The sequence below is a fragment of the Gossypium hirsutum genome, chromosome A08, assembly GCF_007990345.1.
Source record: "Gossypium hirsutum isolate 1008001.06 chromosome A08, Gossypium_hirsutum_v2.1, whole genome shotgun sequence".
NCBI lineage: Eukaryota > Viridiplantae > Streptophyta > Magnoliopsida > Malvales > Malvaceae > Gossypium > Gossypium hirsutum.
Window position 1 is genome coordinate 11785983 of NC_053431.1, and position 60948 is coordinate 11846930.

General features: G+C 31.6%; 4 protein-coding genes and 1 pseudogene across 10 annotated transcripts; 4 read left to right on the plus strand and 1 right to left on the minus strand.

Moving 5' to 3' along the window:
* The first annotated feature begins 17484 nt into the window (after window positions 1-17484).
* LOC107951329 (F-box/kelch-repeat protein SKIP30) lies at window positions 17485-20736 on the plus strand. 2 transcript variants are annotated; one of them, XM_041075861.1, is made up of 3 exons: window positions 17485-17657; window positions 18551-18720; window positions 19426-20736. In XM_041075861.1, the coding sequence occupies exon 3, from the start codon at window positions 19507-19509 to the stop codon at window positions 20542-20544; it is 1038 nt and encodes a 345-aa protein (XP_040931795.1). In that variant the 5' UTR covers window positions 17485-17657; window positions 18551-18720; window positions 19426-19506; the 3' UTR covers window positions 20545-20736. The 2 variants fall into 2 exon arrangements, with proteins under 2 accessions (XP_040931795.1, XP_016741826.1); XM_016886337.2 differs by lacking the exon at window positions 18551-18720 and having other exon boundaries at window positions 17486-17657.
* A 1813-nt stretch (window positions 20737-22549) lies between these two features.
* LOC107951312 (protein MARD1) lies at window positions 22550-24470 on the plus strand. 4 transcript variants are annotated; one of them, XM_041075864.1, is made up of 4 exons: window positions 22558-22727; window positions 23091-23289; window positions 23387-24106; window positions 24196-24470. In XM_041075864.1, exons 3-4 carry the CDS (start codon window positions 23427-23429, stop codon window positions 24263-24265), a joined length of 750 nt encoding a protein of 249 aa, XP_040931798.1. In that variant the 5' UTR covers window positions 22558-22727; window positions 23091-23289; window positions 23387-23426; the 3' UTR covers window positions 24266-24470. The 4 variants fall into 4 exon arrangements, with proteins under 4 accessions (XP_040931797.1, XP_016741813.1, XP_040931796.1 ...); XM_041075863.1 differs by lacking the exon at window positions 23091-23289 and having other exon boundaries at window positions 22550-22727; XM_016886324.2 differs by having other exon boundaries at window positions 22555-22727; window positions 23091-24106.
* Window positions 24471-25612: 1142 nt separating this feature from the next.
* On the minus strand, window positions 25613-28407 carry LOC107951303 (uncharacterized). The gene is made up of 3 exons (XM_016886306.2): window positions 28131-28407; window positions 26038-28012; window positions 25613-25932 (listed from the first exon to the last, which is right to left on the minus strand). The coding sequence occupies exon 2, from the start codon at window positions 27663-27665 to the stop codon at window positions 27036-27038; it is 630 nt and encodes a 209-aa protein (XP_016741795.1). The 5' UTR covers window positions 27666-28012; window positions 28131-28407; the 3' UTR covers window positions 25613-25932; window positions 26038-27035.
* A 26806-nt stretch (window positions 28408-55213) lies between these two features.
* On the plus strand, window positions 55214-56942 carry LOC107953764 (late embryogenesis abundant protein D-34-like). 3 transcript variants are annotated; one of them, XR_001699315.2, is made up of 3 exons: window positions 55216-55979; window positions 56060-56435; window positions 56531-56942. XR_001699315.2 is itself a non-coding variant. In XM_016889167.2 (2 exons), exons 1-2 carry the CDS (start codon window positions 55452-55454, stop codon window positions 56342-56344), a joined length of 813 nt encoding a protein of 270 aa, XP_016744656.1. In that variant the 5' UTR covers window positions 55214-55451; the 3' UTR covers window positions 56345-56942. The 3 variants fall into 3 exon arrangements, 1 of the variants encoding a protein (XP_016744656.1); XR_001699316.2 differs by having other exon boundaries at window positions 56542-56942; XM_016889167.2 differs by having other exon boundaries at window positions 55214-55979; window positions 56060-56942.
* Window positions 56943-58058: 1116 nt separating this feature from the next.
* On the plus strand, window positions 58059-59901 carry LOC107889281 (late embryogenesis abundant protein 47-like; annotated as a pseudogene).
* Window positions 59902-60948: the final 1047 nt, after the last annotated feature.

Below are 60948 nucleotides of genomic sequence, written 5' to 3' on the forward strand. Positions count from 1 at the left end.
ATAAACTACAAGTTTATATTCATCGGGTTCAGTAGATGAGCTTTTAGTCTCTGCAAGTAATAATCAGTATTGTTGAGCCAAATTAACACAAGTAAACAAAATTGCTCATCAAAGTATCTGTTGATTGTAGGTTCTTTTGCACCGCCATCACACAGTACACCTAATATTTTACTATTTAATGCGTGATAGATAGGAGTCCCTCCTATTACGTTTTAATTATGTTTTATGATTAAATATGGATGATAATAACTACTCCAAGTATTACCATTTCTCAATTTTCTTAATTTATATCTCATTTCCAAATTTTGATATTTGTTTTTAAAGTTAAATTGTGTATTTAGATAAAATTTAAAATTTAATCATTGTACTTAAAAAGCTAAAAGTTAATATGATTTAAAAATTTCAATCTAAATCATTAACATTATTAATATTTTTTTTAAAAAATTCCATCTTGGTATGTTGATTAAATTGTCCTCATATAATGCATAATATAATTGACAAAAAATAAACAGGTTAAGTTGACAAATTTTGACAGAAATTACAAACAACAATAATAATTAAACTAAAAGTTTAAAGTGAAAAAAATGGGAGGATTGAATTTTTAACTTTTATGGGACTAAAAGCATACTTCAACCTTTGTTTTATTATTCAATGTTGGTTTTGAGTTTAAAAAAAAAAATCGTGAATTGCAAGAGAAGAGAAAAACTTTAACATCAATACAACTAATATTAATGAGACTAGTGCGACTTGAATTCAGACCACACTTGAGGCTTTTAACAAAGCTGGTAGCAAAGTTGTGGGAGATGATTTTTTGCTGGCTCTAATTTGGATATGATGTTTGTAACTTTTTTTCACTTTAATTTTGTCCTGAAATTGATTTTACTTAAATTTTAACAAATTGACCCTCTAAAAGAGCAATTTAGTTTTATTAATTTCGAAGATGGGTTTATGATTTCGATCAAATTATTCACGCGCCCAATCCATACATTATAAGCATAGAATCTCAAGATTGGTTGAAAGTGATGTGATATATTATTATTTGTAATTCAAAACAATCTTACTCTCTCACTCAAAAGTTGAAATTTACCCTAAAAAAACATTAAAGAAAAATTTAAAATACATCAGAAGTCCTTGTACCTTTCATAAATTTAAATTTTAGTTATTCTACTTTTATTTTCAAGAATTTAATCCATTTACTCTTCAGATTTCAAAATTTAGGTTAAGTTATTAATACAATTAGAATATTTTTTCTTAAATTTATTGATATGATATTTGAAAAAAAAATATTCACTTAGTAGTCATGTAACTTAAAAAAATAAAGTTGTTTGAACATGAGTTTAACAAAATAATTGATAATAGCGTTAACAATTGGACTTTAATTTTGAAATCTGAAAATTAAAAAATTAAATTTATGAAAATAAAAGTAAAGAGAATGAATTTTAAATTTGTAAAAAGTATAAGGACTTGTGACATATTTTAAGCTAATTTTAAAATTGTTAGGACCTAAGGTTTGTTTTTTTATTTAATGGATAAATCCCAAAATTATACATGAACTATGATTTAATATGCAATTGTATACATGAACGTTGATTTTGTGCAATTTTATATATGAAATTTTGATTTGATCCAATTCTTGTAAATTATTGACACAATTATTGATATAACATCATTTTATGTTTATATATTGTATACATAAATAATTATATTTATCCAATATAAAGATAAATTGATACATTTATTTCTTTAAATGTGTATGATTAAATCAAAATTAAAGTTTCAAGTATACATTTGAACCACAATTAAAGTGTCCCGTATATAATTAAACCAAATTAAAGTTCATGTATACAATTGCACATTAAATCAAAGTTCATGTATAATTTTGAGATTTATTCCTCTATTTAATTTTCTTTCTCTTTGATAGAATAAAGTTTTGGGAGTTATTGTTTAGAAAGTTTTAAGAACTTTTTAAGCCTCTTTCTTGATGTTAGAAAAATAAATAATAAAATTGAAAAAAAAATTGAAGTAACTAAAATATTATGGTTATTAGGAGTGTAGAACTATTTCCTTAAGGCTTTAAAATGCCTTTAAGACATAACAAAACCCTCAACACTCCAAGCATAATAGTAAAAATGATTAATAGAAAAGTATTTTATATAGACATCCAATAAGTGTATATTTTCACAAGTTACCCTTTTAAAGACGTGTCTTTTAAAGACATACTATTTCATAAGATTGTGTTATTTTACAATTAACTTTACATAAAGTTATGTCCTTATAAGACAATTTTACGTACAAAAAAGTTACGTCTTTACAACACAACTATTCATTAACAATTATCATTTATTAGATTTCTTTAGATAATAAAATGTTATTACTTACCAACATTATAAACTACTAGTAATCCCCCCTCTTAGTTTAAAATATTGGTAACTTACTTTATAGTCTTTCACCAAACAAATATTATGCATCAAGATGGTATCTCTCTGTAATACCCTATATCTGACCTGATAGCTAGTTGGAGCTATAAGGTGCCACATTTGTTGTCGGAGCAACTATAGTCAAATCTAATACGATATACATCATCGAGCATTTAAAAATAAGAATTATAAGCGAACAATACAATAAATAATCATTCTCGGGTCTTATACGGGCTTACGAAAGCTTTAAAGTTAACCTGAGATCAATTTAGGACTAAATTGTAAAAATTCTAGATTACAGGATCGACGCCGTGACGTGAGAGAGTTCCTCGTCACGGCGTGACAATTTTTTTTGGTCTTGTCAAGACGATGAGATTTCTCGTCACACCGTGACATTATACGCCATTACTTGTCGTGACGTGGTATGTTTGATATCGCAATGTCACATATTGTTTCTCCAATTCTAATGAGTTACCAACTTGCAATCTAACCAATTCAATTCTAGACATATTCCATTCATCAACAACAATATAGGCAACATGCTAACATCAATTTATGCACTCAAATATCTTATTAATCATAAACCAAGTTATCAATGAAATTCATCCAAAACTTATACTTTCAAACCTATAATCAACTAAGACTACCACTTCTACCTAATGCCTTTCACCTCAAACATCTTTATATATATATGTATATACATACTCATTCTTTCGTAATATTTACACCACCACATTTGAGCATATATCAAGCCATTTGATTAGTTCAATTATACATTGCATTCAAGGCATATCTCATATTTCATACCTTAAATTAAACTATGAAAATTCTAAATTGCATATATATATACATATCAAACATTCTAAATATGTAACACCCCTCGTCCGAGTCGATCGCCAGGTCTAAGTTACAAGATGCTACAGTTTATATCGGAATAGTTACAATATTTAATAATCAATTTTCACCATAATATATGTTGGAATATCGAGTTTGGAAAATGCAATAGAAAATAAATCTAGGAAAAACTAGAGTTTTAAAAAAAATTCCAAAACAAAAACTTGGTTGTAATATCTAAAGTAATAAACACTTAATTAAAATTGTACCTTTTCGATTCATCTAGGATGAACACCTCGACCGAGTAGTATTCTTTGCTATCCTCAAGCTCAAGTCTGCCGAGTGTGGGTTCGCTTTGAATCAGAAAATTTTTCACAAAAATTCCTAGTGAGGTAATTTCATAATTTCTCTAAAATTTTGGGCCAAGTTGTAAATAAGAAAAATAACTCTAGAAATTTTCTGAAATAGTTTCTTTAGAGAATTTTCTCTCTACAACTTTTTCTTAAATTCAAATGTGTGTACATAATGATCCAAGACCCTCTTTATATAAGGAGAGTTTAGAGAGTTCAACTATGATTAAATTTAATCAAGTTAATATTAAATTAATAGAATATTTACCTACAAGATAAACATTAAATTAAATTTAATATTAAGATAGTCATTTTAATATTAAATTAATAAAATACTATTAAGATAAGTATTAAATTTAATTTAGTATTAAATTTATTAAAATAATATTATTTTTGGAATAATTAATCTGAAATCAAATTCTCTGGTAGAGTCCCAGTAGGAGTGTAATTTTTCTACTGCTCAACCATCGAAGACCCACCGCCGCTGACCATTTGCCGGCCACCAGAATGCCACCATTGCAGCAGCCGACACCCCGAGCTGGTTCGATTTGAGCTAATGATGGCTCAATCAATCCAACTATCGGTTGGATCGTCGTGTTTCACATATCAGGCCCGATTCAACCAATTTTTGGATTTTGGTATTGGTTTTGGGCTCCCGGGCCCAATTCTCATGTCTAATTTTCAAGTTCAATTACCCATTGGATCAATTTTTTGACTTGAAAATTAATTTCCAAAATTATCATATTAATTTTAATTAATTTGATTAATTTAATTTCACTTTATCAAAATTAATTTTCCCAAAAATCACTTAGATTTTCCAAATTAATTTTTCAAGAAAATTCTTTAATCAAATTATCTAGTTGAATAATTTTTACGATCGCTCAATTTAATTCCACATTGATTAAATTGACTCAATTAAATTATTTTAAAAGTTGTAGAATTTTCTTCTAATTCAATGCAGTTCGATCGAGCTTTTGTTGAGCTAGCGGACAGACTAATTAGACATATACAATTAAGCTGTAGTAATTGCAATTATGTCCAGAAGTATTGTTCCGATAATTCGCAATTACTTAATCATGGAGTCAGTCTACAAGAAGTACCATGATTGAAAACTCTTTATTGTATACTCTTTACAAAAGCAATTAATCCAACCGCATTGTCCAATGACTTCGTTATTTGTGTGTTACCCTCATATGATACCCTTGATTCCTTTAAGTTAAATCCGTTCACTCAATACAATCCTATTTCATATCATTGTCACCATTATGTCTTCTTAATGATTAATATGATCACTGTCAACAAATGACTGTGATAAATTACTCACTCGAGAACAAGCAATCTGTAGCCACGTTCCATATTTATCAATCCACACAATATCAATGAGAGGATATCGTTAACTCTTTAATTGAGTTATGAATTCCATTGTTGCTAGTAAAGCCATGCCATACACAAGTCATGTACCTAACATACTGACTATCAGCTCGATCATCTTTAGAGCATAAGCCTCCACTTATATCAAAGCACATGAGTTATGTGCACATGGTCAGTGTGTAACAATCCGGTTTTGACCCTAGTCGGAATAGTGGTTTCAGGACCACAAATCTGAGTCCAAAAAATATTTTAATATTATTTTTTGTGTCTGTGATATGTGAATTTACATCTGTGAAATTTGTGTGATTTAATTTATCTGTTTCTGTGCTTAATTATGAAAAAGGATGAAATCGCGTAAAGTGTAGAAGTTGAGTGCTAGATGCTAAAGCACCTATTTGGCTTGGCTTTTAAAATAAAAGTCCTTGCATGTCAAATTTACCATTTGTTTTAATGGTGGACAAAAATGGCCATGTATTTGGTGAATTTAATGTTATATCATTAAGGGAAAAATGGTAAAAGGTGATTATAATGCTTATTATAATAAAATGAAAACAAAAAGGTGGCTTATTATCATGGATATTAGCTGAAAATCAGCCAAAGAAAGAAGGGTTTGAAGCTTTTGTACATTCGGCACTTTGGTAGCTAAATTGAGGTATGAAATTTGTTCAATTTTTGATAATTTCTACGTTTCTGTGATCGTTGCTTCGTGTTCTTCAAAACCCATGTCTGAATTTCTGTTTCTGTTAAAGATATCATGAAATGCCATTGTTGATATCATGAGTTTTGTGATGTTTTTGAATGAATTATGAAGGCTCGGTAGATGGTTAATAAGTTTTGTCTTTGAGTTTTTGATGAAATTGAGCTATTTGGGTTAAATTTTGAAAATGAGGTTTTGAAGGACTAAATTGTGAATTAAACATGTTTTATGGGCTTATATAGAAGCCATGAAAATTCGGCTAACCCTTGTTGCAAATAAATTTTGCATGTTTGTGATTTTATGAAAAATGGACTAAATTGTCAAAATGTGAAAATATAAGGGCTAAAATGCAAAGTGCCCTAAATATGTGTATATGGATTATATTGAATGAAATGAATGATTGAATTTGTATTGTATTAGATTAAGAACAAAGAAAATCGGACTTAGATCGGGGGAAGTCCAAAATAGTTGAATAGTCGACTCGTTTTATCCGAAATGTGGCCGAGGTAAGTCAAATTACAATTACGTGTTAATTGAAATAAATTCTGCTCATATAAACTATAATCTGTATTGGATGGCCTTGAGTGTTGGATGAATATATTTGGAGCAAGGTAAGATAATATGTTAGTATTTGAAAAGCTCTGTATGTTTCTAAGAAAAGTTGACATCTGTCTGAGACATCGTGTAAGACCGTGTCTGGGACACAGGCCTTGATTGAGATTTATGTATAAGTCCATGTCTGGGACATAAGCATCGTATCTGATTTCGTGTAAGACCCTGTCTGGGACAAATGCATCGATATTGAATTACATGTAAGACCACGTCCGGGATGTCGGTATTATACTTGTTTATGAACATCTGTATCGTTTCTAACCTGTCTGATGATAGCGTACGAAATCTGAGATTGAGTATATGAAATGCATAACCCATGCAGGTATGTTTGTATTGTACTAAATTTCTGAATATGAAAAACTCTGTCTCTGTGAAATATGTATGGAAATGAAGCATGACATATATGCAAACAAAGGAGCATGGTTAAGTTACTATGAAATGGTTATGAATTTTTTATAGTTGATTTGTACTTATATGCTTTAGTAGTTAGACCAATTGTATTTGGCTTACTAAGCTCTTTGTAGCTTACTCTGTGTGATTACTGTTTATTTTTCAGTTATCATAGCTACTGAAGGCTCGGGGATAGTCGAGGATCGTCACCACACTATCGATCTCATTTTGGTACTTTTGAAAGTGTAAATATTTTAAAGTATGGCATGTATAGGCTAGAAGGTCTATGTATATAAGTTTTGATGTGTATATATTATGACATGGGAGTTGGCTAGCAAATGAAATGTTGTATATAGTTTTGGTTTTTGGTTGAAGGTGCCAAATGGTGTATGGTTGTAGTGTTTTATGAACTAATATGTTTTTATTATAATGAAGCATGAATTGGTTGAAAATTTAAGTACAAATGTTGTCCATTATGGCTTGTAGGGATGACCTCTAAAAGGGGTGGCAAATTTGCTTAAATCAAGCCTGCTTTGTGCCACACGGTCAGGGGACACGGGCGTGTCATATGACCGTGGGCTAAAGTCAGTAGCTAGCTAAGTATCACACGACCATAGCACACGGGCGTGCCTATTGGCTGTGGGTGAAAGTCAATATGGTTACCCTGGTTTGGCACGGCAGGTTCACATGGGTGTGTCTGATGCCCGTGTAAGGCACACGGCCTGGGCGCACGGGCATGTGACCTCAATAGAATTGTAAAATTTTCTATGTTCTGAATTTTATAAATGTATTCGGTTTAGCTCTAACCGTTCTTAAAAGTATGTTTTAGGTCTCGTAGACCATCTTAAGAGATGATTGCTTATGAAATGATGTTAAATAATATATGTGATTCTGAATTGGTCTGAAATGTTCTGTCTGTCTGGTAATGCCTCGTAACCCTAATCCGATGTCAATTACGGGTTAGGGGTGTTACACAGTGACTAACTCAGGATTTAAGTAAATCACACCATGAATGTCACAAGTAAATTAATTCACAAACGGATTCAAAATTAATTCATCTTGGGTCCAGTTCAATGTATCATTGTGCCAATGAATACATCAATGTCTCTACCCATGGAGTCAATTGCTCCGGTAGCCAAGACTAGTCATCTCTTCAATTGGAATTGTATACGACATAATAATCCTTCTCAATATTTGAATCAAATGCTCACTTTGATTCTTTATTAGGATTAAAGACTCGTTTAGATTATCTACTTAAGTAAGTTGTCTTTCTCGCAATGTAAACGTTCTTCCAATACCACTTATCATCAATTTGAACTTAGACAATCAATGAACTAATATTTTCTTATCACAATTTCGCTATGCATGCAAAATATAAAAGACAGAAATACAAAAAACATAATATGAAATGTGAAATTTATTTATTCATCATTCAAATACATAGAAAACAATTACATGTTTAGTGTAATATGGACACATTTCCCAATAATACTAGCATTCATAATCATAACATTTCATGAACACGGCGTACAATCATTTTCGAGACTCGATCGAACTTTTGAAAGTTCAATTACTAAATTCGAACATAAAATAGGATCAAATTGCAAAGCTTCTAAAGTTTTAGAATAGGTATTGATACCCCTAAAATGGTACTGATACCATTTATAGTTTCAATGTTTAGAAATTTCCTCATCAAAACACAATTATTGACACTTGTCATATGGTACCGATACTCCTTTTATAAAGTATTGATATGTAATCCAGTATTGATACCATTTTTCGATTTTGTTTCTTTTGTAAAAAAAAACAAAGTCAAATGTATTGATACCCTTGTAAATTATTGGTACCCTAATGTAGAGTATTGATACTTTAGTCAAATATTGATACCATTTTAGAACTCAAAGTTTGAAAAATTGATTTGAAAATTATTAAGTATCAATACATTCACTTATGGTATCGATACCTCAATGCCAAATATGACAAAACCTTCCATTTTGGTCTTTTTTCATGCCCAAGCTTTCACAACTCAAATGGTGATTATGAGAACACTTAAACCTGCATAAAACCAATGCAAATCATACCAAAACATCTCAATTCAACAATCTTATAATCAACCAAACATTTATACATATTTATAGTCCCTAAAAACACCATTTCAACTTGCAATTTTCTCAAACCATACACATTGCACAATTTTTCAATTTCACCATCAAACCAAACAATTTAACTTCCGTAAGAGTTACTCATATGATACCAAGTAATTTAACATATGCACATTCATATACTTAACATAGTTTAAATTATACTATCAACCTAAAATAAACAATATTACGTCAACACTTATGTTCATGCCACATAACCAAGCTAAAACGATCAAAAGTCTATCAAATCAATGACTAGATAATGTGAGCTTTGAAATGATCAGACTGATACGTTTTGTAATTTGACAACTACAGGGAAAAGAAAACAATGGTAAGCATATTGAATGCTTAGTAAGTTTATATTAAAAGAACTCACCTTAACATTACACAAACTAAGTAATCAAAACACTTTAATATAGACATGATAATCCATGGCATTCTTATGTGTTCATACTCAATCTATCGACATAGCAAATGAATTAGTACTTTAGCCTAATGTGATAATAAAATTCAACCCCTTTTTCATATGTATACATGCCAACTTATACTAATTACCATTCAATCTTCACTCATTTTGCAATTACGTAAATCAAATTCATGATCAAACTTTATATCAAGTTTATTTCCGTTAAACTACCATTTTCGTATTCGGGCTGCTCATACAAACTTTAGATCAAGGTCATTATTCAAGATTTACTCGATGCTATTCATTCAAGCTTCAGAGAATTTACAACATGTGTTGAAAACTCAAGCCATCAGTAAAGAATAATTCGATGTCACTCGCACAAGCTTCAGAGAATCTACATCACGTGCTAGATCTTAAGCCATCGTTAAGGTTTGATTCGATGTTGCTCACACAAGCTTCAGAGAATCCCCAACACATGTTGGATCTCAAGTGATCGATAATAAAATCCCTGATCAAACATCCAATTCCTTTTTTATCCTTATTGACATGTTGTTTATATTCTAATCTTTTAGTAAATTTATATAAGCACTATTACATTATACCATTCATTTAATTTACTGTAAGGTAGTCAATTATCATAAGGTAGTCAACATATCATTCAAGTATATCAACACACCACATCCATTCAATACCTTATATTTATTCGTAATAACAATAATTTTTGTCCTTTACAATTTAGCCTTTAGTTGTCAAATCATCAAATTACATTTAACCTAAACTAAAAAAATATTTTAATCTAATTGAAACATAACATAAATAACATAGTAAGTTTCATACGAACTTACTTGGCAAAAACAGCAACAAGCAAGGTGTCAGGGACTAATCTACAATTTTACCTTTTCCAATCTCGAATTATACGAAAATTAATTCCAAATTATCAATTTCAAATACTCTATAACATCTTATTAAATGCATATAACAGTTCAATTTCACATTTTGAATCTTTACATTTTATTCAATTTAGTCACTAAAATCGAAATTGTCATAACTTTCAATTTTGAGTCTCAATTTCGAAACTGATCTCAATTACATCCTTCTAAGGTTTCAACTGTCCATAATTACATAATTTTCATGCTAATTTTGAACTATTTACACTTTAGCCCCTATATTCAGAAACTAACAATTAAACTTTACAAACTAGTCATTTTTCATTTCTAAGCTTAAATTCTAACAATTTAGTACCAAAAAGCTTCAAGAATTCAACAATGACAACTTTTGAAAACTTTAACATTTTTGCAAAATAGTACATAAGTCAGCTAAATCAAGCTTTTGGGATATCAAAAACATAAAAAATTATAAAAAAACGAGCTTAAAATCGCTTACCAATTGAGGGATTAAAATTGAAAAGCTTTGAAACCCTATTTTTTTTTAACATTCTGCCAAGAGAGAAAGATGAAAATGTCCATTTTTCTTTTTCTTTTTATCTTATATACTTAGATTAATAGCTAATTAATTTTACTTAGTCTAATTAACATTAATTAATCAAACATTAAGCATCATTAAATAAATTTAAGTGGAAGATGGCATCATCTTCCACTATTCACTATTAGCAATTGGTCTAATTACTTAATTAGTCTTATAACTAACTCAAAATCCATAGTGATTAACTTTTATATATTTTACAATTAGTCATTGTACCTTAATTAATTATCCAATTGACAAAATTAAAGGACCAAACTTTAATTAAACTTTATGCTAACCTCATAAGTACTAAGTAATAATATTTATGAACTCGATCATTGAAAATGAAGTTTCAAAACCACCGCTTCTAATGCCACTAAAAAGCAGGATGTTATAATATATATATATATATAACATCTTTAAGACATCAAATTCAACATGACTCAACCTATTAAGTACATGCCAAGTTAAGAACAAAACTGAAAACGAAAAAATATTGTTGAGTCTGAGATCGTTGATTGGATGCTAAAGTTGATGCTCGAAATCTCGAATTGAACCTAACCTGCGCATGAAAAACAAACCATATGCTAAGCAAAACGCCCAATAGTAAATTTATGATTCAAGATAACATAACAATATTATGCAATACACAAATCTAAATCATGCTCAATTCATATTCATTCTCATGCCATTTATATTAAACAATTCAATTCCAAATAATCATGCTTACACAATCTTATTTACCTACTCAAGCATGTATTCATATTAGCTTATTTTTATCATATAGTCTATTCATATTCATTTCACAAACATGTATTAAATCATTTAACATACATTACACATTCATACATGCTCAATTTCATTTATCCTTTTCCACATTTTTCGAGTCCATAAGCATCAGTATTATTCAAATAGCCTTCGAAGCTCATTTTCAACTCAAACATCGTACTTTACATTTCCATTACATTTCATTCGTTACCATTTAACCAATTCATGCATTTTTAACCCTATTAACTAGACACGGACTCGATATGAATACACAGATTTGTCACCCCAGGTCACCCAGCAACGATGACTCAAAGTATAATATCTACCCCCTAGATTGCCCGGCAACAATGGTTTTACTTAGTACTCTAACCCTGTGACATGCCAACAATATCCGGCTCAGCCCGAATAAATAATAGGGTATTCCATTTCTAATTCATTATATACAGTTCAATTTACAATTCAATAATCTCAAATCAATCAACTTATCACAATTCCATAACTTATATAACATATTTCAACACAATTTCATGCCAATTATCAAATATTAAGTAAATTTTAAGTTTTGTACTTTATTCAATTTAGTACCTATCCCAAAAATCAATATCAAACATATCAAATCAGTTCAAGTAATCCTCAATAACTCACCTCAACAATATATGATGTAAAAAGACATGAAAATGCAGTAATTAAATTGGTCCAGAATCATAGAAATACAAATTGAAAATTCCAAACTATTCATTGATGGCTTTGGATTTCCCCTTCCCTCTCAACAAATCTGGGTCAACATTCGCTACAGATTAACATAAACCATACAACACTATCAATAATAAACCAATTCCCAATCAATTATCAATTTATACAAACTTTGCAATTTATTTAATTTAAAGCTCCAAATAAAAATCTAATTTCACTAATATCCATTAGAGACTTCCTACTTCTTATTTCTACAGTTAATTTTAAATTTTATTCAGTTTGGTCCCTAATGCACGGAACTATCAATTAAGTTTTATAATTTAGTCTTTTTCACATTTAAGCTTAAAATCTATTAATTTAACACCTAAAACTTCAAGAAACCAACAATGACAACTTTTTAAAACTTTAACAGTTTTACAAATTGGTACATGAGCTAGCTAAATTAAGCTCTCATAACCTCAAATCTATAAAAATTATAAGAAAATGACTAAATTAATCTTTGGCTGAAATCTTCAAACTCCCTTAGGTTTTTCTTTCTTTTGGTTTCAGTGATAACATGAAGAAAATGATGAAATATTTATTCTTCTTCCATTATCTCTATATAATATATAATTAATTAAGTTAATAAAACATAATTTAATTATTTAAAATTTAAATTAATTAAGCTAATAGCCCTTAATCAATCGTCCACTATTATAATATTAACATGGTCTAATTACTATTTTAGGCCTTCTGTTAATTACAATTTAAGTCCTCAAACCATTTTCTAATTAAAAATCTATATTTTATTGATCTTTATAATTTAGTCCTTAAACTTTAATTAATCACTAATTCGACTAAATTACTTACCCAAAATTCAATTCATTTATATAATAATTCCATAAATATGTTTTATTTATTATTTACGGATTCGGCTTACGACAATAGGATCCTGAAACATCATTTTTCGACACCATTAAAAATTGGGTCGTTACCATCAATTAACAGAAGTATTTTGGAGTTCTAATGAAGTTGTTGGTGTTCGAAGATTGAACCACAACTCCTAGTATTAGAAGTTGAAATACACCATATATAATATTCATTTATATTTCTATTAGAGGTTTTTCACTTTTAGCACTATATGGTCGTGTGCTTATTTTGTTTATAATAAACATTTACAAGAGACCCCACCTCTACTTGTTGAAGCGGCACCACTTCTCATGTTTATATAGGTAGTGTTTCTTTAATGTCTCCATTACTTTAGACATTTAAACAATAAACGGTGAACTCCATTAAGAGTATTCAAACTTATCCTCTATATGCAATGGGTTGCACTAGTTTCCATTAAACTTGTTTTTAGAATAAATTTTACTAGTGCATCACAGACACATAACGATAAGTTATTTCTACCCATCCAACTTTAAAACTAGATTTTGCTAATTAAAAGTTGGGTTCCTATTATCTATGTCTAATAACAGGTTCAAAACTCATTCTAATTGTAATACTACTAATAAAAGAAATTTATTTGTTCCCTTGTTCATTAGCTTAAATTAGAGATTGAATCTCTAATATAATGAATTCATATTGCTAAGATATCAAAAATTGTATTTTACAAAATGTTTTTGGACATCATTTCCTTTTCCTAGGAAACAGTTGGCACCGATTGTAGTCACAACACTTATTCTCATTAATAAAATTTTTCAACCATTCTATTTTCATAACTGTAATCCAAGTTGAAGTTGGATAAATGAATAAAGAAGCCAACAACTTTAATTCTTCAAACTTATTAGCTTGTATAATTTCACAATGTGAAATTGTACCAAATATTACGATACTATGGTGATATGTATTATTTCTTTAATTTGTTCTTAATATATAAGAAATCAACACATCCACCATGTGCAAAATGTACATTCGTTTACTAAATATATCAATATGCTCTTTCGTTCATCTTTTTACTATTTAGTGGATTCTTAAATATTATTTTCATATAACTAGGAGGTCTCCAACTATCCACCCTAAGTAAAACATCACTGACACAACAAGTAATATCTTTAATTTTTTTTATAAAGTTTCAAAACTTTTGATCAACTCAATATGAGAGTGCATAAAAGTATATAACAAATATAACCACTCTCAAAACAAAATGTCTAATTCCATGACATTATTGTGCTTTACAAAATATAATGCAAATATATACTTTTGAACTTATTAGTCTTTCACATTGACTAATTTTTTTCTTTGTTGGTATTATAACTAATTTTTTCTTTGTTGGTATTTAAGTTTACATTATTGACGAATCCTTCTATATATATATTGTATCATAACACAATTTTCATGAATATCTAAGAGCATCCCAATGCAATTTATCTTGGATGATTTCTTATCTACTAACCTTTTGTATTAAAAAAGCACTAAAAAAAATCATTTATTGACGATCAATAACTTGTCTCTATAAGCATAAAAATCATCGATATAGCTCTAAAAATCTATTTTGCCAGGATATATTCATTGACAGTGGATTACCGTTGGTATATACCTTTTAGTTTATAGTGACACTTATCCGTCACTAAAAGTGTTGTCAACTATTTTATCTCAAAATTTTTAACTACTTTTTTATTGACAATTTTGTTACTGTTGGTATATTACCATATGATTTTGTAACAAACATTTCTCTAACATATTTTTTTGTTTGTTTGTTAGTAAATGCTATTAAAGATTATCAATGGTTATCAAATATAATGTTCTTTGTTCTCATTTGAAAATTAGTCCCTAGTTTTCAAACTTTTCATGATAATGAAAGTATATTAAAGTAAAGTTATTAAATAATTTTTTATAAAAAAAATTCATTTATCAACAACATTTAGATAGTACCATATATAATATACATGTAACAACCATAAACAAGTATACAAACATATATATATATTAGAAGTTAGAAAAACTTATTTGACTTCCTTGATGATAAGCATTCATTTCATTTTTCTAGTTGTCAATTTTCATAGTTTCAAATGCAACATTTGGAAAGTTGTTTGATGTGAAATCCATCTTACTACATTTCGCTTAGTAACCACATTATAATTCTTGCTTTATGTGAAATACATTTTAAAGCTTTAAAATTGTTAGAAAAATAAATAATAAAGATTGAATCGATAAAATTATTGAAACAAGAAAAAATTAAAATAAAGTTAATAAAATGTGATGATTTTGAGGCATGTAGAACACATTCTTTAAGGTTTAAAATGCCTCAAAGATACGATAAAACTCTCAGCACTTCAAGTAGAACAAAAAAAATGACTGATAGAAAAGTCCTTTATATACACATCCAATAAATGTATCTTTCCACAAGATGCCCTTTTATAAGGGTGTATCTCTTGAAGAGATACCCTTTTATAAGACTATTTTGTTTTACAAAAAAAACTCTACATAAAGTTATGTTTTTTTATAAGCTAATTTTGCATATAAAATTTATGTCTTTAAACGTAATTATTCATTAATAATTATAATTTATTAGACTTTTCTAAATAATAACATTCTAAACTACTAACAATTGATTGTTTTTTGGCCTTCTTTTTTGTGTTTCATGATGTAAGGTTTATCTTTTTGCTCGATTTGTTGCGAGACTCAATGCCAAAGTTAGGTTCTTTCGATTTGATGGTTGATGCTACTCTTTGTAGGCTTTGATATTTAAAATATTTTGCTATCAACTAGTTATCTTTGTCCCTGATTTTATCAACAGGTTAGGCATACAAGCTTTTGGCTATTATTATATTTCTTATTGCTTGTTTGCTATTATCATCTTTGTTTTTTTTTTTGGATGCCTTGTGTTGATAATTTTGTTTACTAATATTTTATCTCTTTTTAGAAAAAAGAAGAAGCTTATTTTACTTGAAATTGTATTTTTGATGATAAAAGCAAAGTTAACTTGACATAAGTATTCAATTTACTTTACTTAATATCTCTTCTTGAAGATTAACTTTTTTTAAAATAGTTATCACTTTGAACAACTACTGATCTAGGATAATTGAACTAGAATCAAGAACAATTCATGTTTAGAATAACTGCATTTCATAACAACTCATGTTTGAAACAACTTTTGTTAAAAACAACCAAAAACAATTATACTCAAAATAACTATTTTTCATAACCTTTACCAAGAGAGCACAAGTTTAGTATAGATCATAACAACCTTTATTTATAACAACTCAGGTTTGAAGTAGGTCCTATTCAAGAATATCTTTTGTTTGGAATAGAACCTTTTCGGAATAATACTGTTTAGATCGAGTCTTCTTTAAGGTCAAATCTTATTTGAAACAACCATTGGTAAAAAAAAACATTGCCACATAATAATGCCTTCATAGAACAAAATTATTTGGAAAGACACATTTTCCAAAAGATGTCCTCCGTATTATGTTTCATATGGTGTTACTTCACCAACAAAAAAAAAAGAAAAAAAGAAAGAGATAAGCTCGAAATATGATAGAATTTTGGGATATTTTGAAAAGCTTGACTTAGTAGATTAGATATGAAGCTAAAGAGTGTTATAGTGTGTCTTAATTATTGAAACTAGATTGACTCTAAAAAATAAAAGTAAAATCTATCCTAGATTTATTTAGATATTTATTCATTTGTGACGGATTTATCGAATAATATATATAGAGTTATATGATTTAACGATAGATGGGTAAAGAAAATGATATGGTTTTGGTGGTTTTTCCTCTATACTTTGCTTGCTTCCGCATGTTGGAAATTAATATAATATTGACAAAGAAACCGAAATGGAAGGGAAAAGAAAGGTTGAATTTTCAAATAAGCACAATTTATAGGTGCCACGGAAAATGTGTACACTCCATTCTCCACACGCCATCTTATTAAAACTTATATTTTATGAATAAAGATTAATTGAATGTAAAATATACATACTAATTATTATAATGAGATAATATTTGGATATAGTAAAATATTTTAAAAAAAATATAACCTACTAGTATACCAAATATTAATCCTTTTTATAAATAGTTATAAAAGTGTGTAAAACTACAATAATATAAGTGAATTAGATTATTATCTATACTATTATTTGAGTTGATGTCACGAGTCAACTCAATACCAACTCAGTCAAGAGAATTATTAATATAACTTTAAATAAATTATATTATCATGAGAGTACTTTTGCGTTTTTAAAAATTAAAAATAAAAAAATTAACGATTCATATATTATTATTTAAGTAATACAATTCATTTTTGTGTAGAAAAATAAAACCAAAATTTGAGCATTTTTTATTAAGAAAGCTACAAAGTCAATTACATTATCAAAACAGAAAATATAATAATAAAGAAATTAGTTTAAAAAGAACTCAAAATGTTTTATGTTTTTGTAAAACTCAGCGTTTTTCCTTAGCTGTGTCCGTCGCCTATCTTCTCTTCTCAGGCAAATTACACGCTGCAGTTTCGTTTCCTCTCTTAAATCTCTCTTTCTCTCTCCCTTTCAAAAATTGCGCTCAAATCTTATTCCTCTTCGCAGGTTCTTGGCTGAAGGTATGCCATCTTCTTTATGTTCATTTAAAGCTCTTTCTTTTCTTCTTGTTCTTTACTTGTCTCACATTTTAACCGATAATTTTGGCAATTCCCTAGAATTTTGATTTAATTTTTGTACTGTTTAATACCCTTTTGTTCTTTGTGCTGAATTAGTGGTGGGTTTTATCTGAAAGTGAAGCAGGGTTGGTTATACAAGTTTCTTTCGGTTCATATGCCTGAATTTTTTTGCCTTTCCTTGTTTCTTTATTTTTAATTTTTTTTCTGGGTTTGGGATTAAGTTGAAGTGAATTACAAGTATCTTTTTCTGTGATGATGTAATTCTATCGATTCAGGGCAATGAAAATGTAATCTGGTGCCACGTTTTGTTTGTAAATGTGCTTGATTCTTGTGCTTGTTGATTTTGGAAATATGTGCCCATTTATACTATCAAGTCAGGGTTTTGGTGTGGATGATATTTCAATGTTAGGAAATGGTTGTCTCTATGTTCTTTGAAGTTGCCTGTGCTTCATATCAATTTTGATACTTGAACACTGTAAAGATAATATGCAAGTATGTCGATTATAGCTTCTGTAAGAGGTTAATTGCAATATCATTGCAGATTTTTATGTTGGGTTTATGTTTGAGCATAATTTCATGAAATACATGATAAGTTATTGACTTATCTTTTGTGGAGTTCAATACATTGTCATTTTTAGGTAAGTCTCTGCTAGCAGTAGAGAAAGGTTTTTTTTTCAGTCATTACAGTATCAGGCTCTCCATCGTTGTAACTTATATGCATTTTTGTGTGGATGCATATTAACAGATGCATTGTAGTGTTAGGAATTCAGTTTTGTTCTTGCTTTTATTTCTTGGAGGTTCTTTTAGAGTTTTCTCATCAGGCTATCGGGTTGAAGGATAAAAACTTTAGGGTAACCAGCAATGATTGGGGTGGAAAAAGTTTTAACAGTAAAATTTTGGATCAAGCTGGAACTCTGAAATTCATTCTTGAGATTGTAGCTGGGCAGCGAATATTACATTTATACAATGTGAGAATTGTAAGGTTCCCAATAATGAATGTTTGAAGGTACTATTCATGTGCATCCTACTTTCTTAGAAGTTTGGAAGCAAGGCATGTGTTTAATCAAAATTTATCTCTTAGAGTATTCATTGTCAATGCTTAAATATTCCAAAACTTTGTTTCCTTCATTCTACCCCACTTATTTTGTCTGCATCCTTTATAAGCAATCTGGCTTCTTCTACCGTTCCATCTTCTGTCCCTTTCGTTAAGAAAATATATTCTGTTTCTAGGAGAAATTCAATGTAACAGAAACCAAGAAATTTTATTGTGAAAGTATGACGTTTGAAGTCCTGAACAAACAAAAAGCTGTTTGGAAACAAAAAAGAAAAACTATTTTGACTCCAAAATCTGTGATGAGTTACCGATGCTTTGGTGGTGAATTTCTTTCACAGTGATTTCAGTATCCTTTCAGTGTCTTATGGAGCAATTTTTCTTCTTTATAGGAAAATTTTTAAATTTGATGTATGGTTTTGTTTCACCTTCATCTTACGTATGATTGCTACTTCTTTTTTCTTTGGTATTGGTGACATTGACTAGCAGCATGATTTTCAATGAGTCATTGATGCTAATTGTGCTGCAAATGCTACTGAACACAAATATAGTGATTCTATTTAAATTATGATCTAACTGGACATTGATTAATGCATTACTTCTGAAGTCCAAAACTATTGATTTGGTTCTTACACACAAGTTATAAATTTGCTCTTTCAGATTGCATATTCCACTGCTGAGGTTGACATAGTAAAAATTTGTCAGTGAAGAATTGTTGGATTCGATGAAACCTTGGTTAGTATGTCTGGATTAATTGAAGGTCTTCCAGATGCTGTTGCCCTTAGATGCCTAGCACGAGTTCCCTTCTACCTATATCCTAAGTTGGAGCTTGTTTCCCGTTCATGGAGAGCTGCCATTCGTGGCTCTGAGCTGTTCAAAGCTCGACAGGAGGTTGGCTCAGCAGAGGAACTTCTTTGTGTGTGTGCAAACGATCCAGAGAATTTATGGCAGATGTATGATCCTCTCCGCGACCTTTGGATTACTCTTCCTGTCCTTCCCTCAAAGGTCAGGCACCTTGCCTACTTTGGTGTGGTCTCAACTGGTGGAAAACTGTATGTGCTTGGTGGTGGGAGTGATGATGTCGACCCTTTAACTGGTGACCAAGATGGGAGTTTTGCAACTGATGAAGTTTGGTCATATGACCCTATAATGCGTCGGTGGGCTCAACGTGCATCCATGGTCCTACCTCGTGCCATGTTTGCATGCTGTGTTTTGAAGGGAAAGATAATTGTTGCTGGTGGTTTCACCAGCTGCAGAAAATCTATCTCTCAAGCAGAAATGTATGATCCTGAGAAGGATGTCTGGATTCCAATACCTGATCTCCACCGCACACACAATTCAGCATGCTCAGGATTAGTTATCGGAGGGAAGGTGCATGTCCTGCACAAGGGGTTGTCAACAGTGCAAGTCCTGGACCACATAGGTTCTGGGTGGACCGTTGAAGACTATGGTTGGCTCCAGGGTCCAATGGCAGTTGTACAGGGAGCTCTGTACGTGATGAGCCATGGACTTATCGTCAAGCAGGAAAAAGAAGTTAGCAAGGTGGTGATTTCTGCTTCCGAGTTTCGTAGGAGAATTGGGTTCGCAATGACAGGACTAAGAGATGAAATATTCGTGATCGGAGGGGTGATTGGCCCTGATCGCTTTAATTGGGATGTCAAACCAATGTCTGACGTTGATATCTTGACAGTTGGGTGCAATAGACCTACATGGCGTCAGGCAGCTTCGATGACAAAGTGCCGAGGAACAATTTTTGGTTGCACGCAGCTAAGAATTTAGGTCCCCCACTTTTTTTTTCTTCTTTTAAAGTAGTCTGCTGGTTTTATTGTGAAAAGTGAACTCCTTATTTTGTTGAGGCATTGCAAATCTTCCTTATTGGAGATGAGAAATGAATGTTTCTTTCTAATGGTACCTTAGTTTTGTAAGCCATAATCTTGTCTTTGTTAAAAGTTAATGATCTGTTTCATGGCTTTTTCTGTCTTGACATGGAAAGAAAGAGAGGCGCAGGCTCTTGTCTTGCAAACAGAAATTAGAACAATATCTTACTCATTAGTAGGACAAATATATCTGACAAGGCAATAGTTTAGGCAATCAATTAATGATTTGGTGTTTTTTCTTCTTGTTTGTTTGGGGAGGTTAGGTACAGAGGGAGTAAATAATTAGTTTTAGACTTTAGATACAGCCATAGGGGGCTGAAGGTCTACTTTTGCTTTGTGCTTATGTGTTCAACATTGGTTAGACATCTTGTGTGAATTGCCTGGACCCTACGGCCGTAACGGAAGAGAGAGACAGAGTTAACCCAAGTTCTGGGGTCGGGGTCGGGGTCGGGGTCTGGGTCTGGGCCTTAAGGCTAAAAATCTCAATTCTTGGCATCTCATTTCATGAAAGGCTACTAATCACTAATGAGACTGAGTAAAAAAATTTACATCTTGGGATGTGAGCTTGGCTCAAGATTCAGGTTGGTACCCTAATTTTTTTTTTCAATTAGTTATTTGAACTTGGCTTTAAGGTTTAACTTGGTTTAAGTATCTAAACTTGACTTTTTGGTCCAAATAAATACTTATATGAATCAATTTGAATTATGAAGTTAAGTTCAGGTACCAATTTGAATAAAAAAGCTAAGTTCAAGTGTCATGGACATACAAACCATCCCATAGAGATTAATTAATTAAATGAAACTTATTTAACTCACTTGAATTGGTCCGATTTATGGAAGTTCAACTGTTATCTTGTAGAGTTTAAATATCATTTGTAAGCAGTCCATTCATAGTTATTGAATATAGTTAACATCATTTGCTCAAACATCTTGTATGGCATTACTTTCTTGTGGCTTTTCTGTTTGATTCAAGTTCTTTTTTTAGTTTGTTTTTGCTTTATTTCATTGCTTTAGAGAATCTCTTTTGTGAATTCTCACTTTTGAGAGTAAAATTGGCTTAGGTAGATTTGAAGCAAAGGAATCAACAAAGTCGCGCAGTTTGTTAGATTAAAGTTTTATCTCCGTGACACAAGCACCTAATTGGACTAAAAAAGTTTAATTACCAAATTGAATCTTGAAGCAAAGTTTAGATATTAAAATGTATATTTACCCAAAGATTCATAGTGTCCAACAATCCAACAAACCGAAAGGGCCGTAGCTACTGCCAGCACCATTGTCATAATTTATTCTTAGTTACATGAGTGAACACTCGAAAGCTTGATGGTGGGATTGCCCCCAAGTGCCTCGGTCAATAACTCAAACTACTAATGAATTTGGGGGAGAGAGAACAGAAAAGAGGGCCTATAACACTAGCTAGCCTTGTGGGGATCCTTTGGCAGTGAAACTTCAAAGTGAAGAAGGTGGTTTTTAAAAACTGGTCCTTTGTTACAACCCCCATCCTATTGCGTATTTAGTATAATCGCCAAATGGCACCGCCGACAAGTAGAAACTTGCCATGCCACGCCAGCAAAGTTTTTTTTAAGATAAATTTGGGTTTGAGTTTGAAAGGGACATGGCTGTGTGTGGCTGCGCCTGTCAAAGAAAAATCATGGAGTAGATAAGGCTAATTAGGTCGTCCACGGTGACACGAACCATAAAACCAGACAGACTTTTCCCGAGTTTTCTTGTAGCACGCATTTGTAACTTTCTCATCATCCAAACAATTAAAAGAAAGAAAGAAAACGTGAAGGACAATGTTTCTTTCAAATAGGTGAGATGAATGACGGTAACTGGCTAGCTAAACAAGGAATCTTAGTTTATGCAAATATTTAGCATATAATCAATCGATGCTCTAATGGGACGTACTAGGACTTTCTTTCTTCCTTTTTAACGAGACTGGATAAATAGATGCTCCATTTCTTTATCAAAGTTATTTTTTTTTCTGTAGGAATAAAGCTACTTACTTACATACCGCTGTAGCAATCATCTTTAAACATCAAAAAAAATAATATATGTTGGCTGAATGGGATAGTGCCAAGGAATGTAGGTAATATCTAATCTTTTTAGTATAAGAAATGAGTATGTTTTATGCTTTCTCAAACTTTATATTCGAATGTAAAAATATTTTGTATTTGCATGTCCTCATGAATACATAAAAAGGATCAAACTTACGCTTTTACTGCAAAAAAAACCCCACTAATTCTCATGCATAGTTGCATAGGCCTCTTTCTCCTTAAATACTACTCTCAACTTCAAAACTGAAAACTCTACCCTTTTGAGCTAAAGCTTTTCTTTTTTTCTTTCACCTTTTTCCGTGTCTTTTGCAAATTCGTGGCGATTTTGCGGGGTTGAGTGAACTGAAGCTTTTGTTTTTATCAATATTTTGATTTTATTTACCTGGAACTCCCAGGAGTGTAGGATCAATGATCATGTGCTGTGGATGATGTATGTTATGATGGGTATCGATTCCTTTCCTTGTTGAAGCAGTTGATCCACCAAACTGACACAAAAAGACAAATAGAAATAGGGAAACTGACTTCATTTGTTTATTTACTGTTCTGTCATGGAGCCTATGGAGATTTAGGGATCCATTTCAATTCCCCACCACAGTATGTGTTTTGTTTTGGTTTTTTTATATAAGAAAATTGCAAGGATTTGCAATAGATTTTCACCATTCTTCCCTTTGCTTTTCTGGGTTTTTTTCAGTTGTTTTTCAAGTTACATTTCTGATAAGACAGGCAAAGTTATGTTGAGGAATAGGTCCAGGGCAGTGACCAGCAAGCAGCAACCATTAATGGCTGATCACAGTTCTCAATCGTCGTCCCCCTCACAGAATCACACCACACCAATCCCATCTTTCTTTGGTTCTCCAAGATTCAAAGCTTTCACTACAAAATGTCTCCCCGACACTGAACCTGTTGTACTCAAGAGCCCTACTTCAATCCTCGACAACAACAAGCCATTGTTTACCTTTGGCAACCTCTTTGGTTTCGATTTAAACCAATCAAAATCCCCCAAAACATCCATCTCACTCAATAACAAGCGCCACCACACAACCCAAACATCGGAACCAAAAGGTGTTGGTCTTGCCATAGTCGATACTCTCAATGATAAGCCAACTAAAGACAACAAGGTTCCTCCCAAGACAAGTAACAACAAGGTTTTATTTGGGACCAAGCTCAGAGTTCAGATTCCTTTCAATTGGGGTGTTCCCGTTAAAGAGATGGAGTTGTCTGAGGATTATACATGCGTGAAATCCCACGGACCTAATCCCAAAACAACCCATATATATGGTAGCTGCGTTGTAAAGAGCTACTGCAGTAGTGTATTGGATGAGCTCAAGTGTGCAGCAGAGAGTGATTTCCTCAGCTTTTGTCACACATGCAAAAAGAATCTTGAACAGAAAATCGACATTTACATTTACAGGTTCGGTCCCTTTGTCATGCTTATGAAAAATCCAAACATGTATTTGAATCCTGTTTGTTCTGAATTTGATTGCTTGTGCTATAATGCAGAGGTGAGAAGGCTTTTTGCAGTCAAGAGTGCCGCTATCAGGAAATGGTACTGGATGGAGAAGAGAAATAAGAATTTTTCATTTCATCACTACTTTAGATCATAAAATTATTTTCAAGTTTGATAATGATTCCATAAACCAAATCTCTTTGTAGTGTTTAATTTAGCTTTGGTTTTTAAAAACCCTCTCCACTGCAGATAGTGATAAGAGAGGATGAGATGATGTAGATTTAATGTTAATTATTTATATGACTGCCAATAGCCTTTATTTCCTCAATCATCATATTGAGATTCCAACTTATAATTAAATTAAGCTATGGTTGATTACAGGAATAAAAGAATTAAATATTAGCAGTAGTTGGGAAATTTTGGATACTTTGTGCAGAGTTACCAACAAAGAAGCTTTTTCAACGTGAATTATCAACCCACATCATTGCCAGGTCCCTCTACGGTTGTCCCATTTTTTTTTTTCACAAAAAAAAAGAACTATGCCAATCATGATGATAAAGAAGAATAATGATGGTGTCCCTCATACAAAGCATTGACAAATACGGTAAAATCCTATGATTTGTTGTATTGATCAAGTATGGTTTAGATAGTAACCACGGCATAAGCAAAGATTAGGAAGGTTACAAAGGAAATGGATCAAAAATGATACATGTCATCATCCACCCCTGAAAACAGCTACCACCTTGCCTTTAATTGAAACCAAAATATGCAGGTGATACTTGAGTATGTCCGAAAATGCATTGAATCTTTTTGTCAATAACAAAATTGGTGGAAACAAGTAAAAGAAAAAACCCCAACCATAGGCCATTGAGATTAAGGGATCAGGAACCAAGGTGGTATAAGGTTTTAACATCATGGACCAAGCCCCTTTGATGTTTGTGAGTTTAGATGGCTAATCTTTTCCATTTGATCAAAGGCTTGAATCTTTTAATATCGGAAAGGAAACTAAGAGCCATTTACCAAAGGGAGCCAAGCCCCTACTCCACTCTTTGGTTAATCCATTTAATCTTCTATGAAAGAAAGCAGCCCCCATGTCTGGTGGCTACGAGATTAGGCATTAGGTTTGGGTACTGTTGTTTGAATTTAATATAAGATAAAATATGGTGAACGGTGGTGCTTGATTAGATGGGCCGATTCGATTTACTTCTACCCATATGCCTTGTCGCTCGCTTTGTATGGAAACTATGGTCCAAAAACTCATTCAACCCGCATTAATTGATCTCATTTATGTGATTGGCCCATCAAATAATGAAAACAAAACAAAGACATGGTAGGGACCGGGACCGGGACCGAAGACCAGAACAGCTCCCTTTTATTCCGGGGATAACTAGCTGGTTCACACATGCACGATCAGCAAATCACAATTTAAGGCTAACAGTGATAAAGACCCAAGTAACGTTACGACTAAAATACGATAATATAATATTTCCATTAAATTCATATTTCAACGCACTTAAAGCATTCATAATGCATAAATAAATAAAAAGTGAGAAACACCAGTACCAAAAGAACATACTGCACTTTGAAGTTTGAACATTAACATGGCACTTTAACCAAAACATAAGACCCTGCTCAAACTACTCAACAAACAACAGACACTGAAAACAAACATTCCCGAGACAGTCCCTGGATACAGATGGTTTCCTAAAGGCTTGCATTAAAGACATCTAACACGAGCACATCTCTACTTTTAACAAAAAGCCTTCTGAAATACTTATCCCAGTGGCTACCTGTTGAAGAAGATTATATTAGAGAAGATCGTTAGTAATAGTTTTATCAAAGATTTCTAAAACAAACATGATTATCTAAAATCAATATCATGGAAAAGAAAATACCTAGTAAGTAGCTTGGCACAGTCGACAATCTCCATGACAGATGGCTCTATGAAACGTTACAGAGTGGCATTACCCACTAGGATGAACAAGACACAAACAACACTTTCAACTGGACATGGAACTGATTAACCTAACAAGCTTCAGAGGTGACAAATAACCACTTTACTTTTTTCCCTTCCTACCTTTTCCTTCATAAAAAAACAGAAAAAGATGGCGAGGAAGAGAAATCCCAAGTAAAAGAAAAGAGTATTTTGAGGATATTTGATTGTTAAGCAGCCAATTGAAGGCAATGCTGGAGAGAGGAAAAGAGTTGCAAAACAAAGAAAGAACATCTAGGATGGCTAATTTAGACTAGGTTGTAAAAAGAAACAAAGGGGCTAATCCAAGTTAGACAATTAGAAACAAAGGACACTAAAGTCTAGACCAAGGAAAGAAGGATAATGGGAAAAAGAATAAGAAAAGAAACCTAAGGATTTGGGGTAAGCAATTTAGAGGTGAATCTACAAACTACAGTTATATACATTGTATCAGACGCTTAAGGAAGACACTAGCTTAAAGACAACAACTGAACAGACACTAACCGCTGAGGACTTGATATAGTAAAGTTTCATATAACATGTACATAGTTTCCTTCAAGTCCATGATTTAAGAAGGCAGTCATCAGTGCGATTTCATGTCATCGAAAGAGAGCACACAATGTTTGATTCTAATGTAAGCTCCCCTTTAGCTTCCTGAATAGTTTGAGTCATCTTCCATCCAAGCTTATAAAACCTGTATATCATGTACCTTGTGCATCTTGTCATTTTCTCGTAACCAACACCAAACTCTCATAAACCATCATAAAGCAAAATCTGGAGATTGTCGACCTACCATTGCCATAAATTCATACTGACTCATGCTACCAACCATCTTATTCAACCTATATACAATCTAAAACTAACTTCGGAAATTTGCACAGTAAACTTATTTACAGGAGCTGAAAAACTCCTACACTCTTTTCAGTCATCGGTATTGTCAAGATTGAGAATGCGACGCAAAGCCTTGGTCGCAGAGTCAGCACTACAAAAAACTTCAGCTACAGAAGGGTCAAGCTCCCTGGTAGGAGATGCAGGTGCAGACTTGGCAGTTTGGTGAACATCAACAATGGGGTAAGCAGCAGGCAAATCAAGAGACACTGTCCTCTTCACCCGAAGAGAGAATTTGGGTATTGGCAAAGAACTAGGCGGTGGTGAATTGGAATAAGCAGGTCCGGCCCAAAGCTCAGAGTACAGAAAACCTTCCCCAGGGATTTCCACATTAAAGGGCTTCTCATTTCTAGGGGCTCCATTGCAATTGATAGGAATAGGAGAGCTTTTCCTTGTAGCTTTCGAATGTGTTCCATCAGCAAAAGGAGATGGCGTTTTTGGGGAAGATGATGAAGAGGGAGGGGAAGATAGCCGTTTGGTTAAAGGAGTAGAGCTATACTTAAACGGGGTCGGGAGTAATCCTGCTCCAGACTGAAAAGTCCTACAATTAACCCCTCTGAAATTTCTAGATGGTTGTGATGACCCAAATCTGGCAGGCCCATGTGGCTTCACCCTGCTACAGTACTGATTCCTATGCTGCGCTACCACAACAAGAGTCTCCATACTTTTTCCTTAAATTTGATGATAAAAACCACAGATTCAACAACACAGTTCGGTCCTATTACAACCCAACAGAAAAAAAACAAACCAAATCCTTCTAAAATCCCCTAAATCCTTGTTACAGATCACTGAAATATAATAAAGGAAACAACTTTAAGGCCAAATCATGCCCAGAACAACATCGTAAATTTCTCCGCCATCGCAGATGCGATAAGATGGTACTAAAATCGAAGTGATTTACTTACTGGATCAGAAAACCCCTTAGATTCAAAGGAAAATCACGGGAAATAACAAAAATTCACAACTTTATAACCTCGAATCAGAAAGATCTTCATAGATCAGTCATCAAACTGTAACAAAAACAAATTACAAAACCATAAAAAATAATTCAAAACTTAAACTAAAAGCAAGCATAAATTACAGGGTAAATTTCTCGAGAAAAAAAAACTTAAGGAGTGGAAAAATTACCGGAACAGTTCTGGAGTGAAGTGATGTGATATTCGTTAGATCTGAGAAGGGAGTGAAAGTTTTTTCTTCTTTCTTTTTCTTGTTCTTCTTCTGGGGAAGGATGATTTCATGTAAACTAGTGTTGGGTGAATGATTTTATCCTTCGGTTTCAGGATTTTTTAATAAAAAAATTGTTTTGGGGGCTCAAATCATCAAAATGCCATGGAGATGAGATTGTGGAGAGCGTTAGAGAGAGAGAGAGAAAGGCAGCAAAGTCCCACGGATCTGAAATGACTTTCTCACAGTTAGATTTAAATATTGTACAGGTACTAGGGGGTTGCTCTTTCACGCTTGGTTTTACGAAACTAGTCCTCGTTTTCAACCCTATTTACGATTTTGACATTTTGTCTTTCTTTGGAATGCATCCCAAACAAAATTAGAAAGTAAAAAAAGGTGGTTAAGTATCCATTCCTTCCTTGTGATTAACACTTTTTAAGTTTTAGGGTAAACTATCACCTATACTCGTCGAATCATAAAAAAAAACTCATTTTAGACACTAAAAAATAAAAATTGGTAATTTAAACACTTACGTTACATAATTCAATTATTTTGATTTGTCAGAAATCTAACGTGGCAGTTAAATAAATAGTTATAATAATTAAAACAAAATTTAATCACCATATTTATAGCTTTTCTCAAAACTATAATCCAGCAATGGCCATGCCACCTTTCTCCTTTAGATAGTTGCAATGATACCATTTAGCCAAACATTTTAATGGGACATGATGAGAAAATATAGAAGAAAGAGAAAGAAAAGAGCTTGATTGCCATCTCTGTTGGAGCAAGATCTGATACATCTCTATAACTTAGGGTGAGTTTGGATGGGCGGTGCGTTTAGCTGCGGTTAGTGTAAAAACAGCGGTGGCGGTGAGATTAGATACTGTAGCGATACTGTAGCGTGAGACAAAAAGTAAGTTAAACGCACCGCACCGCAGTCAATCGCCCATCCAAACGAAGCCTTAGTTTGCCTGCAATTTCTGAAAATTTTGTAATTTAAGAGGAGAATATGGCAGAAAAATAAGTAAAGAAGGAAAGACACTGAGATCACATGATATTTCATAATATTTAAAGAATGTAAACAAGCAACCAGCTAACAAAGGCTTCACACCATCTCGTCTAAACATGGCGTACACCATAAAAGTATGAGAGTTGAGACGCATACCTTCCAATCAACCTGGGCATTTGCTTTAGCAGAATTTTAATCCCGAGGGGTGTGAGATTTTTATTTTATTTAATATTAGTATGAAATTTAAATTTATTATTATATATTTTTTAGAATTTTTTATAATGAAGATCAAATTAAAAATATTTGTAAATTTTAAAAATTAATTTTTTAAAATTATGATTAAATTAATATAATATGTAAAAGTTGAGGGCTAAATTTATCATTATATCAATTTTTTTAATTGGTTTACCTTAAATTTTTAAATTTTTTTTTTATGTTTTGATTCATCTTCAGTCTTTTCTTAGTATATATTTTTCTTCTAATTTTTCTTGTTGTTTATAAATTTTTAGCGTTAATAGTAGTTTCATTTTTTTAAAATTTATTTAAACACAATTAATAATAAATCAAAATTCCTTCTTAATCCACGTGTATACCCGTTTACAATTAATTATTTTTTAAAAATAAAATATATATTTTTATTCTTTTTATAATAACTTTAATAATTCTTAAAAAAATATTATTATTTTTTAATTTGATAAATTTTAAAAAGAATTAATTAAATATTGATATGTCATCCACATGTATGTCATATTAGTAAAGTCATAATTAGCTTTTCTATTTATTTTTGAAGTGATTTGATAAATAACGCAAAATTAAGGACTAAAAGAGACGGAAATTAAACGATGAATTAGAATGACTTTTTTTTTAAGTTAAAAGAGTTAAATAAATCATTTCCCCTAAAAATAAATTTACAAGAGCCTTCTTTTTGGACAAGAAGGAAGCATGCAAAACAAGAAGTATAAAAGGACATTACGTTAACCTAACCCAACTTAAATTAACTTTTTCATGTATAATTTATATAATATAGAACTCGAATATAAATACTTCAAATCTCAAATTTTGAACTTTAATATCTTAATTATGTTAGAATTAAGTGACTCGAATCCTTATTTAAATAAAATACAGTGGTAAAATAAAATAAAAGAAGAATCCATATAGAATTACACTTCTTTTATTTTATTTTAGAATAAGGTTTTTTAAACCTTATTAAATTCCATCTATTTAATATTGATTAGAATAAGATGTTTCAATTTTACTAGAATGTGGCTTTACAAGCCTATAAATAGACATAGTTTATTCCTTTTGTAATAATTCGAATTCGAAATAGTGAATTTTCTTCTCCTCTGCCCGTGGTTTTTTCTCGAAAGGGTTTCCACGTAAAAATATGTGTATTCTTTATTTTTTTATTTTTTTATTTTTTTTTCAAATTGGTATCTGAGCTTCCGAGTTGTTCATGTCGATCACGGTTATGACGTCTTTGAAGTATAAAATTCCGCTGTTGGATCGCAACACCAGATTTGCGTTATGGCAGATAAAGATGCAAGCAGTTCTTGCGCAGATGGATCTGGAGGATGCCCTGCTAGGGATAGATAAGATGCCTTCGACATTAACAGATGAAGAGAAGAAGCGTAAGGATCGAAAGGCATTAACACAATTACATCTGCATTTTTCCAACGAAATTTTGCAGGATGTGATGAAAGAGAAGACTGCCGCTGCATTATGGAAGAGGCTAGAACAAATATGTATGTCGAAAACTCTAACAAGCAAGTTACATATGAAGCAGCATCTTTATGCTCATCGTTTGGAGGAAGGTGCGTATGTGCACGAACACTTAACAGTTTTTAAAGAAATTCTCTCAAACTTGGAGGCCATAGAGGTTCAGTATGATAAGAAAGATCTAGGGTTGATTCTACTTTGTTCGTTGCCCTCGTCTTATTCAACCTTTAGAGACACGATTTTATATAGTCACGAGTCTCTCACAGTTGATGAGGTTTATGATTCTTTAACCTCGTATGATAAGATGAATCATCTTGTGGTTAAACCGGACTCTCAGAGAGAGAGTCTCATTGTTCATGAGAGACAATATCAAAATGCTGATAATGATCGTGGTAGGACACAGGAACGGAATCCTCGTGGTAAATCTAAGGGTAAATCAAAGTCTTCAAACAAAGGTAAAACTTGTAACTTCTGCAAGAAGAAAAGGCACATTAAATCTGAGTGCTATAAGCTACAGAACAAGATTAAAAGGGAGGCTGCAAATCAAAAGGGAAAACAACCAGAAAATTCTAAAGTAAGCGAAGAGTGGATACTTGATTCAGGCTGCACCTTCCATATGAGTCCTAATCAGGATTGGTTTACAACTTACGAAACAGTGTCTAAATGTGTTGTTTTGATGAAAAATAATGCTTCATGTAAAATCGCAGGTGTTGGAACAATTAAAGTTAAGATGTTTGATGGAGTTGTCAGAACACTTAGTGACGTTTGACATGTTCCAGAATTGAAAAGAAATTTAATTTCATTGAGTACTCTTGATTCAAAAGGGTACAGATACACAGCTGAAAGTAGGGTTTTAAAGATTTCCAAAGGTTCCCTTGTTGTGATGAAAGGGCAGAGAAAGACTGCCAAGTTATATATTTTACAAGATTTTACTGTTACTGGTGATGCAGCTGTCGCTTCTTCTTCCTTGTCAGATGATGATATTACTAAACTTTGGCATATACGCCTAGGGCATATGAGTGAGAATGGCATGACAGAATTAAGCAAAGGAGGACTTCTAGATGGACAAGGAATTTGCAAATTGAATTTCTGTGAGCATTGTGTTTTTGGGAAGCAAAAAAGAGTTCGATTCACCAGAGGAATCCATAACACGAAGGAAACGCTAGAGTATATTCATTCTAAACTGTAAGGGCCATCTAGAGTGCCTTCAAGAGGTGGAGCTAATTATATGCTAACATTTATTGATGATTTTTCCAGAAAAGTTTGGGCTTTCTTCTTGAAGCAGAAAAGTTAATAGATTGTTCCAAATAAAATACCTCCGTACAGACAATGGCTTAGAGTTCTGTTCTGATAAGTTTAATAGATTATGCAAGTTAGAAGGGATCGTGGGACACTTGACAGTTTGTCATACTCCACAGCAAAATGACGTTGCAGAACGAATGAACAGAACGATCATGGAGAAGGTTCGATGTATGTTGTCAAATGCCAACTTATCAAAGTCGTTTTGGGCTAAAGCAGCCTCTACTGCATGTTTTTTGATCAACCGATCCCCATCCGTTTCCATTGAGAAAAAGACTCCACAAGAGGTATGGTCTGGTAATCCTGCTAATTATTCTGATTTAAAGATCTTTGGGTGTCCTGTGTATACTCATGTTGATAATGGAAAATTGGAACCGAGATCCATTAAATGTGTTTTTCTTGGTTATAAAGCTGGTGTAAAAGGGTATACATTATGGTGTCCTAAAAATAGAAAAGTTGTGATTAGCAGAGATGCTGTTTTTGATGAAACTGCTATGCTACCTAACTTATCTTTTAAAGGCTCTTCCAATAAAGAAAATCAAGAGCATGTGGAGCATCAGATTAATACAGAGTCGACTCTTCAAGCCAGTACAAAAATTGAGAATAGATATGCTTCTTCACCACAATACTCTATCGCCAAAAACAGAACTAGAAGAGAAATTAGACCTCCAAAGAAGTATGCCGAGGCTGATCTAGTTGCTTATGCTTTAAATGTGGCTAAAGATATAGATGCTAATCAAGAGCCATCTAATTATTCTGAGGCGATTAGCTGTAAAGACTTAAAAAAGTGGATGTTTGCTATGCAAGAGGAGATAGAATCACTCCACAACAACAGAACATGGGATCTTGTAAAACTTCCTAAAGGTAAAAAGGCTGTTCACTGTAAATGGGTGTTTAAAAAGAAAGAAGGGACTTTAGGAGTTGAAGAACCCAGATATAAAGCAAGGCTTGTTGCAAAGGGTTACAGTCAAATTCCAGGAGTGGACTTCACAGATGTGTTCTCCCCAGTTGTTAAGCATAGTTCGATTCGAGTTTTGCTTGGTATTGTGGCCATGCATGATTTGGAGCTTGAGCAGTTAGATGTAAAAACTGCATTTTTGCATAGAGAACTTGAGGAGGATATTTACATGCAACAACGAGAACTTGATGAGGATATTTACATGCAACAACCAGAGGGTTTTACAGTCTTAGAAAAAGAGGAATATGTTTGCTTGCTGAAAAAGTCCATTTACGGTTTGAAACAGTCACCAAGACAGTGGTACAAGAGGTTTGATTCCTTTATGACTTCTCATGATTTCAAAAGAAATAGTTTTGACAGTTGTGTTTGCTTTAAGAAAAACAGTGATGGTTCTTTTGTGTATCTACTTCTTTATGTTAATAACATGTTGATAGCAGCAAAAGATAAAAGAGAGATAAGAAAGGTCAAAACCCAACTAAGTGAATAATTTGAGATGAAAGATTTAGGACCAGCAAAGAAGATACTTGGTATGGAGATTCTCAAAGATAGAAAAGCAAGTAAATTGTACCTAAGTCAGAAGGGGTACATTGAAAAAGTTCTTTGCAGGTTCAATATGCAGAATGCTAAGCCTGTTAATACTTCTTTAGCAGCCCATTTCAGACTTTCATCAACTTTGTCTCCACAATCATATGATGAGATTGAGTACATGTCACATGTTCTATACTCTAGTGTAGTGGGATCTCTTATGTATGCTATGGTTTGTTCACATCCAGATTTATCATATGCAGTTAGTGCAGTTAGCAGATATATGACTAATCCCGGTAAAGAACATTGGAAAGCAGTTCAGTAGATTTTAAGATATTTACGAGGTACTACTAATGTTTGCTTACAGTTTGGAAGAACTAGAGATGAAGTAATTGGGTATGTTGATGCTGATTTTGCTGGAGACCTTGATAGAAGAAGATCTCTCACAGATTATGTCTTTACAATCGGAGGTTGTGCAATTAGTTGGAAAGCCACTTTACAAACTACAGTCGTTTTGTCTACCACTGAAGCTGAGTACATGGCGATTACTGAGGCTTGTAAAGAAGCTATTTGGTTGAAGGGACTCTTTAGTGAACTTAATGAAGACCTTCAAATTAGCATAGTATTTTGTGACAGTCAGAGTGTCATCTTTCTTACAAAAGATCAAATGTTTCATGAGAGAACAAAACACATTGATGTTCGGTATCATTTTGTTCGTGATATTATTGCTCGTGATGATATTGTTGTGAGCAAAATTAGTACTCATGAAAATCCTGCAGATATGATGAGTAAGTCACTTTCTATAACCAAGTTTGAGCATTGCTTAGACTTGGTTGGTGTTCATTGTTGAAGTTAAACCCTTAAGGGGTTTTATGGAAGAGGTGGAGAACTTGTTCGTTGAGAGTTCGCGATGAAAAACTTGTTCATTGAGAATTCGTATCAAGGTGGAGATTGTTAGAATTAAGTGATCCAATCCTTATTTAAATAAAATACAGTGGTAAAATAAAATAAAAGAAGAATCCATATAAAATTACACTTCTTTTATTTTATTTAATAATAAGGTTTTTTAAACCTTATTAAATTCCATCTATTTGATATTGATTAGAATAAGGTGTTTCAGTTTTACTAGAATATGGCTTTACAAGCCTATAAATAGACATAGTCTATTCCTCTTGTAATAATTCGAATTCGACATAGTGAATTTTCTTCTCCTCTGCCCGTGATTTTTTCCCGAAAGGATTTCCACGTAAAAATTTGTGTGTTCTTTATTTTATTTTATTATTTTTATTTATTTTTTCTCAAATTAAAATCTCGTTGACATCAAATTAGTTATTTAATTATTCACACGTAAAATTTTACATATCTTTTTTATTTTATTATTATTATTATTTTTTTATTTTCGCTCAAGCAAAGCTTAAAGGAAGAAAAATTTCCATACAAAAAAAATTAAAAAATGAGAAAGTTGTATAGTTTGATACAAGTATCAATTTCAAATTTCAGTATATCGAGGATTTGATCCATAAAAATATACATAAATGGGACTTTAGATCAAGTAGTCTTACATTCTTCGAGGAGGTAATGTAACATTATGAAATAATATTTCCTTATTTGGATTTTAAAGATTATCGTGAGTCAATAATCTTTTATTCCCATTAATGTCAAGATTCCAAAAGATGAGAGATAACCTCAGTACCACATTTTCCTTAGACAATCTAACAATCCTACGATAATGTGAGATTTTTACAACTTTATTTCTTTTTTAATGACTTTGATTATTTTATTTAAATCAAAATAAAACAATAATAACTAATAAATTAAATTCTCTAGTTATTTGGTATATTTTTTAAGTAACATTTTAAATATATATTATTATTAGTTGATAATTAAAAATTAAAAAATTAATTTTTTTTCTAGTTCATCCTACTTGAAAAGCTAAATTTATTATAACAATTTTACTATTTTTTAATAGTGTTAGTCAAATTTGTCCTTATATAGTCACAAGGAGCTGATTGTACAAAATCCTTTGCCTAAAACAAAATTAAATTTCGTACTAGGGAAGTAGAGCCACGATTGATAAAAAACGAAATTTCGCAATGAAAACAAAATGAAATAAAAGTAAAACAAAATAACAAAATTTTAAAGTAAAAAAGAAAACTAATATATTGAGAATTCTTGGACACGAGCCGATTTGAGTTTTGAATTGATCACAGATTTTGGATACCGTCACTTGATAGTAATAAGTTATAGGATCGAGAAATAGCATAAAGTCTCTAGTTCAATGGTAATCAATTATAGAGATTGAAGAACAGTCTCAAACATTTGATTCTTCTATAGTGGTACAGTATTAATTACAGGAACAATGTTATAGTTAACTCTTGTTAAACGAGTAACCCAAGATCAATTTCTACAACTTAATTCTTCAATAACTCAAGACAACGACTTCAAATGCATCAACCATTTAAACTAAATTACTAATCCTGGACATCACATAACAATATCGAATCAAACTACACCAATCTGTTTCGAAAAACCTAGCTTAAGTCAACCACTTCAATTGCACAAATCATTTAATCTAAATCACTAACAGCCTTGACATCACCTAACTGCATCAAATCAAACCATATTTCAGCTTGTATTCTAACCCTTTAGACATGCGATGCACCTATCCAGAAAATAATAAATAATGTACTGAAATTTGTAGCTTCCATGTCCAAAATTAATTAGAATAAAAGACAAGCATATTATCAATAGCATGTTTCAATAAAAAAAAAAAATTTCTTCTCATGACACTTTAATCAAGGAGAGGCCCTAGCTATTTATTTTTGTTCTGCAATTTCAGTTTATTTATTTTGAGAAAGAGATAGGTAGTTAATTTATTAGATAAATCTATTATTTATTGGGTGAGTAAAATTTCATTTGACTCGTAAAATTGAAAAAAGTTTAAATTTTAAATTATTTAAATTGAATTAATCGAGTTAATTAAATTAATTTGATTTTTTTTAATTTTAAGTTTGAATCGAGTTAAATTTTCGAATTCGAATAACTCAAATAAGTAAAATACCAAACCCTTTTACTTTTCCTCAAAAATTTTACTTCCCTTGTACCCCCAAATTTTTTTTCTTTTCTTTTCCCCAAAAAACTTATATTTCCCATTAAAAACTTTTACTTCCCCCAACCCCCCAAAAAAATTTCTTTTTTTTTCTCCCCAAAATTTTTACTTTCCCGCAAACTCCCAAAACCTTTTTTTTTTCCGAATATATATATCTATTATTTATATTATTGAATTATTTAATAATACCGAATCTTTATTAATTTATGTTAAAATTAAATTATTAATGATGTCATAAAATATTCGTGTTAAAATTTTTTGTTTGTATCAATTTCACATTTTATCTTTAAAATAATTTTATTAAAAAAATCACTTTTTTATATTTAATATATTTTTGAAATTTTAAAATACATGGTGACAAAATTAGAAGATAATTGAAGCAACTAACAAGCAAATAAGCTAACCCATACATAAAAGATTAATAAATAAATTATGAGGGGATGAAAGTTAATAACAAATTTAATTATGATGGGTGACAGTGACTAGGACTCAAAGTCATTTTTTTAATTTAACTCGTACAAATATAATCAATTTGATTCGATTTGAATTTCATCTCACCCGACTTGATTCGAAAAAATTTCAAATTGAGTTAGGATGATAAAATAGAAATCATCAACTCGATTAACTCAAAATTTATTTATTCGATTCGATCGGACGCTCACCCTTAATTATTTACAGTAAAATAAATAAATAAAAATAAATTCTATAAAAAATAATCTAATAAAATATATTTTTAATTAATTTTATTTTCCATCAATCAACTAATAAAATGTTACATTCAAATCAAATAAAAATAATATAATATATTTGATAAAATGTAAAAATCAAATGTTGCTAAACATCATTTTACACTGCCTTGTTCAAAGCAAAAAAAAAGTGGAATTTATCCAATAGAGATGTTTGGAGAAAAAAAAAAGGCAGCTTTGAATAAAGAAGTAACTTTGGGCACCGATTTTGGAAAAAAACAAATAACTATTTTAAACACAAAACACGTGCAACTAAATAAGGATTTTAGCCATTATGGGCTTACTGCATGTGCAACCTGAATGATAATGTATAAGCGTCAACATTTAATCGAGTCAAGTCGAACTGAGTTAAAAAATTTCGAGTCAGTTGAGTTGAAGAATTTTATTTTAATAATTGAACTCAATTTAAAAATTTTTCGAATTGAATCGAATCAAGTCAAGTCAAGTTAAGTCGAGTTAACAAATCATATTATTTATACTGAATGTTGCGTCTATATGAACTAATTATTTAACTAGTAGATGAAATACAAGATTATTTAACTACGTAATAAAGGTTCTTGGGTAAACATTTATCAAAATGACCTAGTTTTGCCTTTTAATTTAATGGTTTTGACTTTTAATTTTAGAAAAGATAAATATTTATCAAAGCGACGTAGTTTTATCTTTTCTTATTTGGATTTTTAGATAACTCGAATTGTGTAATTCATATTCGAGTCAAACCAAAAAATTTAATTTTTTTATTCAAGTTGATCCGAATAACTTAATTAATTCGAACTATTTAATTCAAAATTTAAATTTTATCGAATTTTTTCAATCGACACAATTTTACTCATTCCTAATAATGTTAGGAGTTGCTAAGCTATAAAATTTTTAAAATAGAGTTTCTTGTTTTAATGGCGATTTGCATTTTATTTCATTATTACAGTAAGGGATGAAATTGATTTGGAAAAAAAAAGAATTTTGAATCAATTTAAATAATTAAATTAATTTTTTGAGTTCAATTCGAGTTAAATTTTTACTGACTCGAATAATAAAAATGAGGTTGTTTCAAATTTAAGTGTAATTTCAATTTTAAAGTCTTTTATGGTTAAAAAAAAGCTTCAATTAAAGCTCTTTTTTTTTTTGAGTTTTTAACTTCATGCTGCTGCTGCCTATCCTCATTTTCTTCCCCCACCCTAAATTTGGAATCCTATTTAATATATATTTTTAATTAATATTTAAAAACTAAAAATACATTAATGAAACACGTAAGTATTATTTAATTATGATTATAAAATTTAAAAATGTATTATTAATATCTGAAATAATTAATAAAAAATTATAAATAATAGACTATGTCACCAGTAAAAAATTATGTAAAACATATATTTATAAATATCTATATAGAAGAAAAATAAAATTTTGATTCCATGAGAATTTAAAAAAAATTATTTTGAGTTTAAATTATATAAAAAATAATTAAAGGTTTAATATATTATTTGGTACCTATGTTTAATTTTTTTTTGTAGTTTTAGGTTAATTTGGTAAAAGTTAATTGTTAATATTTTATGTTTGAAGTTTTGATGATTTTCAGAATAAAATAAATTTAGTATTAATTGTGAATTGTGTAATTTTATATTTAATATTTCGAATACAATTCGATGAATGTGATTTAATTCTAGTTCTAAGGTTGATTTAATGAAAGCTAATTGTTAATAACTAATTATAAATTCTTATTAAATCAACTCTAAAATTCTAATTAAACACTAAAAAATTAACATGTTACATTCAAATACCAAAATATTACAATACGATGATATAAGTGACTAAAATGTAATTTTAAATAAATGAAGTGACTATTTTAGTAATTTACACTATAACTTAATAAAAAGTGAGCAAAATCAAAGTGTAATGGCTACGTGGGATGAGGACAAAAGAGTAGTAGTGGTTGGTTTGGTTGGAGTGTAGTAGGCAAAGGGCGCTGATTCTTTGATGTAACACATCCACCAAATTTACGCGTGTCGCTCTGTGTTACCCCCATCTGCCTTGCTCTTTTACTTTAAACCGTTTGATCAGAAAATTGAACAAATTTAGTATCCAAGTAGTTCTTTTCTTTGCTTGGTGGGTCGGAAAAAGGACAAAAAAAAGCTGGCAAAGGAAAGCAAATCGTCTCATTGAGCTTTTACAAGTTCTCACGCCGAAAGCTTCCTTTCCTTTCCTTTTTTTTTTTTTTTAATTTCCATTTACATGTGACTCGGTGGTGTATAAATAACGTTAAAAAATAAATAAATATTTTATTTTTTATCCGTTTAAAAAAATTATCAATCAAATTTAAACTTTAACCGAAATAAAAGAGTAACTTTAAGATTTAAAGTAAGAATATTAATAAATAATAAAAAGATAAATAACTTATATAATAAATAATTAAAAAAAAGATAATTTTTAAAAGCTTTACAAACACAACTTTATGCATATGTTTTTATTGAACTTTCATTTTATATATTTACTATAAGATTATTTTATTGTAAATTTTTATAATAATGTTGAGGATATTTATTTATTTTTTTGGTTTAATGCGTGGGATGGTTTTTTCTTGTTTACTTTAGATTTGTTAAATGATAAAATTTTATTTGTAAAATTTATTGATGAGTATTTTATATAATTAATTAATATTTTTATATTAGAAATTATTTAATCTAATTCATTTGATATATTTAAATATTTTATATATTATATATTTTTCTAAAATATCAGTAAATCCAAAACGGTATACTGAAACAAATCAGTATGGGTACACTGGTGCGGTATTGACTACCTTGATATGTGTTTTAATTTAATTGATAGAGCTCAAAATAACATATAGGATCTCTGTGGACAACATAGAGTAGTAATTACACTTCCTTGTTATTACAAAGAATTGTAATTTCCTAAACATGTTTAGCTAACAAAGTGTAATTGCATCGTAACTCCTTATGTTATGTTTAGTAGCACAAATTGTAATTACTTAAGTTATACTTTTAAAAAAAATATTAATAAGATAAAAATAATTTCTAAATAAGTAACAAATATTAAAATCAAATTATCGTATGTATTATGTTAATCTAAAAGCGTAGTTGATAATATGATTACCAATAAAAATAACAAGAAAAATAAACATCATGTGCAATTTATCCAATTGCTTTAGTGCATATTTATTGGGTTATTCCATCTTTAATATTTAATATATGTTCATTTTTATCATATGTTGGTCCTTGACTAAGTTCGTCATCATCTTAATTTGAATTTGCATAATTAAAATTATTAATATCTATTTTTTTCATGTATTCTTCAAAGTATGAATCATCTCAGTTCCACTTATAATTGAAGTTGTGAAATATGCAACAACTAGTCCAATCTAATCTTGTTTTTTATGACATATTATTGAGTATGCCACGTATTTCAGTCAAATTTGAAAAATAATCTCCCAATTAATCTCTGTTTATTTGTTTCAGTCGAACTTTGATTATTTTAGATTATTTTATTATTATTTGACCTATGAATTTAACCTAGAAATAAGCTCTTTTACAACCTTAAAAAATGCACCCATTAAAATATTAGAACTCATAACACTTTTGTAGAATTTTGTGTTTACGTTTTGAAGGTTCTTTGTTTTTGAGTTTCGAGGTTTAGTTTTTATCTTCATCTTTTGTCATTATAGTAAAATTATCTTTGCTCGTGATTTTTTTTATCCTCTTTGGAGGGATTTTTTCCGTGTTAAATTTGTGTGTTCAATTTCTCAATTTCTTCCGTTATTTTTTACTTGTTCGTTGCTTAATCGGGTCGATCCTGTAACAGCCTAATTTTCAGTGGTATCGGGAATAGTGATTTGAGATCACTAAATCCGACGGGTGAGTTGAAAATTTAATAAATTAATACCTATGAGTCAAATGTGAATATAAAAGCATTTTTGAATTAGTGAATTTTGTGATTTAAAAGAATTAATTAGGTAAATTGGGTCGAGAATGAGGTATCGAGACCTCGACTTCATAAATCGAGCCATAAATATTTTTAGAAATGTTTATGGAGTGTTGTGAGGTAGTAATAAAATTTAGTCAGAAAATTTTGACGTTTGGGTGGTTAATTAAATAAAAAGGACTAAATTGAATAGGGTGTAAAAGTTGCTAAAAGGATTAAATAGCTCAATTGTCAAATGAGTAAGGACCTAAAGTACAAATAAGCCCAAAGGAGATATTTTGGGCGGCAATAGCTGAGGAAATGGGTGAAATAAGGGCAAAATTGGAAAATTAACAAAATTGGCTAAATAAAAATGGGACTAAATTAGAATATCTAGAATTCTCTTCATTTCTCTTCATATTCATCAGCTGAAAAACAGCCATGGAGGAGGGTTCACGCTGGTTTTCATACTCTAGCTTCATGTAAGTTTAATTCTTGCTTTCTCCTTCAAATTTTTATGTTTTTGGATTTTTACAATTGGGTCCAACTTACTATTTCATTAGTTTTTGATTCCATGTCTAATTTTTGAAGTTGTTATGGATTAGTGCTGGAAGTACATGATGATTTGGAATGAAATTAGAGCTTTAAATTGTTTATATTCTGATTTTATTGAAAGAATTGAATAGAAAGTGAATGTTTGGGACCTAATTGTAAAAGAGTTTGAAGTTAGAGTTTTATGTGGAAATTATGAATTTCAATAGTTATGAAATAACTTATAATGTCTAGAAAAAGTATTAATTGAGAAAATTATCTTAATTGAGGGGTTAATTGAGCAAGGAGTGAATTGTATGAATTGTGAAATTTGGGATAAAATGGAAATCAACATTTTGCACTAAAACTGTTTTGGGCAGCAGCAGTAGTTTAACTTTAAAAAATCACCAAAAATTTTAGAAATCGAATTAGAGGATGAATAAAATATGAAATTAAAGCTTATTGAGTCTAGTTTCTTATAAAATAAATTATGTAAGCAATGGAATTGTAAATCATGAGATACAATAACTTTTGTGAGATAAGGTCAGAATGATTTCGGGTTACCCTGTTCTGAATTTGGAAAATCATAAAAAAATTAGATAAAAATAATTAGAGGCTTAAATTTATATTTTTAGAATCCTGAATGAGTCTATTTTTAATAGAAATAAACGAGGACATTATTCGAATTCTGTACGAGAAGATAATTAATTTTTAGTGAAGAAGGGTCGGAACTGTCAGACAGCAGAACAGGGGAGACTTCAATGAATAAACTGTATTAATTGGCCCAACCAAAAATTATGAAATTTTTATGGTAAGATACATATGAGTCTAGTTTCTTAGAAAATTTATGGATCTTAATTTGGAGTTCTGTAGCTCAAGATAAAAATAATTTAGTGACTATGACACAGATGGACAACTTGAATATTCACATAAGTAGATAGTGAAAATTATGGATAATGTTACCTACAAGTGTGTTGTTTATACTAAGGATGTGGATGGAGAGGAGGAGGAGGAAAATATACAAAAATATATGAATGACTCGTGTATAAATTGATCACATGCCCGATTATAATCGATAAGTGTTGGATTAGAAATGATATAATGTTTTATTTGGTATATTTATTATGAAATTATGATTATCGTTATAATATAAAAATTGAACTTGTGAGTTTATATGGCTAAATTTTAGTGATTATTTGTTAATTTTATGAATTTCATGATGTGTTATTTCATATGTATTGATGATAAAATCGTGAATAATGTAAAAGCATGAAAATTGAATAAATGATCAAATTGAGCATTTCACTTCAGTGACAAGATGAATTGAAGGAAAAGACCATGTTTGGACCATGGCAACAAGTGATAAGTGATAGCTTCGGCTACACTTATCTGATCAAGGAAAAGTGAAAGTGATAAGTGATAGCTTCGGCTACACTTATCTGATCAATGACAAATGACAAGTGAAAAGTGGTAGCTTCAACTACCTAATCAGTGAAAAGTGGTAGCTTCTGCTACCTGATCAGTGAAAAGTGGTAGTTCAGGCTACCTGATCAGTGAAAAGTGGTAGCTCCGGCTACCTGATCAGTGAAAAATGGTAGCTCCGGCTACCTGATCAGTGAATAGTGGTAGCTTCGGCTACAAGTGACAAGTGACAAGTGATTTCCGTATAAAACCATATTTGGGATATGGCATCTGTATAAGACCATATCTGGGATATGGCATCAGTGAGATATGTGATTTGTGTAAGACCATAGCTAGGCTATGGCATCGATATATGAATATGTGTAACACCATAGCTGGGCTATGGCATCATTATGTGAAGATGTATAAGACCATAGTTGAACTATGGCATCGAGAAAACGAAGTACTCAATTCCGTAAGACGTTCACTAATTTGACAAAATTTGGTAAGTGTTACATGGAATTATGTGATACAAGGAAGTACGAGTTGATAAGATACGAGTATAGAACTTGGTTGATAAATGAATTCATTTGTGATTATATAATTGTTCATCTTGAATGTACTGTCCATATGTATTGATAATTCAAATGTTTTAATGAATAAAATTCCGATATGGAATAAATTGAACACGAGACAAATAATTATGAAATTGAACTCGGAATTCATGAAAACGACGGTTATTGATATATGAATATGGAAAATGTTTGATAAATGTGTTTATTCATAATTATAGAATTATATACCTCATGTGTACTATTTGCATAAAGATGATATTTCAAATACTTTGGTTATTTAAGCTTAAATATGAAATAGTCTGAAATCAAGATAAGTTGTTATGAAAATATATTTAGATTACAAAGATATGGCTGATATATGTTGTATGATTACATAACGTGAAATTGTGTATATATATATGAGAAATTGAATGAGAATTAAGCCCATACACGTTTCTTGTTATTTTTATGAAGTGTACGACTGACAAGGGTGATGAAGTTATAAACAGAGAGTTACACGGGTTGAAAACACGAGCGTGTGACTCTCCAAAGTGTGAAAATTTTCTAAGTGTTGCAAAAGTTTCATATGTTTACGGTTTAGTCCCGAACCACCCTGAATGTATGTTTTGGGCCCCGTAGGCCCATATAAGGGACGTTAAACATATGTATGAAAGTTTTTAATTTAGAAAAAATTTTATGGCTGATTTTTTTACATGATTGATCATATTAAGTTTGGTAATGCCTCGTACCCTATTCTAGGCTCAGAATACGGGTAGGGGGTGTTACAGATCCCCAACAAGTGATATCAAGAGCTAGTTCAATTTTCGTGGATCAGCTTGTTCAAAGATGTCAACAACAAGGTTTGACATTGAGAAGTTTGACGGTGTCGCAAATTTTAATCTATGGCAAGTTCAGATGATGACAATTTTAGTTTAGACCGGCCTGGAAAAGGTCGTTACTGGGAAAAAGCCTAAGAGTCTAGATTAAACAGAATGAGAAGAGCTTGATGAAAAGGCCCTGTCTGCAATCCAGTTGTGCCTCGTGAATAAGGTATTGCAGGAGGTATTGATAGAGAAAACTTCATCCGCCTTGTGGAATAGGTTAGAAACACTTTATGCGACTAAGTCTCTGGCTAATCATTTTGTGTTAAAACAACGTCTATTTACATTTCACATGAACGAATGTGAGCTTCTTAGAGATCACATTAGTCAATTTATTACTCTTTTGAATGATTTAAAGAATGTTAAGGTTAAGATTGATTATTAAGATCAGACTATGCTATTATTGTGCTCTTTACCCTTTTCGTACAAGTTTTTCAAGGAGACTCTAATTTATGATAGAGACAAACTCTTTTTTGAGGATATGAAGGGTCATTTGTTGAGTAAAGACAAACTCAACGATGATTTTGGCTCGGATAACAAGGCAGATAGACAAACTTCTATTTTGGTAGCGTAAAAAAAACAAGACAAAAGGTGCCGCTATTGTAAGAAGTTAGGTCACGTCAAAGCATATTATTATAAACTGCGAAATAAAAGGGCTGCTAAGAGTAACGAGAAAGATGTTGTAACACCCCGAAAATTTCTACAGTAATATATTATCCTTGATATAGTAAAATGAGGAAATAAAGTGAAAAGAAGAGGAAATTTGTGTTATGTCATTGGGAAGTATATTATGACATATTAATTCAAGAAAAGACTAAATTGTAAAAGTGACAAAAGTTTTTTCCCAAGAGTAAATACTTAAAATTTAAGGGGTTAAAGTGTAAATATAAAAAAATTAAAAGACCAATAGTGCAAATATTTTATGGGTGGAATGATCTAGAAACTAAGAAAAATGGATGAATTATGACCAAATTGAATAGGTGAAGAATTATGAGGGACTAAATAGCAATTTTACCAAATTAAGTGATGACTCAAGGATGGAATTTTAAAAGATCACAAAGGGAAAAATGGTCAATTGGAAGATAGAGAAATCTAGAAAGTAATGATATGTTGATGATATTTTATAATTATTTAATTAGAAAATTATTATTTTATTAATATTTAATAAGATATTTATTATTATTTTATTATTTTATTTAGTATATATATATGTGTGTGTGTGGAAAGAAAAAAAGAAGAGAGGGAACAACACCATCCATTTCCATGCATCCCACGTTAGAAGGAAAAGAGAAGAAGAAACTTTCCTTTCTTTACAATTTAATCCTTTCACAAAAAATTCACCATTTCACCTAGAAATCAAAAGAATTTCCATAGCTACCAAGAGAGAAAAATGTTAAGGAGACTAAGGGGAGTTAGAATATCAAGTTGGATTCAAGAAATAGAAGCTGGAGGAGAGAGAAAAATCAAGTTAAAGATTGAAATCAATAGGACAAGGTAAGAACTTTAAGATTTCAATATATTTTAAGTAGAGTTTCTCAGGTAAGGTAATATCAAAGCATGAAAATGATGTTAAGGTAGAGTTTTCTTATATAAGGTTCTATGTTCTTGATATATTAGTGAAGGGAAATAAGAGAAAATGATGGGAAATATGGTAGAGAATGGAAATAAGGGTGTTATAAACTTGGTAATCAATATGTTGCACTAAAACAGTCTTAAACAGCAGCAGTAGTCAAATTTTGAAAAATCACCAAAAATTGTGAAAATTGAATTAGAGGTTGAATAAAATATGGAATTAAAGTTTACTGAGTCTAGTTTTTCATAGAAGAAACAATTTAAGCAATGAAATTGTAAATTTTGAGATATAATAAATTTTATGAGACAGGGTTAGAATGATTTCGGGTTCCCCTATTCTGATTTTGGAAAATCATAAAAAATTGGAGAAAAATAATTATGGGCTTAAATTTATATTTTTAGAATCCTGAATGAGTCTATTTTCAAGAGAAATAAACGGGAACATCATTTGAATCCTGTACGAGGAGATAATTAATTTTTAGTAAAGAGAAAAACTGTCAGACAACAGAATAGATGTGACTTTAAAGAATAAACTGTACTTATTGGCTAAACCAAAAATTCTAAAAATTTTATGGTAAGAAGATATATAAGTATAGCTTTAGGGAAAATTAACGGATCTTAATTTAGAGTTTTATAGTTCAAGATATAAATAATTTAGTGACTATGACTCAAATAGACAGTTTTGAATATACATATAAGTAAATAGTGAAATTATTGATAATGTTATTTATAGCATGTGATATAAATTAAGGATGTGGAATCGAGAGGAGGAGGAGGAAAATATTTATGAATATTCAACTAGCATGACTAATTTGTATGTTTTAGGTTCAGGGACTAAATTGAATAAAAGTAAAACTTTATGGGTAATTTTGTAAAAATGTTGGAAATGACCATTTTGCATGAAATGGATTATATTATTATTTAAAACTGTAAGAATTTTATTTTCTGAGCCTATGGATGAAATCGTTATTAATTAAAAGTTTAGGGGCAAAATGATAATTTTGTTTAGAGCATTAATTGAATGTGTTAGAACATAAAATAAATGAAAACAATTATCAAATTTATTTATAAAGATCCTGATGACTCAAATACGAGACTTGAACGTGGAAAAGAAAAGTTATCAGATTAATGAAATTATAAACATGAACAAGCAACGAGGTAAGTTTATGTATCTTGAATTGTATTTTTTTTAAACGCCAGATGAAATAAAATGTCTAATAAATAAATTGGTAACTCCAGTAATGCTCCGTAACTCTATTCCGATGACAGATTCAGGTTAGGGGCATTATAGATGTAGTGGTGCTAATTTGGTTCAACGAAAGCGGTGATGATTTCTTATTAGTGTCAATGGGCGGTAGCTCCGAGCTTACGTCTGAGTGGATTTTAGATTCGGGATGTTCTTTCCACATGTGTCTCTATAGGGAATGGTTCTCCACATACAGTTTGGTTGAACGTGGATTTGTGCACATGAGAAACAATTCATCCAGTAAGGTAAGTGATATTGGTAATTTTAAAATTATGATACACGATGGGAAGATTACGACACTCTCAGATGTCAGGTATGTACCTGATTTACGAAAGAATCTCATTTCCTTGAGTATTTTAGACTCAAAAGGCTGTAGAATCAACATCGAGTCGAGCGACATTAATATGTCTCGTGGGACTCTCGTTTTGTTAAAAGGTAAAAAGATCGATAGTCTTTATATTCTGGAAGATTCTACAATGACTGGTGAAACCAGACGTCCCTCGTTTGTTACAGAGTCGAAATCAACTCGTTTGGAACAAAGAAAACTTGGTCATAGAAGGAAAAAAGGTATAGCCATTTCGTTGAAGAGAGGTTCTCTTTTAGATGCAGATTTTGAAAAGTTAAGATGCTTTGTTCGTGAAAATCAAACCCGTGTTAGTTTTGATTTGGCAGTGCAAAAGTCAAAGGCTGGAAGTCTTTTACCTTCTAATCATAGATTAGACTCAGTTAATTCCCTACATAGTTCAAGATAGGCCCGTGGTAGGCTTGGCAAAGATGACGTTGTGGAAAAACGAGTCAAGGTGGATATTTGTTGAGTATGCCATGTGTTTTTGTCAAATTTAAAAGATAACCTCCCAATTAAACTCTGTTTATTTGTTTTAGTTGAACTCTGATTAGTCTAGATTATTATTTTTTATTTGACCTATAAATTTAGCCTATAAATAGGCTCTTTTACAACCTTAGAAAATACACCCATTAAAATATTATGACTCATACCACTTTTGGAGAATTTTGTGTTTACGTTTTGAGGGTTCTTTGTTTTCGGGTTTCGAGGTTTAGTTTTTATCTCTATCTTTTGTGCTATTCGTTCTTTTTGTCATTATAGTAAAATTATCTTTGCCCGTGGTTTTTTTATCCTCTTTGGTAGGGTTTTTCCACGTTAAATTTGTATGTTCAATTTCTTAGTTTCTTTTGCTATTGTTTTACTTGTTCGTTGTTTAATTGAGTCGATCCCCAACACATACCAAGGTGATGTTGTTAATATGAGAAATATCAAATGTCATCTTAACCACATTTTGAAGCCTTAAATATCTCAAATTAAAGAGTTCATGAGCTATCTATGGTGCTTGTATCTAGCATCACTCTTTCAAATGGTATCATACCTCACGATATGGTGCAAGAAAATCTTTTTTATTTGCATAATTAGCATCAACCGTAAAACATTTGGGTTCACAATCCAAATAGTCTCTAGCTTTAATTATAAAAACTTATATAAGCTTGGTTTGGAGAAAGACTTATGCTAAGTTTTATCCCTTTTATATTACATAAATTAAGTAAAAACCAATATAAAATTTATAATGTATAACCTTTATAAAAAAAAAGTTTTTATAAGTTATTGAAAACTTTCATAATACTTCTTATAAATAATATAATTTTTTCCTTAACTTTAGAAAATTATTTTTTATAAATAAGTTATGATAAAAAAATTATAATATTGTTTTATGAATAAGTATATTATTTTTATAATATAGTATGGACACATAAAAAGTCATAGACACATAAATAGTCTATATTTCTTAGCTATGACTTTTTATAAATAAATATTTTATAACACTTTTATAACATTAAAATATTTTTATAATAAAATTTTTGGCTGTAACTTTAGATTTTTTTAGGATTTAAATAATATATATTTGTTATATCTTTATAAAATATAAAAAATATTTTCATAATATATTTTTTAGGATTTATAATATAAGAAATTTTTAGACATAACTATCCAAACACTTATATATATATTCATGCTTATAGTATAATTTTTTTTGAAGACGAACCGGGTCATTTATTGTTGTTAGCAAAAGAAGTGACTTATAACCAGAAAAGAAATCAAAACCCAACAAAATTCAGCCTAAAAAACCACAATAAAGACCCAACCTAGAAAAGAGCTCCACACCATCCCCAAGGGCATTTAGAAAATGAAAAACCAGCAGTTCTTTAGAAACAAAAATGTCTCTTTTCAATAATGGAAGTTAAAGAGACTTTCTTTGTAATAACCCATTTTTAGTGAAATCAAAATAGTGGTTTCGAGACCACAAATTCGAGCTGGAAAGAAAATTTATTTTAATATTATAGCATGATTTGTATTATGATAGGATTGTTACATGAAAATTCTGATAAGAAAATTTTATCAATTATGTGCTTAATTATATAAAGGACCAAATTGCATAGAATGCAAAAGTTGAATTCTAAGTAGCTAGAAGGATTAAATAGCCATGGAATTCAAAATTTGATGTCCTTATATGGTAATTAGACCATTAAAGAAAAGTTAGTAGATATTTTTGGTGATTCATCCATGGAAAATTACAAAAAGGCTAAGGACTAAATTAGAAATTGAATTAATTAAAAGATTATAATAAAAAAATATCATCTTATTTTCATCATCTTCCCAAAAATTTGCATGGAAACCCTAGAAGAGAGAAGGGAAACTAATCAAGCTTAATTAGGTATGTTTTCTTGTCTCGTTTTTAGTAATTTTTATATTTTTGAGATCGAGATAGTCTAATCTATCTATTTTGGGGATTAATTTAAAAAGTTATCAAAGTAACAAAGTTTTTCCATGAATGAATATGCTGAAAATTTGAAACTTAAGGTAGAAAATGAAAGGTTGTTGATAGATAAACAACTTTTACAAAGTGAATTTTGATGAAACTATGATTTAAGGACTAAATTGTAAAGATGTGAAAGTTGAAGAAAAATTCTAAATTTTATGGAATACATGTGCTGTAAATGTTATACTAAAATTTCGGTTAGGCTTGGAATAAGGATTAAATTGCATGAATTTAATTTTCTGAGTCTAGGGATGAAATTGGAATTTATGAAAAGTTTAGGGGCAAAATGATAATTTTTCCTAGGGTGTAAATTGAATCCAATTGAATATGAAATGTGATAAATTGATGATTAAATTCATTTATATAGATCTGGAAAACTCAAATTTGAAGCTAGATCGAGGAAAAGAAAAAGTTTCAGATTAGTAGAATTTCTTGTACGAACGACTATTAAGGTAAGTTCGTGTAACTGAATTGTATTATTTATATGATTGTATTAAATGTATTATGTGATTGTACAAATTATAAATTTTTAAAGTATGAAATAAATTATATGCCCGACATAACTTGAATAAATGTCAAGTTCTTTTTGAATAATGAAATTCGATGGATATATGTAATTTCCCATTTTGAATGTGAATCTGCATATGTTGCAAACAGGATTTAGCTCAGACGAGTAATCCTGATATAGCCTTCTCGAGCATCATGTTATATAGTTCCTGCGAGCATCCCAATGGGTAGTGATTTTGCATGTGTTGCGCACTACAACTCTATATGAACGTCCTATTACATGATTTGATCGGTTGTGATCCAGCATATAATGCGGACACAAACACAGCTTTACGTGAGTGTCCTGATATAAGCTATTATGGGCTTTCTGACATGGCTCGCTTGGACTCCCTGTTACCTTATCCGGTGCTCCCTAATATTAACTCTTCAGAGTTATCTGTTAAGCTCTATGAGCTCCCTGAGTAAAACTCTCATAAGTTTCCTGATTATTCCAGATAAGTGTCCTGTTACATGGCTCTTTTGAGCATCCTGATATGTGGCTCGAGAGTGTGCTTTTTGATTACGTGTCCTAATGGGTACCCCTGATTATGAATTGACGGTTTATAGTTTTGTACACCTTGAGTATCCATCGAAATTTCAATAATTCAATGGATAAATCCCTAAAATGAGAAATTATAAGATTAAATGAATTATATTTCGAATGATCCCGAAATACCTGAAAGTTTGTAACATGATAAGCTTATCTATACTTACTTGATGTATATGTGAATATTGTGACTAATTTGCTTAATTGAGTGTATGTAATTAGGCAAATTTTCCAAATTGATGGAAAGCATGTTATTGTATGCTTATTATAATGAATGTGATTGGTAAATTTATTTTCTGTTATACGAACTTACTAAGCATTAAATGCTTACTAGATTTTATTTTCTCTATTTATAGTGCTCGGAAGCTCGTAAAGGTTGGAGGTTGGTCGGAGCAACATCACACTATCCATCATCTTGTTTTGGTATAAAAAGTAATCTTATTTTGATATAATGGCATGTATAGGTTATCTTGGCCAATGTTGGCATGAAAATAGTTGTTGTAACTTAGCCATTGGAATGGCTAATAGTGGTTTGTTTTGACAAATTTTAATAGGGTTATATATATATCATATCATGTTTAACTTATATGTATGTGGTTTGATTTGATTGAATTATGTTAAATAAATGTGTTTATAAAAAAATAAGGATATAAACATGAATACATGTAATGATATATCATATTAGATGATAGAATTTGCTTGATTTATATGACTTGAAATGGTTGGCAAATATATTGTTGTAGGTTAATGGCAAATTTGGGTGAGAAATAAAGCTAGGAAATGACTTTATTTTGTCCACACGGGTAAACACGTGTGTGACACACGGTCTAGCATATAGGCATGTAGTTTGGTCGTGTGTCCCCTGCATTTTAAATTTGAGAAACAAAATGCTCAGAATATGGCACACGGGCAGATACACGGGCGTGTGTCTCAGCTGTGTGTGACACATGACCTAGAACACGGTGTGTGGCTGGCTGTGTAGCACAAGTCAAAGAGTTACATGGGGTTGGACACGGCCTGTGGCACGGGTGTGTCCTATGGTCACACGGGCGTATGTGCCTTGCATATAAGAATTTTTTTTTTTAAATTTTGTGAAAAATTTTCTGAGATCCTGATTTAGTCCCGATTAGTTTCTAATGTTTAAATTGGGCCTTAATGGTCCATTCAAGGGATAATATGATGATTTCCGGATATGAATAGTAAATGACATGAATTATCTGTAAAAGTTCTATAAATTCTAGTAATACTCCATAACCCTGTTCTGGCAACGGATACGGGTTAGGCGTGTTACATTCTTCATTAACCTTTCTCTTTTCCCCTTCGAACAACCCCAGATCTGGTTACCGATTACCATTTCCTTGTTGTTCCGTCATCTCTGACCACCAATTATCTCTTTCCACCACTTCCATCACTGACGAAGGCATTATATCAGTCAGATAAATAGTTCATCCTCCTCTTATGCCTTCTATAGGTAGTTAATGACTTGTTTTATTTGCCTTTCTGTCGATATACCTAAACATGTATTCCTCAAATCCTTGATTGGCTCATTTTGCATCTTCAATGTAAGCACTTATCACAAAATCATCTTGTCATTGTGTCTGTAGTTTCCTAATCATTATGAGGTTTTCTCTTTCAACAACCACTTTCTTGAACCCAAGATCCAGACCCATTTGGACTCTTTGAAGGCAGAATAATGCTTTAGTTGCAAAAGGGATAGGTATATGGTAGTTTATTATCAATATTGAACCCATAATCTTACCTTCTGAAACTCATCCCACTAACCCCGAACAAGATTTATTCAAAATGCCTAGAAAAGATGCATAAAAATTTATCTTAACAAAAGGTGGCTCTGGTGGTCTCCATCTCTCTAATTGAATCCATCTTCTAGGTAAAAGAACATTGATCTCATCAATATCTTGTACATACGATGTGATAAAATGTACCGTTTTTGTGTTTGGTCGATGTCTCCCTTCATGCACCTGTCTGTTTCTGTTCCCCCAAATAGCCCAGATTGCACATGTTATTTCCCTGCATTTATCCTTCGAATGCATAGAGAACAACCAGTCTATCCATTGTCTAAATCCCTCATTCGACTTATCTTGAGGCCATTGTATTTTTAACTTACTCTATATTTCCTTGACAGATGTGTAATATCGAAACACATGTTCAAGGTCTCCTTTCCATCAGAACATCGGGGACATGCTGCCTAATCCCTCAATATTCTTTTTTGTAGGTTACTATAAGTGGGAATATATTTTTTGTAGATTCTCTAGGATGTAATTTTTATTTTTTTCAGTAGCTCAATCTGCCATAGCCTCTTGTAAAACTGTCTAGATGTAATTTGGTAGAGATTAGGCGAGATATTACTAGACTCCTGTAAAAGCACCTTGTATCCACTTCTCACAGTGTACTCCCCTGTCGCTTCTCCTCTCCTCACTTTCCTATCATCATGAGAATGGCAAGAAAGATGGATGTTCAAGACTTTTGTGGCCTCTTCATCATACATAATACTGGTAATCAAATCTTCTTTCCACTCCCCCAGATTTTGATCAATTAGTTTAGAAACCATGCTTGGGTTTTGATATATTGGATTTCTTTGAAGCTTGTAGTTTTCTAAACTTGGCACCCATTCATCGTTCTATATCTATATACTGGTTCTCGTTCCCACCCTCCAACACATGCCTGATTGATGCAATACTTTCACTACGCAAACACTCTTCTAGGTAAAAAAGGTTTGTTTCTAAACTCAAATTCATGAAATTAGAATCCGGGTAATATTTTTCTTTCAAAGTGGGGGCTAATAACGAATTTGGATAACATGACAAACACCACCCTTGCTTCGCTAATAACGCAATATTAAATTTGGCTAAACTCCTAAAACCCAAACCACCATTGCTTTGTTAATAACGCAATATTAAATAATTATCTATGTAATTACTCTAATCTCATTCCCTAAGAATTGAAAAGTGTAATTGGGGTGACCTAATTACACCCAATTTGGTGGGACCCATCAATTACAATGATTACCTAAACATGTCACTCTTATGTAATTACAAGCAATTATATTTAAATTCAATTATTATGTGGCTCTCCAAACACTACCATATTATTTTCTTATATTTTGAAGGGTTTGAGTTTGAACTCATTAGTAGTGGTAATACAATCGATCTATTATAACAAAGATGGCATTAGAGGGCTGGAAGTAGTCTTAACTCTCTTAAAATGAAAAATTTTATTTTAACTTCCAAAAATAATGTTTTTTTTAATTTAATCCTTTAAAACTATAAAACTAAACTTAATAAAATTTTATTAAGTTCTATAAAAATATGTAATTTAATTCATAAAAAAATCTAATAGTTAACATTTATTTGATAAATTTAATTCATTAGAATTTGTAATTTACTTAATATAATAGCATAAAAACTGGGAAAATATTATTTAATAAAAATATAATGTGTTTAGTGAACAAACTTCGTACTGTAATATGATTGCTTGCAATGATGCAAATGGAGGGATCCCACCTAAGTTTGGTTAGATAAGCTTTGATTCTTTTAATGCCTTAAAAAACAGTTTAAAGCAATTTTCAGACAATCTTCAACTTTAAACTCAATGACTTTGACTCTTTCTAATTTTATTTTGTTGTGAAATAAAAACAAATTGCCTAATATCTAAAAAAAAGATGTTAAATAAATCTAACCTATAAATATTAACATTAAGAAAGAAACAATCACATTACTATTTACTTGATAAGCCCAAATCCAACATTACTATTTACTTGATAAGCCCAAATCCATCCCAAGGTTGAGGGGCCTAAATGATTCGGCGTTCTTAAAGCTTGGACCCAGCCTAGTGTATATGCCGAAACGATCAACTTTGTTTCAGCAACTTAGCATTTATCCTCTGTCATGTGTCACTCTGGTTCGCATCTGGTAGCTAGATATGGAGCCCGACTACCACCCGCACCACCCCTTGTCAACTCGACCTCCAAACGTCACCTTCACTATCTAAAACCTGTAACACTTAATTCAACTCGAATGCCATCTCTTAAACCTTCCACAGTTACTGCTTTTTCTCACGAATTCCACACAAAAGAAATGAGCCAGGGACAGCCCATAAAGCCCCAAGCCGACCAACTTTCCAACCAGGAAGGTATCAAGTATGGTGATGTTTTTGATGTTACAAGCGGATTGGCATCTAAAACTATTGCACCACGAGATGTAGCTATTATGCTCGAGGCAGAGACTGAAGTGCTGAGAAAGCCACTGGATACCGGAGCTAATGCTGTCATGTATTCTGCAGCTACTGCCAACCTAAGAGTCGGTGTTGTTGGTCCCGATGAGAGCAACGAAATGGTCGAAAGAGAAGACGTAGCTGTATCTAAATCAACAGATGCCCAAGGGAAACTTGTTGTCAACGAAGCTATTGCTGACCATGTAATTTCATATGCCATTTTCAGACAAGCTGTTATAATTATATTTAAAACCTAATGGATTGATTTTTTTTTCTGGAGCAGATGGTATGTGAGTGTCAGTATAATCCATATGATTTGCGAGGAATTACCCTTTCTCCATCTCCATCTCCATCTCCAACGATAATAAATGTTCAATGGACAGCTCCATCTCTGTCCCCGGCTGCGGCTCCCACCACGGGTGATGTTGTTGATCAAAGTGGCATCGCCATTAGAGAAGCTTTGGAGGCAACAATCCTCTCTGTTGGTGACAAACCGGTTGAACAAGGTGATGCCGCTACAATACGAGTGGCTAAAGCGAGGGCTGCTAGCAGCAGGAACTCAACATAGTGGTCTTGGCACTAGAGCTCAAGCTGCTGCCACTTTCAACGACCGTACGACTTATTGTCATAATAAGATCACTATATCAGATATTTCATCGGTAAGTTTAAAGATCAATCACGAGGTCATTTGGTTGGATTGTTTGTTATTATTAATTAATTTTCAAAAACTATTATTTTTTGAATTTTCTTCGAGATGTGTACAAGATCTATGGAAAAGCTGCCTACGGTTAAAACGGTGAAAAATGAAGATGCAGAAGAGATGAGAGGGGCGAAGAAAAGAAACAAAGCTGACGTGATAGCCACGGCTGGAGGAGTGGTGGATACCATGGCGACAGCTGCGAAGTTAAACAGGGACATTCATACGCCTTGATGCTTGTCTTACATATTTATATATTATATGGTAGACTTTTTTAAGGACCACAACCGAATCTTTATCGTCCGAGTTTTATTAGCGTAAGACTCCATCTGGGTTGTACGGTGGCTCGTGTAGCTGTCTTCAACTTTCTGTATCGAAGCCGTTTTACCTGTGAATCTTCCTACCTTGATTAAATTAGAAATTGAGCCTTCAATTAAATTGTGAAAAAGAAACTCATTTTCATCATCACATTCACAGTAAGAGTGCTATTAAATCTAATAATATTTATAAGTTGAATAAAAACATGGCAAAAAATAAATAAAGTCTGTAGTTTAAAAGGAAAGAAAAAGAAAACATCATCATCAACTCCACTTCTTACTCCACTTTTGTTCAACAAATTTGCCAAAGAGGTAGTGAAGTTGGTTGGCTACCAGATCATTATTTTAAGGCTTTGGCTTGTGGAATTGAGTAATTACCTTCTCTAGAGATGCTATTTCAACATTAAAGTAGATAAAAGGTTATGAGTTCCTGGTTGATTGCCAACTGGAGTAGGCACCTACTTCCTTAAAATTAACTCCATATGTAGGCAGGCTTCCTAAATTAATTACATATTACATTATTAATTTTAGAGTTTTTTTTAAAATGAATCTAAAAAATCAAATAAGGAAAGGGAAAACTCTCTTACCATGCTTGATGATCTCTTGATAAAATAATATTTGACCTATTAAACATACACAAATTGATTAAAAACCAAGTTAATGTATTTATTTTTCAAAATATAATTTCTTTTACCATTTAATGAAATGATAAGGAATGAGGTTCTCTCATACCCATACCTACAATATAATACTGCTATTGTGTCGATTGATTATTCACAATGAAATGATATTCATACAACCGCGAACCGCCAAAGCCTAACGAGCCAAGTACTTCCGCACTATCTTCTTTGTATGCCATTTGTCAAAGTGGTTCCACAGCTCTCTTCACCACGCTGACACCTGTAATCCCAGGACTCCACTGTCACCATGGTTGTTTGCTGCACCGAACCAATGACTTCGTCCTTAAAGCACCCTATGTGATTCCTTCAGCAGCCACAGTGCTCGATTGCTTCCCTTTCTCACTTCTCACTAGTCAGTTCAACACGCATTACGCTAAATATCCGATCAACAAAACTATGAGCCAGCAACAACCACAACAGCTTAAGCCCGACCATTCTCATGATCAAGAACCTATTAAGTATAGTGACGTTTTTAATGTCACCGGTGAACTCGCTTCGAAACCTATTGCACCACAAGATGCGGCCGCCATGTAGTCGGCTGAGACCAGGGTCCTTGGACAAACGTGGAAAAGTGGTCCCACAGCTGTCATGGAATCTACAACTGTAGCCAACGAGAGGGCAGCCTTGTTCGCCACGATCGAGCAAACATTACCGGATATGAAGGTGTCACCGTAACTAAGACCAACACAGGTGGTGAAGCTTGGATCACGGAAGCCGTTGAGGGACATGAGTAAAATCATTATAAAATAACTTTAATGAGTTACGTTAAGCTTTAATTCTAATGTTGTTTTGATGAGAAAAAGGTTGTTGGGCAATACATTCAACCTGAAGTTCCGGCGGTGAACAATCCAACGGTTACTCCTGACCCAATAACAGTCGGAGAGGCTTTGGAGATGGCGGTCTTATCTACTGCTGATAAAGCAGTGGAGTAGAGCGACATGGCTGCAATTCAAGTAGCTGAAAGGAGAGCTACTGGCATTATTGAGACGTTGCCGGGTAGAGTAGCCGCTGAAGCCCAGTGTGTAGCCACTCGATCGGAATGCTCGAACCATGCAGTTTGAAGATAAAACCACCCTGTCCGACGTTTTATATGTAATAATCTTACACCTAAAGCAAATTAATCATAAAAATATTGTGATGATCTTTTTTGTTAACAAGATTTGGAAAATTGGTGTAGGATGTAACTACGATGTTGCCTAGGGACAAGGCAGTGACCCCTGAAGATGCAGACAAGGTGGTAGCCGCGGAGCTGAGAAATAATCCATACATGAGTACCGCACCAGGGGGAGTGACTGCTTCCATGACTGCTGCCAGGCTTAATGAGAACTCCACTACTTAAATCTTTGGAGGTATATATCCTACTTGTGTGTTGGTTAGTTGTTTATTTGAAGCCAAGTTATGTTTGGTGTACAAGCTTTTCTAATTTTGGTTGTGGTTTCGAGTAGTATGGTGATATATATACAGTTGGTTTTGAAATATATGCATACATATTTCCTGCTTTCAATGAATGCTCATGTTTCTTTATTGGGATGGGACCTGTCATTAGTATTTTCCCAAGGGGGCAAAAACAGTAAGCCTGCAAGTGTGATGCATAATCAATCATGGCATGGAAAGAGAAAACTGAAAGCATTCTACCAAAAGCAAAAAGAGAAATGGTGGATGGTATTAGTGTTGGCCCAAGCAATAGACTTCACATAAAATAGTTAGCCCTGGTTAGAGTCTCTAATCCATTTGGGGACTTACGACCCCTTGAGATGTGTAAAGCAAACATCGTTTCTGAACTTGGTTTTTTTGGTCGATTCCTGAATTTGGTAATGCAAAGCCTAACTGTGGCACGAAGGAGATTAATTCGATTATTTTCAATAACTCTTAAACTATGTTCAAGATTAAATCTTTTCTCAAGCAATTAAAATTAAAATTCCAAGTTAGATTATTTATCAATATATGGTCCATTGGCACATGAATGAAATACAGAGCCAATAATCAGTCTCATCAGTTTTAAGATTATTTTCTCTACTGTATAGCTAATCGAAATAGCGTTCCCCAATAGAAACCTGGATCTGAAATATATATGTATATATATATATGATTCAATAATTTTGCAGTACCATGTTGGTTGGCAGCACAGTAAACATGTGGGAAGTTCCATAGACTGACCACGTTTGGGGTGGGTTATGGGCTCAGGCCTCATACTTTAGAGACCCCTCCAAGCAGGACAATTTCAACAGCTCAGCTACAAGATCTGAACCTTAGGATCCATTCATCTCTCTGGATTGTCACTGTACCAAACACATCACAAATCTTCTCTCTTTTTTTTATAGCTCAATGGTTAGTGGCATATTTTGTAGGTATATCTACTCTGGTCTTTTCTTACATATAATTCATTAGAATTTGATATCAAACCGACGCACATGATTCTAGCCAAAGTTTGGCAATATTGTTGTTGCTTTGAATTTAGTCTTGCTATTGTAATATTGATTTTTGAGTTTTTATTTTCTTCTTAATTGTGAAGAAAACACAGAGAGAAACTAAATAAAGCAGGCGGGTAGTATAGGCGACGACATGCGAGAGGCAGTTTTTGAGATTCATTGGAATTCAGGCAAAGAGATTGCAGAAAGAAATAGTTTGGTCATTTTGACGTTGATTTCTCGAGCTGTCTTTTCGTATCTCGCAATGCGTTAGTGGTCACACTGTTGCAATAATGTCGTTTCTTTCAAACAAAAAATTTGGTGTCCAGTGCTTCTATTGGAGTCCGGTGGAGTTAAGTTGGGTTGTTTATAAGACTCAATTTTCGGACTTTACCTCTAAACCCAACATCACATTAAAAAAAAAAAATCAATAGTTTTAATATATGAGTAGCACTTCCTTTCGCAATTTATTATTATTTTTATTGTTATAAAAAATTTATTTTAAAAAGTTTATAAATGATGATTGAATTATTCGAAAGTTTTCATTTAAATTATTGGGTTATATTAAAGTTATTGTTGTATGATTTTTTCTGTTTGTATCAATAGAAAGTTTTCGTTCTCATTCTATTTTATAATTCAATTTTTTCATGAAACAACTTTAAATGTTACAAATTTATGAATTAAAATTGAAACAACTTTCTGCTCTAATCTATGTGAAAAAAATAAAATAAAATAAAATAAAGAAAAAATAAAATAACACACAAATTTTACGTGGAAACCTTTTCGGGGAAAAAAACCACGGGCAGAGGAGAAGAAAATTTACTATGTCAAAAATTTAAATCAATACAAGAGGAATAAAAGAAGTCATATAAAATAGGCTTATAAAGCCATATTCTAGTAGGATTGAAACACTTTATCCTAATCAATATAAAATAGATGGAGTTTAATAAGGTTTAAAAAACCTTATTCTTTTAGAAATAAAAGAAGTCTAGTTCTATATGGATTTTATTTTTATTTTATTTTCCATCGTATTTTATTTAAATAAGAATTTGGGTCACTTAATTCTAACA

Bases quoted from the DNA above. Each gene is read 5' to 3' on its own strand.
- LOC107951329 (XM_041075861.1), top strand. From the start codon at position 19,507: ATGTCTGGATTAATTGAAGGTCTTCCAGATGCTGTTGCCCTTAGATGC.
- LOC107951312 (XM_016886324.2), top strand. From the start codon at position 23,292: ATGTGTTTTGTTTTGGTTTTTTTATATAAGAAAATTGCAAGGATTTGC. The intron at 24,107-24,195 runs GTTCGGTCCCTT...GCTATAATGCAG, and splicing joins ATCGACATTTACATTTACAG to AGGTGAGAAGGCTTTTTGCA.
- LOC107951303 (XM_016886306.2), bottom strand. From the start codon at position 27,665: ATGGAGACTCTTGTTGTGGTAGCGCAGCATAGGAATCAGTACTGTAGC.
- LOC107953764 (XM_016889167.2), top strand. From the start codon at position 55,452: ATGTGTCACTCTGGTTCGCATCTGGTAGCTAGATATGGAGCCCGACTA. The intron at 55,980-56,059 runs GTAATTTCATAT...TTTCTGGAGCAG, and splicing joins ACGAAGCTATTGCTGACCAT to ATGGTATGTGAGTGTCAGTA.